At 38.3% G+C, this 72,089-nt stretch overlaps 1 protein-coding gene and 1 long non-coding RNA gene across 3 annotated transcripts in view; both read left to right on the top strand.

Moving 5' to 3' along the window:
- LOC114308256 (E3 ubiquitin-protein ligase KEG-like) overlaps nucleotides 1-14,359 on the top strand; it is a 42,098-nt gene extending 27,739 nt beyond the window's left edge. For both annotated transcript variants that reach the window (XM_082906784.1, XM_082906783.1), the window contains exons 7-16: nucleotides 4,955-5,112; nucleotides 7,092-7,213; nucleotides 7,342-7,476; nucleotides 10,294-10,418; nucleotides 10,564-10,668; nucleotides 10,758-10,991; nucleotides 11,335-11,668; nucleotides 11,790-11,978; nucleotides 12,090-12,395; nucleotides 12,760-14,359. In XM_082906784.1, the coding sequence (XP_082762910.1) occupies nucleotides 4,955-5,112; nucleotides 7,092-7,213; nucleotides 7,342-7,476; nucleotides 10,294-10,418; nucleotides 10,564-10,668; nucleotides 10,758-10,991; nucleotides 11,335-11,668; nucleotides 11,790-11,978; nucleotides 12,090-12,395; nucleotides 12,760-13,989 (2,938 nt within the window). In that variant the 3' untranslated portion in view covers nucleotides 13,990-14,359. The remainder of the gene's footprint in view (nucleotides 1-4,954; nucleotides 5,113-7,091; nucleotides 7,214-7,341; nucleotides 7,477-10,293; nucleotides 10,419-10,563; nucleotides 10,669-10,757; nucleotides 10,992-11,334; nucleotides 11,669-11,789; nucleotides 11,979-12,089; nucleotides 12,396-12,759) is intronic.
- A 14,139-nt stretch (nucleotides 14,360-28,498) lies between these two features.
- Nucleotides 28,499-37,089, top strand: LOC145807824 (uncharacterized). The gene is made up of 3 exons (XR_014351242.1): nucleotides 28,499-28,819; nucleotides 34,850-35,782; nucleotides 36,760-37,089. It is a non-coding gene; the product is annotated as an uncharacterized LOC145807824 (long non-coding RNA).
- Nucleotides 37,090-72,089: the final 35,000 nt, after the last annotated feature.

Here is a 72,089-nt window from a genome sequence, read left to right as displayed (position 1 = left end):
CTCCTCCATGGAATTGACCAACCATGTCATAACCATGGAGTTTTCAGCGTCCCAACTGTCGAACAGCGGATCATTAACAGCAGGAGCTTTCTTGTCACCAGTGATGTAACAGATTGTGACCAGCGGAGAAAATTATCACCATTTAGGCGGATGGTGGTGATTTGGACAGAGTGAGAGTTGGACGTTTTCACCGGAATGGCAGCGGCAGGGGTTGAAGTGGTTTCGGACGTGACTTCCGACATGGTTATGACAGTTTTAGGGCTGCTGTGTTTTTTGTTGCTCTGATACCAACTTAGAAAATATGAGGAAGAAGAACTCCGAAAATATAAGGAAGAAGGAATATATTTCTGTTATATTCAAAACTTCTTATCTTATAAGACCAAATGACACTCCTTATATAGGAGATATTACAAATATCATTATAACCCATTATATGCCACTTACATATTATATATTACCACTATCTACCACTATCATATTATATACATGCCACTATCTACCACTAACACCACTATCATATTATATACATGCCACTATCTACCACCAACACCACTATCATATTATATACATGCCACTATCTTATTATATACATTAACACAAATTTCCAGCAGAAATGGTACCATGAACAATCTTAACTTTGTCCTGACCCGAAAATGGCTTATATTTTGAGAAAAGATCAGAAGATCCAATCATATGATCTGAGGCACTAGAACCCAATAATTCAAGGCAAAGCTTTATGAGATAGGAAAGCACTTATAGAAGAGGCTAAGTTACCGGAATGGGCAAACAAAGAGGAAGATGTACCGATAGGAGTAGTGGAAGTCTGGCGGTCCAGCAAGTGACATAGACTATCCTTAAACTCAAAAAAAGACATACTAGACACATCATCAGTAGACTGAACAGTTGGAATAGAGTCATGTGTATCAACTGCATTATTATGATGGGCACGTGGGTTAAACCCACGTCCTCGAGACTATCCAAATCGACCTCGTCGACCACCAGAGGGTCACTATGACCTCCAGATGGGGTAGCATGAAGCTTCCAACATGTCTCACAAGTGTGTCTAGGCCAGCAACAGTAGTCACAAAACAAATTATCCTTCTTAGAAGGATTGTGTGAACCATGAGACAGACGATCCCCATCTCTAGGAAGCAGAAACTAATGCAAAGCGCTCCGTGGAGGTAGAAGGAAGCATAGCTGAATGGCGACTCTCCTCATTCTGTACATAAGCAAACGCTTTCTGAAGGGAAGGGAGAACATCCATGCCAAGAACACGACTCCGAACATGATCAAACTCTACATTAAGGCCTTCCAGAAATTTGAAGACTCTTTCCTGTTCAATAAATTTGTTGTACTTCACAGAATCCATTAGACATATTGGTTTGTAGTCCTGAACGTGATCCAAATGTTTCCAACCATTACTAAGGAAAGTGAAGTACTGAAGCATGGTCATCTCGCCCTGTACGGAGCACTCAATCGAGTGGCGCAACTCAAAAGTTTGTAAAAAATTCCCTTTTTGGGAGTAAGTAGTGGCCATAACATCCCAAACATTCTGGGTTGTCTCCATAGATAAGTAATCTTCACCAATATTTGGAACTATAGAATGGATGAGCCATCCCATAATCAAAGAATTGGTAATCTCTTATTGGTGACAACCTAGATCAGTGATATTTGGTGCTTGGACTCTCCCATCAACATAACCCATCTTTCCCCTACTCCTCAGAAAAAGTGTCAAGACTCTGCGACCACGCAAGGTAATTCTTACTATTAAATAGAGAGGTGGTGATTTTGAGGTTAGGATTCTAGTTCTCAGATGTAGTAGTCATAATGGGACTCTAGTCTTAAAGGTGGGTGGAAAGTAGTGGTCGACTCACTAAATGGGTCAGCCATTTAGACTCTACTATCACAACCAAAAAACTGCACTAATCACAATTATGGGACGATGGAATGGACTGAATTGGGAACAAGCAAAATCAAACACAGACCACTATGGGAGCATACCAATCAGATTACTGAAGTCATATAATGACCCAAAAAATAAATTAAATTGAGGGAAAAAGTAACCTACAATCAAAACAGGGGCTGAACTATTCTCGGAAAAACAGGGAAAAAGTTGTAGGTGTAGAACTGGTTTCTAGATGGACCGATCAATACATATCATGAACCAAGCCTCAAACGGACATCAGCGACAGCTGAAAGGGGGCAGAGGGACTGCTAACTATAGGTTCATGTCTACTCCATGATGTGACAGTGACATATAATCATAAGTGTGCTTAAGGATACCACAATCTCACTATCTCCCCGATCTGTATGTTCCAATCTACATGTAGGATCCACTTCCTAATCCACATGTAAGATCCACCTCCCAGTCTACATGTAGGATCCACACCTCCCAGTCCACATGTAGGATCCACCTCCCAATCTACTTGTAGGATCTCACCTCTGGATCTACATACATGTAGGATCTCGCCCTAATCTCTCATAGGATTTCTAGGTCAGATCTACACACTTGTAGGTGTGAGAATATTAGTCTATATATTTGTATATAGTTGAGAGGTTGTGTGAATATTTTATATTCATAGGATTATTATTGTTTCCATTTAGTCTTAGGTCTAGAGTTGCTATATAAATCAGATGTATACTTTGTGTTGATTTACAATTGAACAAGAGTTGCTATATAAATTAGATTTACACTTATATAAATCAGATGTAGAGTTGCTATATAAATCAGATATATACTTTGTATTGATTTACAATTGAACAAGAGTTGCTATATAAATCAGATTTACACTTTGTATTGATTTACCATTGAACAAGGATAATCCTATGAATATAAAGTATTCACACAATCTGTCAACTATATACAAATATATAGACTAATATTGTCACAGTAGGATCTCAGCTCTGGCTCTATGTACATGTAGGATCTGACCCTGATCTCATATATAGGATTTCCAGGATCTGAATATATCTAATTCCCCCACCCATCTCTGAATGAGATCGGTCACATGAGCTTCATCACTCGCGACCCGTCTCTAACTTATACTTGGCTCTAGAACAACATAGGCTAGGAGCAAGTCCTAGGATTTGTGCTTTGGATCATTTGAGGACTTGTGACTTGGAGGTTAGAGCTGAGCGATCATCAACGTCCCCACTTGGGGACACTTGACCAATCTTAGATGAGAGATTTTGCCAATACATGTGATGTATCACACCTGCAACTTGCGATCTGCAATCTGCTACTGCAATGTGTCACACTCCTAACACTTGTAACCATGGCGCATGGAGTGTGCGTGCAATACTATCGGGATCCACTGACCACTTTGATATGGTCGCAACAGAGACTGATCATGATATTAGTACTGTCAGAAGATCCCTCTTTGTATAAGGATGTCTTCCCAAGCAACAAATCAGCCATCAGTACACTCCTACACAGGTCTCTCTTGCACAGAAGATCTCAACTGCTGCCTTCTCTCCTCTAAGATTGCCTTAGCTCTCTTCTTTTCTTCCAGCGATCCCAAGCCATCCAAGAGTGTATTATCTTCCTAGATCAGCTTGTTTCGGCCACCCCAGACACAATCTTCCACACTAACATAGGTATTTGTTTAGAAGAGGAATGAAATTCTAAAATGGATCCGTTTAAGGAAAAATGCATGAAGTTTTTAAAAATCAACGCTGACAGTTTTTTCCTTGTATACAATATTTAGTAAGTCAAGGTGTTCTGTTAAAAGTCATCAAAAGGCATAAGCCATGATCCTGCATAAAAGAAAAACAATCCATATTTTCTACAAAGGCCGAGGAGTGTCAAGGGAAGGACTAATCTTCCCTCCTACTAATTGAAGACGGCCCCTCAGCAAGGGATGCTTCTTTCCCTTGGCAAGGGGTTTGGGTTTCTGGGGTGTCATCTAAAGTGGCTTTTTTTGTTTGGTCAGCTATGCGTGGACAGATTTTGACTTTGGATGATTTAATTCAGCGTGGCCATGTTTTAGTTAATTAGTGCTTCTTGTGTTGTCATGATGTTGGAATCTGTGTCGCATCTTCTTCTTCATTTTCCAGTGACGTCTCAGTTATGGGGATCGATTTTTGGTGTGTTTAATTTGGTTTGGGTGCAGCAGGGGACGGTGAAGGGGGTGTTGGGTAGTTGGAGAGTGGGTAGGGTAGGGTAGGGTAGGGAAGAGGCGTCGGAGGGCTTGGTTGTTGGCACCTTTATGTCTTATGTGGCCGAGCAGAATCGTCAGATGTTCGAAGGGTTAGCGTCTTTGGTTCCTTGTTTGAAAAACAAGTTGCTGGTTGTCTTGCACAGATGGGTTTCTGAGACTGTGGATCCGGATTTATTTACGTTTTTGGATTTCATTGAGTCTTTATTTCGTCATTGATTGTAGTTGCTGGGTTCTTTGCATCATCTTAATGCTTTTTCAATAAAATTTACTCTTTATTTATCAATATATATATATATATATATATGAAGTGCTTTTCAACTCCTTGAGTTCATTGAAAGAATTCTTCTCCACCCAAACACACCTCATCAATAGAAGTTAAGTGGGATATGATGCTCCCTTCTTCTCTTAATTTAATTTGATCACCCTATCAAATTTCTAAAAAATATCTGCCACTGTTACAGAGCAAACCCAAGACATCCCATAGCCAACCCTGGAGACCACACTTTCGTAACACCCTATGGTAAATGAGAATATTGTAAATCGACTCCCTGAACAGATTATGGTCATAATATATATGTTTATACTATTTCCAACCCCCCAGTAAAAAAAAAAAAAAAAAAAAAAAAAAAAAAAAAAAGAAAGAAAAAAAATCTCAGTCCTATTTTTATATAATTACATGTACATAATTTCTGTACTGTTTGTAGGAATTCTTGAATGCAGAGTTCAGTGTGTTTATATTATCATTTTTGTTTTCCCGCTCTGATTTACATGTTTTTCCTCTTTGGATATTTCAGGCCTCTGCACTTGTGTATAGAAACATTGAACATCACTGTTGTCAAAAGGTGGGTGCAAGTTGCAACCACTGAAGAGATCGTTGAAGCAATTGATGTACCAAGTCCAGCTGGAACTGCATTATGTATGGCAGCTGCCCTGAAGAAGGATCACGAATCTGGTAGAAGTTAATTATTTTGTTTGACAGTGGTGGTCTTTTTTGTTGATTCTTCTGCAGACTGTTTCAATTTTGTGTTCATAACTTGGAGATTCCTTGTTTATCTATGTTTTCCTGCTATTTTCATTTTGCTAACAAGGTTGAAAAATTTCTGATGAAGTACTGCTTAAATCCTTGTTTTGTAGAAACATTGGTTCCTCATTGGATTACCTGGCTTAATTTATATGTAGTTAGTTTTTCTGTATTTCTTTGAAGTTGATGTAGGACGAATGTGGGTACACTCTTATGCTAGTCAGTGAACCTAGCTTCGGTTTGTAGCTGTGGAAAGAAGACAGTCGTCTGATTTAATTAGGTTTTGTGATTGAAAGATCAACCAAGAAACAACATGTAGATAAGATGAGTGTTGTTGAGATGAGAATGCTAAGGTGGATGTGTGGCGAGACTAAATAAGACAGAATTAGGAATGAGTATATTCGGGAATGGGTAGGAGTAGTACTGATAGAAGATAAATTGAGAGAGAATCGATTGAGATGGTTTGGTTATATTCAACAAAGACCAACAGAGGCAGTAGTGAAGAGATGTGATGCAGTGATAGTAGATGGAAGTGTTAGGGGACCAGGTAGGCTTAGATTTACATTGGCTAGTATTGTAAATAGAGATATCAATCTACTTAATGTTGACTAATGAAATGGTCTTTGATAGAGCCGCGTGGAGAAGAAGGATTCATGTAGCTGACCTCATTTGATGGGACTTAAGGCTTGGTTTGGTTTGGTTTGGTTTATTCAGAGGCTGTTCACGTACTGTAATTATGCTAATTTTGGGTGTCTTAATGTGTTATGGTTGTTCATTTGATGGAAGAATAAAACAGGCTTGCAAAATAGGGTTGAAAAGAGTGAAGCAAAGGTTGGGAAGATCTGGTTGAGGCTTTAAAAGGCTTAATATTGCAAACAGAAAAGAAAAGAAGAGAAATCTAGGAAGCACTCTTAGAACTAGGTTTCACATGACACTTAGGCCTCGTTTGGGAACAGGCTAATTTAGTAACTTTTTGGCTATTTGGCTAAAATATGAGCTAAAAAAAACTAGTATGTTTGGGATGACTTTTTGGCTAATTACGAAAAGATGTGCAAAAAGTAGAGAAAAAAGAGAATCTTTGGCTTTTTGGTATGGGTTGTTGACTTTTTGGCTAATTTAGTAACTTTTTGGCTTTTTGGCTAAAACAGAGCCTTCCCAAACGAAGCCTTAATGTGAAAATTGCATCACACAATTCATAAGCAAGCTTCAAAGCTCTGAATTCTCCAAAACTCAACTCTATTGAATTAGAATAATTACATGGCTTTATATAGTCTTTAGAGAACTCCTTGTCCTAAGATGATTTTTAACTTCTTATTTGGAAATTAGGAATTTTGACTTCTAAAACCGATCTAAAACCAAATAAGATCCATGGGTGACTCTTTTAGTCTGTATCTTTAGAATTTTGAAATTTCCAAATTATCCGTGACCTATGAAACAAGTTCATATTGAAAACTGATCAGATTAATACCTAATCTAAATATCTATAAAATAAGATTATAATAAGACTAAAAACTTAATTTCACGTGATTTCAATTGGTTCCAAGTGAGTCAGCTTAAGACTAACAAATTTGTAAACTTAAAAGCCTTTTTTTTTTTTTTTTTTTTTTTTTTGTACTGGAACTTAAATGCTTCTTTAATTTTTTGTTTTCTTGCTCTTCTTTTGGACTGCATCAGAAGTTCTATTTTTATTTTTTTCTGGTCAACATTATTTGATCATTAGGTGTACGCAACAACAAAATAACTAATGTCGTTTTCTGACTTTGGATCCTGAACTGAGGTTGATTAGCTTCTGAAAGTGTTCCTATTATTGTGTTTTATTATTTATTTTTCTTTCCTAGCTTTAGCTAGTTTTTATTGAAGGTTAGTGATTGGAGTCTGAGGCATTATTTTTGTTCATTCAATTTTTTTAGAGGGTAGGGAGCTGGTAAAGATATTGCTTGAAGCTGGTGCAAATCCAGAGGCCCAAGATACTCCACATTTTCGAACAGCTTTGCACACAGCTGCTGTGGCTAATGATGTTGAGTTGGTTAAGGTTAGTCTATTTGCTTCTTTATTTCCCATTTAATTACCCACTGCAGATTTTTAGCCATGAAATAACTTTTTTGGTATTTAATCTATATTTTCAGCTGAATATGATGGTTTCTATACTTTTTTGAGTAGGTTATTCTTGATGCTGGAGTGGATGTTAATATCAGGAATATGAGCAATACAATTCCCCTTCATTTAGCATTGGCCAAAGGTGCAAAACCATGTGTTGAATTGCTTTTATCTGCTGGAGCAAATTGTAATTTGCAGGTTGGTTTCTCTATTTATGATTGTATTTCTTGTTAAGCTTTTTAATACTGAAATGGCAAACGGTATTTAAATGTCTGTCTCTTTTTCTTGCGCAGTCACTCTATTGTAGTTCAACGTAATATGTTCAGCGTAATACCATGACAATAACTTTCTGTTGTGTTTTGTGTCAAGGCTTGCAAAAGGTTATGGCAATGCCTTGCAACTAACAAGCAACGCACCATGAAATAAGGCCGTGCTGTTGGTGGATTTCAAAGACAAGTCCATGGGGTGCTGGTTCCTCCATAGGGTGGCTTTAATATTCCTCTCAATTCAAATTTTCCATGATCATCTGTGACCTACATCTAATTTTTCAATGGTGCAATACCTTTTTACTAGGGCTGTACAAATAAATGAACCACCCGTTGAATCCGACCATCTGACACCACCCACATACGGATGGTTTCCGAGAGTTATCTGGTCAGTACTGGGCCAGATTCATTCTTCAATTTCGAGTTTCAGTCATGTTTCTGGTTTTGTACGTGATTAACCATTAATCTGACCTGAACCGAGATATACATACATATTATTGTAGATATATAGATTTCTATTATTTGGTTGTCTTGATAAATTACACTTCGATTTCCAAGATTGAAAAGATGGCCTGTGGGCCTCATCTCTTCCCAACGTTTCATCATTTATTGCCTTGGTAGATTATTCACTTGGATTTTCAAGATTAGTGAGCCTCATCTTTTCTCCACCTTTTCAGTCTCACTTTGTCTCTCTGTTACTGTTTCCTCCCCTTAGTAGCAGAAACCTTCTACTTGAGTGGCATTTCTTGCTAAGAAATGCGAAACTTGTAAGAAACTCGCTCCCAATTGAGAGAGAAACTTCTCAAACATGTAAATCTCATAAAAATGAAAGAAAAACGACTCAAACTTATTCTAGTAGTTTCTATTTATATAATATTTATCCTTAATAAAAAAATTTGTAGTTTACATGAATCTCTAATATTTATTTATATTTTAGTACATATATTACAGCTAAGAAGCAAAAAATTTTGTTAGAATATCTTTATATATTTGATGAATAAATATATATACGCTCTCATAGACGCTCTCAACCTAAGAAATTTCTATATGCCCTCGCTCCTCTGCTCTTGCTCCCGCTCTTTGGACACCATTTCCGAAAGGTAGTGGCATCTTGAGAACAAACAGCTTGAAAATTCTGATAATAGTCTAACTCTTGTCACAAACTACTCAACTCAGCATAGTACTTGGCAAAAGATCTATCTTTTTGATCAAACCCTTGTATCTTCTTCCGCAATTCATAGGCCTGGGCATTATTACCACGTTGAGAATACATCTGAGCAACAGCAGTCCAGAGGTCATAAGCAGTATCCATCAAAACAAAAGAGTAACTAATACTGGAATGGATAGAATTAAGGAGCCAAGTCAGGACAAGAGCATCCTCCTTAAGCCATTTTTTGCGGGCTGGTCCATTCTCCTTGGGAGCCTGGTAACTCCTTTGATGTGACCAGACATCCCACGAGCAGTAATGACCAATTAATACGAACATGACCAAACCAAGTAATCAATGCCATCCAACTTGATTGAAGTAAGCTGAAGAGAGGAATTATCACCGAAAGAGGCAATGGGACTGGACACTTTTGCCTCGCTGCTTACAGGAGTCTTACCATCATCAGCCATGGTTGAAAAATAGTGTGAGCACACCAAAAAAACAATACACCCACACCAATGGAAGAGAACATCAAAGGTAAATTAATTCCCAACAACCGTAGTCCAACAGCAGCACAATAGACCTAGAAAAAACACTCACGCTGGAGTAGAAGACTAAAAACACACAGGTGGAGACCAAAAAACCATCAACCAAAGCATGGAGGAGCCAAAAAACAACCACAAAACCATCTAGAAGTAGCAATCAAGACCAAAGAAGGCCAGAGGAGCTTTGGTCGGCCCCTAGAGATGCGAGCCCAATGGTTGAATCGAGCCAAAAGCTTCCAGAATGAAGTAATCGAAAAATAGGCCTATTTTTTCAAAAAATAAAGAAAAATCAGAAAAAATAAGCAACAAAAAGCAAAAAATTTTGAAAAATTTTCTAGGTACTCTTTGACCCTAGCCGATCATGGTGGTAATTTATTTATTTATTTATTTTTTGACATTACAAACCAATAACAAACGAAGAAGAAGAATAGAAAACTGGAACAAATAAATAAATAAAAGAATAGAAAATTAGTTCTTTGCTTTGATACCAAGTTAAAACTGGAACATAAGAGTTGAGAGAGAGAAGAGGTTTGGTGGAAGAGGAGGCACAAAACCTAATTAGGTTTCTTACCTCTCGTAGTTATAATAATAAGGGAATACGTACAAGTACAGTGTTACCCTCAACCATATAACTTAACACAATGCAAACGAGAGAGAGAATGCAAATGGAAACCAAATGCAAATAGAGAGAATTGAACCCAAGACCTCCTCCAACATGAACTCTAATACCATGTCAAGTCACCAATTGTCCCAAAAGTTAAGCTATTAGGAAATGGGCTTAACAATGTATATATAGCTATCCAGCAATCTTACACTCTCAACAACACAAAAAAGGAAAAGAAAATTGGTGCCAATCCGATTCACTGTTAGAAGCTTTTTATTTGTAGTATTTGATTTTGACTAAAAAGTTTTATCAAGCACGTAATAGCTTTCTTTTCTTTTCTTTGATATCTAGTACAACATCATGTCCTTTATTCTATCAATTTATGTAGTTACTTTCATTTTTTTCTATTCCATTAATTTTTTTAATATATTTTTTTATTTTTGGCATGATCAGGATGATGATGGTGACAATGCTTTTCATATAGCTGCTGATGCTGCAAAATTGATACGGGAAAATCTAGAATGCATTGTTTTGTTGATGCAATATCCAGATGCTGACATTGAAGCAAGAAATCATAGGCAAGCTAACTTAGTGGATTACTCATTTTGGTCCTTTACTACTTGTGTTAAAACTAGTTAATGTACGTTCCAGCATTACTAAAAGATTTAAGGGTGAGTTGCACTAGATCACTGGTTGATACAGTCTATTTATGATGGCAAACAGTGGTAAGACATTGTGTGACCTTTTGGAAGCCCTGCCACGTGAGTGGATTTCAGAAAGCCTAATGGAAGCACTCATGGATAAAGGAATTCATCTTTCTCCAACAATGTGAGAATAGCAGTTGTTTTCATTTTGTTTTATTACTTCTTCTTTATAGCACTGTACTCATTCATCTTATATTTTTGCATGGTTTCTAGATTCGAAATAGGGGATTGGGTGAAATTTAGAAGAACTGTTGCCTGTCCTACATATGGGTGGCAAGGGGCAAAGCATGGGAGCGTTGGCTTTGTACAGAGAGTCCTAGACAGTGACAATCTTGTTGTATCATTTTTGTCTGGAGTAGCTCATGTGTTGCCAAATGAGGTTATTAAAGTGATCCCTTTGGACAGAGGACAGCTTGTGCGACTTAAACCTGATATTAAACAGCCAAGGTTTGATGCTATATAGTTTGCCGTCTCTGATTTGCATGTTTCCAATCAAATAAGGTTGCATGGACTTAGTGAGATTGAATTCTGATTAGCATGTTTGCTTCAACTTCTAAATATGAATTCATATCAACAAAGATGATAAAACAACTGCTATTGGACTCTTGACAAAGCAAATAGAATTTGCATTGGCATAGATGTGCCTTGAAAAATATTGTCCTTTTTTTCTCTTTTTGTTTTTTGAAGTGAACATCCTCCTTCCCCTAGATTTTTAACCAACTCTGTTCCCACCGAAGAACCAAGAATTTTAAGTTGTGAAAATAAAATTTGGTAATGTTCTGTTAATCAGGTATGCTTTGAGAGGTTTGTCACTTGACAGCATCGGAACTGTTCTTTGTGTTGATGATGATGGGATTGTACGTATTGGGTTTAGTGGTGCATCAAGGGGATGGCAAGCTGATCCTGCTGAAATTGAACGAGTTGAAGAATTTAAGGTTGGTGACTGGGTTCGTGTTCGCCCTGCTTTAACAGCCACGAAGCATGGACTCGAAGCTGTCACTCCTGGGAGCATTGGGATAGTGAGCTGTATCAAGCCTGACTATAGCTTGTTGTTGGAATTTAGCTATTTGTCAAGCCTGTGGCTTTGTGAACCAGAGGAGGTTGAATCTGTTGTCCCCTTCAGGGTGAGGGACATATTTATTCTCAATTTTATTTTTATTTTTTTAAAAAAAGGAAAAATTTTAATTTTTTGTTACCCTTTACCCCTTTTCTCTTCCTTTGCATTTATATCATGTTAGTTTTCAGATTGGGGACAAGGTTTCTGTGAAGCGATCTGTTGCAGAGCCCAGATTTGCTTGGGGTGGTGAGACACATCACAGTGTTGGAAGAATAATCGATTTTGAGAGTAATGGTCTTTTGATAATTGACATACCAAATCGGGCTATACCATGGAAGGCGGATCCCTCAGACATGGAAAAGTTGGAGGATTTCAAGGTAATTTTTAGTTGTAAATTGTGAGTGGTGCATTTATTATTCAAAGGAAACATCTGTGGATGGTGATTACTGTGCATGCACTGACAACTTTTTTGGGAAAAAAAAATGCAGGTTGGTGACTGGGTCCATATAAAAACTTCAGTGCCCTCCCCAAAATATGGATGGGAGGATGTCACCCGGCTTAGTATTGGTATAATCCACAGCTTGGATGATAATGGTGACATGGGTGTTGCATTCTGCTTCAGGACCAAGTCGTTTTCTTGCTCTGTGACAGACGTGGAGAAGGTGCTGCCTTTTGAAGTGGGACAAGAGATTCGTGTGATGCCATCAGTGTCACAACCACAGCTTGGATGGTCAAATGAAAGTCCAGCTACCTTTGGGAAAATTGCAAGAATTGACATGGATGGTACTCTTAATGTGAGCATCTTCATCTCATGATCATTTTGTTTGGCTTAGCATGGGGGGTGTGGATTGGTTGATACATTTTTGTGTTTAGTAGTAGCCACCTATACTTTTTATTTGTTAATGAATTCAAATTTACGAGAGCCTGATTGCTATTCGGTGGTGCATAAACCAAAGCATTCTCAATTTTTCCCCTTCAATGGTATCTTACTATCTGATTGGAATTCTTGGAGTATTTGATGATTTTGAGTGAGCAAGTAACGTTCATGTGTGTCTTTTTCACACCGTCGCTTCTTCATGGTACTACATTTTTGCATTTTTATGTATTTAAACTTTGAAACTATGAGTAGTGAAGAGTTACGTTGTGTTCCTCATGCAGGTGAGAGTGGCTGGCAGAGTTTGCTTGTGGAAAGTTGCTCCTGGTGATGCAGAACGACTCCCAGGATTTGTGGTTGGTGACTGGGTTCGGGTGAAGCAGTTTCTGGGAAATAGGCCAAATCATGAAGGGAACACATCTGGAAAAGACAATTTAGCACTAGTGCATAGTGTACATGATATTTTCAATTTAGAGTTGGTATGTTGCTTTCGGCAAGGAAGATGGGATGTTCACTACACAGAAGTTGAAAAAGTTGATTCCTTGAAAATAGGGCAGTATGTTCGGTTCCGTGCAGGACTTGCTGAGCCAAGATGGTGCTGGAGAGGCACCTGCCCTAGCTCCAGAGGTGTTATAGTCGGTATAAATTCTAATGGAGAAGTTAAGGTCTCGTTTTTCGGTTTATCAGGTTTGTGGAGAGGAGATCCCTCCGATCTTGAGGTGGAGCAAATGTTTGAGGTTGGAGAATGGGTGAAACTGAAAGATCATGCTAGCAGGTGGAAATCCCTTGGACCTGGCAGTATCGGGGTTGTCCAAGGACTAGGATGCCAAGGAGATGAATGGGATGGCACTTTCCTTGTTGGGTTTTGTGGGGAACAAGAATTGTGGGTAGGGCCCACCTCTGAGGTTGAAAGAGTGAATCGGCTTCTAATAGGTCAAAAGGTGCACGTGAAACTCTCTGTGGAGCAACCAAGATTCGGGTGGTCAGGACATACCCATGCAAGCATCGGTACTATATCAGCAATAGATGCAGATGGAAAGGTTAGGATATACACGCCGGCTGGTTCAAAGACTTGGATGCTCGATCCATCTGAAGTTGACCTGATTGAGGAAGAGAATCTGAAAATCGGTGACTGGGTGAGAGTTAAGTCATGTGTAACAACACCGCTTCATCACTGGGGAGGGGTTACTCGTGAGAGTATTGGGGTGGTTCACCGGATGGAAGAAGGAGAGCTTTGGGTTGCATTTTGTTTTTTGGATAGACTTTGGGTATGCAAAAAATCAGAGATGGAAAGAGTGCGCGCTTTTGAGATGGGCGATAAGGTGAAATTCAAAGAAAAACTGATAAACCCGAGGTGGGGATGGGGGATGGAAACACCAGCCAGCAAAGGCCAGGTGGTCGGAGTTGATGCTAATGGAAAGCTAAGAATTAAGTTTAAATGGAGGGAAGGACGACCCTGGGTCGGAGACCCTGCTGATATTGTTCTTGATCAGAGCTCTAATGTCACTTCCTGAGAGACTAATTTATGCGCTTTGCAGTGTTCATACTGATCTGTGCCTATACAGCTGACGTTGATATTATGAGAGGAGCTACAAGTTTTGGATCTCTCTCGTATGAATATCAATGAAAAGTTCACCCCAATTTTGTTCCTGTCATGATGTGAATAAGCGGTCAATGTAGCAGCCTGAGACGACTTTGGTGGTTGTAAGTATGCCGACTTTTGGAGCCTTGATGCATGATGAATAGGCCTCTAGATTTAAATTATTATTATTATTATTATTTTTTAAAATTCACATACAGATAGGAAGTTGTTCTCATTACAGAGATGCTTGTATAGATATGATCGTAGAGTTTCATGGTTAATACATAAATGTTTTTTTGTCCTCTTTTTTTTTTTTTGGTTTTCTTTGTTTAATTGTACTGATAGATGTGTTGATTTCGATAACAAAGTGGAAAGATGGAAATTAGCCGGAAGAAAGTGCCTGAATGTTTTCCTTGTTTCCATATTTAAAATCAAATTTGTAGTATAAGTTGTACTGTAGAGTGGAAGCCAGTTGAGACGGGTAGTGCTCTACCTGTTATGGTGAGAGGCAGTCAGGACATTTGGGAGTGAGATCCATGTCTCCACCAGTCCGCCACCACTGCTGCCGCTCCAACCCCTCCTCTCTTGCCACCCTTCCTTTCGTAAACTCTAGATCTAAAAATCTTATATTGGTGAGGAGTATCGGTTGCAGTGGGGGAAAGAGCTTGGATAAGGGGTTAGTGGGAGACGGGGTTGGGGAAGGTGTTTGCGATGGAGGAGAGGGCTAGGGTGGGGTTGCGGTGGGAGAGGGTTGGGGGGTTAGAGGTGGAGGATGTAGTTGCATGGTGGCTGGAGGTGTTGGTTGGGGGTAGGGAATAGAGTTAGGATTTGAAAGGTGAAGGGCCTAAAAGTAAAACTCCAACCATTGTCCTTGTGGAAAAATAATGAGGGTATGTTTGGCAGTATGATGAGTGCAAGCAGAGAATATTAAAATTAATTTTTTTTTAAGGTGACGTAATTAGAAATTGGTTATTTGAGACTAGTGTTTTTTTAGTGTGGTCATGATTCAATGTTTGGTCTTCCTATTAAAAAATAATAATAATAAATAAATTCAATGTGTGGTCAAAATTCTGCCTATGCATGGATTTTACAATATATTCATTGAATTACAACTACTCTTTTTAATTCTGGTAATTGATTCTGGTGAAATTTACGGCAAAAATTATAGATTAGTAGCTTTATCGTTTTTTTATCCTTTAGTTTTTTCTTTTTAGTGAACTTTTTATGAAAAAAGATTTCAAAAAGGTTTATAGACTTTTAAAAACCAGAGGATTCAATGAATTAGAAAAGTAAAAAAATAATTTCAAAAACAATATTACTGAAGAAGATTAAAAAAAAAAAAAATTGAAAAAATAAGGGCACTCGGTCCATAAATCTAAACTTGAATATTGTTTAGTCAAAGATTCAAGCGTTGAAACATTATGTTTATAAAGGCAAGTTCTTACAAAATGACCAAGATACCCATACTATATATATCCGTCAATTTCTTTCTCTCTCTCTCTCTCTCTCTCTCTCTCTCGGTAGGGTTTGTCAGTCGGCTCTCCTCTTCGATAGCACCACCACCGACTCCGCTCTCTCCACTTTTCTCGAAACTATTTTCGTCACTGCCATTGCCACCGCCACTGTCATCGTCACCGTCCCTCCGTTGTAATCGCCGCCAACTTTCGACTTGCCTTCCTGCTCTCAATCACTGTTTCCGTTACCTGTCATTTGCTCGCATCCGTACCCTTACAGTCTCCGGTAGCGGCACCACCCCAACAATAAACCCTCTAAGAGTTATACCGGCGACATTCACACACACACACACACGCACACACACACACTCTCTCTCTCTCTCGCTTTCTCTTTCAAGCTAGGGTTTCTTCGTCCGCCACCATCTCCTACTTTCAGCGATGGTGCTGCCAACTGACTATCACTCATCTACTGTTTTTGTCTGTCATCTTTGTTAAATTTGTCAAGTATTTTCTCAATGTAATGAGATTGTGACAAAGCATATCCTTCTGACGTTTTGGTAATTTTCATACCAAGAATTACATCAGCAATGCCCATGTCTTTCATATCAAAATGTTTATTCAACATTTTCTTGGTAGTTTTAATCATGTTATTATTACTACCTATGATGAGCATATCATCTACATAAAGACATACAATGATATAACCTTTGTCTGTGTTTTTAATATAAACACATTTGTCACACTCATTAATTTTGAATCCATTTGACATCATTGCCTTGTCAAATTTCTCATGACATTGCTTTGGCGCTTGTTTTAAACCATATAATGATTTAACCAATTTACACACTTTCTTTTCTTTTCCTGGAACTGAAAAACCTTCTGGTTGCTCCATATAAATTTCTTCATCTAACTCACCATTTAAGAAAGTAATTTTCACATCCATTTGATGAATTTCTAGATTGTATAGAGATGCAATGGCAATTAGCATTCTAATGGATGTTATTCTAGTAACCGGTGAGTATGTGTCAAAGTAATCAAGACCTTCTTTTTGTCTAAAACCTTTGACCACAAGTCTTGCCTTGTATTTGTCTATTGATCCATCCGCTTTCAATTTTCTTTGAAAATCCACTTGTACCCAAAAGGTTTACAACCTGGTGGCAAATCCACCAATTCCCAAGTGTGATTTTGCAAGATAGATTCAACTTCATTATTGATAGCTTCCTTCCATAAAGGAGCTTCAGGATTGGACATAGCCTCTTTAAAAGTTAAAAGCTCATTTTCTAACAAAAATGTTAGAAAATCTGGACCAAAAGATTTTGAGGTTCTAGCACATTTACTACGCCTAGGTTCCTCTTTCTCATTTTGGTCTAGCTCTTGCTCTTATTTTTGATCCTGACTAGTAATAGCATCATGAGATCTTTTATTACTACTAGTTTCTTGTCCAGTCTTATTTGGAAATACATGTTCAAAGAAAAATGCATTCCGAGATTCAATAATAGTATTTACATGCATTTCGGAATGTTCTGATTTATGGATCAAAAACCAATATGCACTACTATTTTTGGCATAACCAATGAAAATGCAATCAATGGTCTTGGGACCTATCTTAGTCTTTTTAGGACTAGGTAAAGCCACTTTAGCCAAACACCCCCACACTTTTAAGTATTTGAAGGATGGTACTCTTCCATGCCACAATTTATAAGGTGTTTGATTCACTTTCTTTCGGGATACTTTATTAAGTATATAATTAGCAGAAAGTATTGCTTTCCCCCCACAAGTTCTGAGGTAATCCAGAATTTATTAACATGACATTTATCATTTCTTTTAAAGTCCTATTTTTCCTTTTAGCAATTCCATTTTGCTGAGGTGAGTAAGGAGCGATGGTTTGATGAATTATTCCATGTTCTTTACAAAACTCATCAAAAGGTGATTCATATTCACCACCTCTATCACTTCTAAGTTTCTTGATTTTCTTACCAAGTTGTTTTTCAACTTTATTCTTATATTGAATGAAAGTTTTCAAAACTTCATCATTGGATCGAATTAAATAAACATAACTATATCTAGTATAGTCATCTATAAAAATGATAAAATATTTTTTCCCACCTCTAGTTTGAATTGATTTAAAATCACAAATGTCACTATGAATTAATTCAAGTGATTCTGTACTTCTTCCAATTGAATGGAAAGAAGTTTTGGATAATTTTACCTCAACGCAAATTTCACATTTATGATTTGAATCAATGTCAAATTTAGGTAAACATTATATATTAATTACTCTACGCAAAGATCCATAATTAACATGTTCTAATCTACTATGCCATAAATTTGAAGACTCAAGCAAGTAAGAAGAAGATATATTTTTATTAATAACTGAGGGTACAACGGTCATTACATTCATCTTGAAAAGACCATCAGACATGTAACCTTTTTTCTACATACATCCCATTCTTAGTAAGTACAAATTTATCACTCTCAAATACTAGCCTAAACCCATTCTTACTCAACAAAGATCCGGAAACAAGATTCTTGCGAATGTCCGGTACATGCAGCACATTGTTGAGAGTAAGTGCTTTCCAGATATCATCTTAAATACAATCTTTCCTTGTCCTTCAACTTTGGAAGTCGAAGAGTTGCCCATAAAAAGTTGTTCACCATTGTCCACTGTAGAATAAGATGTGAACATCTTTTTGTCGGCACAGATGTGGCGAGTAACACCAGTGTCCACCCACCATTCTTTAGGATTTCCGACAAGATTTGCCTTGAAAACAACTACAGAAAGATTGATATCATCTATACCATTGAAAATATTGTCCACTTCAGTCATGTGGGCTTGAGCAGGCTTCTTGCTTGTTCTTCTTTTGTTTTTGCCTTTGCCACAGCAATCTTTGGCCCGATGTCCCTCTTTGTCACAGACGTAACATTTGTCATTAAACTTGTACTTTTTATTTTCCCTCCCTTTAGAGCCTTGTGATGAACTTTCTCCAGAAGACTTTCGTTTCTTGGTTTTTGAAGCATGTTCCACCACATTTGCCTTAAACTCTATAGAATGCTTACCAGTCCGCTTTTCAAAATTGCGGTTGTCCTCCTCAATCCTCAAACGCACAATTAATTCTTTTATAGACATTTCTTTGCGCTTGTGTTTGAGGTAACTCTTGAATTCCTTCTAGCCTTGTGATAATTTCTCAATTAAAGCTGCAACTTGGAAGGATTTATTAAGAAACATGCCTTCTACGTGAATGTCATGCAGAATGAGTTGGAAATCTTAAACTTGGCTGATCACAGTTTTTGAATAAACCATTACAAAATCCAGGAATTTGCCAACCATAAATTTCTTTGAGCCGGCATCTTCCGTTTTGTATTTTTTCTCCAAAGACTCCCAAAGTTCCTTTGCTGTCTTGATAGGACTGTAGACGTCGTATAATGTGTTGTCAAGTCCGTTCAAGATGTAGTTCCTGCAAAAGAAATCAGCATGTTTCCAGGCATCGACTGCAACAAGCACTTGCCGGTCGGTTTCATCCTCTTTTAAAATAGGAGCATCCTCACGAAGGAAACGAGCCAGGTTTAGAGTTGTAAGATAGAACAACATTTTTTGTTGCCATCTTTTAAAATAAGTTCCTGAGAAGTTCTCTGACTTTTCACCGTGATTTACCGGTACTGTCACAACAAGAGAGGGGGTTGGTACAATTGCAGCCACCACAGTAGTACTTGCTTGAGCATTTGTTTCAGTAGCCATGAATTCTAAATTATAAACAAAATTATAATAAGAATTTATACGACACAGAAAATTAATCCAAATTCACAGAATTAAATTCTGTAAAAATAAAAGAAATAAGAATGTAACTTTTATTTTCCAATTAATTTGGAAATAAAATAAAATTTTATTTAACCAAATTAATTCCACACATAAAATTAAATTTCTATTTCGCTTCAATAATTAAAATACTGAAACAAAATTTTAATTAATGAAAACTCAGAAAATAATTTTTAAAAACCAAAATTAATTTCTGAAAAAATTCCACAAAAATATATTCTGAATTGTTAATGACACCAGTATATTACTACTAGTTGTCAAAGAAAATAGACAGTATATTACTACTATATGTCAAATAGCATATAATCACTATTTGTTTTTCCAACTAGAATATTATTTTATAAATCCACAGAAAATAATTTTTTTATAAACGAAGAATGAAAAAGGGAAACAAACGAAAGATTTTGTAAACAGAATAATTCGAATCTGTCTTAAGATTGTTGGAACAATCTTCTGTGTAAAAAAAATAAATGGAAACTAAATCAAACAAAATAAATAAATAACGTACCGAATTTATTTATTGAATCGAGTTAAAAGAAAATTCAAAGATCAAGTCGAGTGTGTGACACTCTGTCCTTTAGAGAGATTCGCCCTGCTATGGTGCTTACGGTTAAGTGGCGTCTATCTCTCAGGATACAATGATCTTCACAAACTTGTAGTAGCACTCCACACAAATTTGTATGGCGAACAGCTATGAGACAATAATTTCAGACTGTTTTCGGATGCCTAGACTGCTGGAATCATGGTTGTATTTATAGGCAAAATTCTCACCCGAACAGGTACCATTTTGAATTGAACAGGTGTGTTTTGAATTGAACAGATACAAGTTTAAATTCAAACAGATCTGGACATATGTTTGAATCTGTAACTGCCGTGTTGAAACTGTAACTGCAAGGGCAGTTTCTGTTTGAATTTGTTCGGCAGATTCTGTAAGGAATTTCGGACAGAGGAGACTTAAATGCTGGACAAAAAATTGGAATTCAAATTTGAATTAAATTCCCGCAATATTGTTTGAAAAAATTCAAATGAATTTTGTCTAAAAAATTAATACAAAAACCGACCCGACCCACACCCGCCCCTGCCATGGCTTGACTCAGCCGGACAGCGGCGGCGGCGCGCGTGTGGTGGTTTGGGCTAAGGTTCACTTTGTCCATAACTCCTCTCTTCTACAAACTTGGGGTGCCCCTTGGGGCCCAACCCAAGTGTTGTAGGCTAGAGTTTATATACTCAACAAAACTCTCTTAAAGTTTCAATGTGGGACAAGCCTCACAAGGAAACCCACATTTTAAACTTAAATGTCCATTCCACGAACCCGAAAACGACGTCATGTTCCCATTCATTCGTAAATGGTTTTGACGAACCGTCATCATCGTGTGACTTGTCACGCGACAAGGAACACATCACCTCTTCGGACCTATCCCAAAAGGCGTTTGGGGCCCACTCAATTTTGGGCTCAAAGTTGGCCCAAAATATGCCTATATAACCAATTTTTCCAACAGCACCTTTCAGCTAGCGCCTAGAGAACTTGGCAGAAGTAGCGCTTAGAATCAGAGATACCAGTATCTTCCAGCTAGCACCTAGAGAACTTGGAAGAGGTACCATTACCTTCGAGCCGGTGTTTGGTAAATTGACATTTCGTTATGGAAATGTGTATCCTTAACTTACCGTGCTTAAGACAGGTAGAGTAGAGTTTTGTTATCATTAATGTCTTAGTGTATCCATGTATATCATGCATTATGATGGTCATGGTTTAGGAAGGCCGAATTGTCTTATATGTTGAATAGGTAGTTGTTGGGTGTTTGTTGTTTTCTTTTTCGTAGGTGTTTATGTGTACATGTGGGTGTATCAAATTAATTGTTGAAAATATCTCTTTAACATGGGCCTAAGGACCGAAAATGTTATAAACGTATTGGAGACAGACGCAGGTTATGTATTAAGTTTGTAAATAATGTGAAGAAAATGGATTTTGGTGAACATGTTTCAAAAACAAAACAATTGTTATGTGATATTTTTTTTAAATGGAAAACGAAAAAGAAATGTGAACCGTCTATATTGTTGAAAGAATTGGATGATTTTGGAGAAAAGTACTTATGCAAATATATTTTGGTTACAAACCGTTACATTACTTATATAGTATGAGTTGAAACATTCATGATCATAGCTATCTATAAGTTGTTATTGTTTAGAATCATGTTAAGATCCTATTGGACTTTATGTTCATCCCACATTGCTAATCCTTTTTAGGTGAATGTCAAGAAGTGGTTCAAGATCGGGGATATTCTTTACTTGGTGGCTACGAGGCCTTTTATTTGTTGGCTGAACACCATTGTTGTGAAAAGGGTTGAACCCTTTCTCTTTTATGTAATGATGTAAGCCTGGGGGCAATTTATTTAATTATGTTACGCGTTGCATCCGCTATATATTTGAATGAGAGAGCCTTCTTTTATTTATTTTGTTAATGTACAGAACTTTCATTCGTTATCTCTAAAATTGTATTATAATAATGGTTTTGGAAATGTTATCCGTGAAAAAAAAAGTGGGGCGTAACAATTTGGTATCAGAGCGCGACGAGTTTGAATACCTTGGGCTCATGGAAAGTGATTTTTTTTTACCACAACGGGTTTTGCTATGCTTGGTGAGGACTTCTGCATATAGTTAGGATAAGTATTAGGACTTTATGTATTGCATTTATGTGAGCATGGCGTCAAGTTTCCTAGATAATGCTTGTAACCAGTGAACTTACTTTGAGGTCTTATTGAAAACATGCCTAATCAACATGGTTTTTGATAGGAATTCCTTGAGAGTTTTAGGGCGAGTAGTTGTCTGGTGTACTTGATTCGATTATGCAATTAAGTGTTTAATTGTTTATATGCAATAAAATTATGTGTTTGGAGGCTAAGTGTGTTTTGTAGCCTAGCAGCAGTGAGTGTGTGCCTCGGGAAAGGCTGTTATGTTGTGCACTAAGTTTGGTTTTGTTTTTGGGTTTATAGGATGTCTACACGAGGGAATAGAGAATGAATTGAAAATAAGAGTGCTTGTAGAGGCACATCGGTTCCTTTAGCACCTGCCGTTGCAGCATCAGCTGTTAGTAAGGAAATTACACCCGAGATTGTGATAGCGGTGCAAGATGCTCTAGCTCGCAACAAGGGTGACAACAGGCGTACCATCAAGCTTACTAAGGAGTTTCTTTGCTCCAATCCACTGGAGTTTTTGGGGAAGGCTAAGCTGCTGGAGGTGGAAGATTGGTTGGAACTGATTACCAAGACTCTTGACATGCTCAGAGTCGACGATGAGGGGTTGAGGATCTCTTTGGCTACTTTTCTATTGAAGGGAGACGCAGGTTATTGGTGGAAGTATGCTAAGAACACGGTAGGTAACACATGGGTTGCTTTCACGGAGACTTTTTGGGCTAAGTACTTCCCTCCTTCCACTCGGGAAAGGTTGAGGGAACAGTTCGTCAAGTTGTGCCAGGATACTACTCATTTGGCACAGTTTGAGATGCGATTTACTAGTTTGTCGAGGTTTGCTCTGGAGTTGATGGCAATAGAGGAGCGTTATTGTTATGAGTTTAAGAGACGGTTGCGCACGGTTGCATGATGATATCTAGGAAAAGATAGTTAGATCTCTGTAGAAGAATTACTATGCTTTAGTTGAGGTGGCGGCCCATCCAGAGGCCATGGTTATGCGTGTTGATCGAGTTAGGGATGAGGCCATTTCGACAACTTCTACAATTCATAAGCACCCTAGGCTCAGTAAGAGGTGGAGGTGAGCGCATGCTCAGTCTCATGCTCAGTCCATGTCTTCGTCAAGGGTTTCAGACTCGTCTATTGGGAGCCCTAGGGAGGTTTAGGCTTCAAGCTAGTCTCAGAGTAGGGAGTCTATTGTTTGTTTTGATTGTGGTCATCTAGGCCATATTAGACGTTTGTGCCTTTGTGTGTAAATTCTTCTAGTGTTTCAGAACCTAGTCAGACTCACTCTTATCATTCCGGTTGAGGGCTGTATCGATACCATAACCGGGCAAGTTAGGCTTCAAGAGCCTCACGAGGGTTGACTTTTTAGCCTTTATGGTATTATTACCATAAAGGAAACTTTGTATTAGAGACCAAGAATATAATATTTGAACTTTTTGTTGTTGACTGATGTGTTATTAGGTGCTGAGGCATCATGATTATATGTTGTATATACATGTTGTTATTATTTGTTATTCCTCATGAGTTGAAGGCTTATGATGGATTTTGGAATCTTATATATGTAATGAGAAGTTATTCATGGGATGATAATCGTAGCTGTGTTGTATATATGTTATTGTTTTATGAAATGATTACTGGATGGCCTGTGAACCTTGTTTTGTTTGGGCGTCAATTGTTAAGAGTGGGTACTCCGTAGATTGTTGTGGTTAATAGTGTTGTGCGATGAGAACGAGTTATAAGGCTGGAATGTGTTGAGGATAAGGGAATGTGAGACTTTAGAGTTTGTAGAACTGGCAGGTTACATGAGAATGTTTCGAGGGAGTGTGAGATTTGTATTTCGAGGTAGCAATGACGGTACTTGTGTGTGTTATTTAGTGTTTTAGTTTTGTTAGTATTCCTTGGGAGGAAGTAAGGTTGTGCTCTCGGGTAACGAGGGTGGCATTTGTGAAGATTATTTGGTGTCTAGAATTGTGTGATTGTCATTGACCATATCGGTCTTATATTTGAGATGTAAGGATGTGCTTACCATATAGGTATGGAAGTGATGATTTTCTTTGGGAACCATGGGGTATGGTCTAGTCTGGAGGAATCTAGGGTGATTTAAGGGATATAAGGGGGATTGCGTGTGGAACTCCATTTGGAGTACTGGTGCTGGGTGGCATGTTGGTGTTTGGTACCGAGTGTCTAAGTTTTATCAAGTTGGTTGGTCGGTTAGGGATGTCGGGGTATAGTTGACAAATAGTCACACGGAGTCTAGCTTAGAGTTTGGTAAAAGGGGTTGTAATTCCATAAGTGCCTTGGAGTGGTTTGGCAAGAGTGGAGTCTCGTGTTGGTGGTTATGAAGCTTGTGTGGAGCTTGTTATAAGTTAGTGGAACTCCTCGAGCTGGAGTAACGTATTGTGGAGTCATCGTTTTGCGAGTATGTTATGCCTTGTGGGGGAGATAACTTATGATAATGTTTATGATAAAATGGAATTTCAAAATGGTGAACTTTATTGTGTTTCATTGTGTTGATAACGTCACTGTTATTTCTATTATTGCTTGTTATATAAATGTGGCGTATGTATTTGTTGTGGCATCATGGTAAGAATGATGGGTGTTGTGAAATGACTGTTATTGCGCTTGATTTAGAAAATGAAAAAAAAAAAAAAATCCTGGTGTTATTGCCCCGGATGGCTTTGTTAAGCGGAAATGTTTTGGAGTTAATCTAAATTGTAATGAGGAATTTCACTAAATAGTTATGTATAGCTTACTGGTGGATGATTATGTGTTCCGATTTACACCTTTGTTTTCGGAGAATTTTTACAAAAATTTTGAGTTTTGCTTGAAAATCAAAAAATGTATTTTGGTTTATGATCAGAATGAGTTTTGGGCACTTGTGGGAAATATTTCACATTTAGGAGAATGATTTTCAAATAATCGAGAAAATGATGAAAAATTTCTTTTTAACCAAGTTCTGTTATCATTTGTTTTACCTAGAATGATGGATGTTGTGTAGTGACTTAGCTTGAATTGCTAATTTTGGGTTGGATGTTTGGTTTGAGGAGTGTTTTGGCGTTATTGAGGCTTGTATACAGGGGTGTTGTCTCTGACCTTATTTTATTGTGACTTTTCTTTTTTTATGTGAGTTCACCAAGACTTTTATTGTGTGGATTTCCTTTCGTGTTCTATTGCTGAGCACTCAGGGGTGTTTAGGCATGTTGTGGTAGTAGTCGTGTGGTTGATGCCTCTAGTATGCGTGTGGTTGTTGTTTTGTTCTTGTCTCACAGGCCCAATGAATTGTATAGGTTGAGGAGGCATCCGTGATTTCTTTCTTGAGTTTCATTGTTCGGGTGTCTTTGGGGCCTCGAAATGTTGAATCGGGATGCGGGGATTTATCCCAAGTATGGATCCAACCTTAAGTTGGTGGTTGTGCTTCTAGTTGGGATTGAGTTTCCTTTGTTTCGGTCTTATCATTAATTTCGGGGACGAAATTTCCTAAGGTGGGGAGATTGTAGCATTTTGGAAATTTTCTTCATCACTTAAGCAATGGATTGTTCGCTTGAGCAGTCTGGCGTGCCACCTAGTACTTTTGCAGGCTTGTGATTCTGGTTATTGCTGATGTTCACTCAAGCGCAAGATTGATTGCTCGAGTGGTCTGCTTGTGTGGTCTAAACTTCTAGGAGTTTGCATTATGCGCTCGAGCGATGGTTTCACCGCTCGAGTGGTTTATTCGGGAATCAATACTTTAAAAAAGCATTTTAGTCCACTTTACTCCATTCTTTTCTCTCTCTTCTTCTTCTCTTCCACCATTTTTGTGGATTTCAAGCTTTCTAGCTTGGTTTTCATCTATTTCTACTCACTTTCTACCCATAGTGTTATAGATCAAAACATAGAGGATCGCGAGAGCTTCATTTTAATCTGAGTGGATCGTGTTTTTGTCGCTTTGGATTTTTCGGCTTTCTCCTCGCCGCTTCAAGAGGTAGGGATTTCTTTGTTCCTTTTCAATACCTCATCTTTGGATAGATATGTGGTAGATTTTGTTGAATAAAAATCATATCCATTATGAATTTCTTTGAAAATCATGAAAGGGGATCTATGGTTTGATATTTGGGGTTGAAATTGTTACATTGATTGTTGTTTGGGTTAATTGGGGTGTAGCTTAACATGTTTATGTTGAGAGGGAGAAAAAGCCCTAATTTGATATTTTGACTTAATGAATTAAAAATGGATAAAATTTAATAATGCTTGTGTTTTGTTATTATGGATTGCGTAATTGTGTTAATAACTAAAAGGAAGAATTAACCATGGTATTGGAATTATTCTGGGTTAATCATGTTAAGTTGAGTTGGGTTATGGCTTTGATATCTATGGATTTAATTATTTGAAATGAAGAGAATGGACTTGGATAAAGGTTGGCGTATGAGAATTTGGAAAATAAGAGAATTGATTTTGAAAAGAGAATGAAATCACAACACATTTTAAATTTAAAAATGAACTTGAGGTTGGATTATGAGCATTTTATTTACTAATGTTGTTGTTGGACTTAATGTGTCATGAAAATTTGATCATTGTATGACGGGTATCAAGTACTTGTGTTTAGAGGTTTAGTCCTTGGTCATCGGTGAAGGATGGCACTATTGTTGAATAGATTATGTGTACGTATTACATTTATGTTATTTGTGCTCTTAACATGTTGTGATGGTTAGCAATGTATACTGCGTTGAGAATGAGAGGTACCATTACCTTCAGCTAGTGTCTAGAGAATTTGCTGCGCTTAGAATCAGAGGTACCAGTACTTTCTAGCTAACGCCTGGAGAATTTGGCAAAAGTAGTGCTTAGAATCAGAGGTACCAATACTTTCCAACTAGTGCCTATAGAACTTGGAAGAGGTACCATTACCTTCGAGCCAGTGTTTGGTAAATTGGCATTTCGTTATGGAAAGGCGTATCATTGGCTTACCGTGTTTAAGGCAAGTAGAGCAGAGTTTTGTTACCATTATTGTCTCTGTGTATCCGTGTATATCATGCTTTATGATAGTTATGGTTTAGGTAGACCGAATTGTCTTATATGTTGAATAGGTAATTGTTGGGTGTTTGTTGTTTTCTTTTTCGTAGGTGTTTATGTGTACAAGTGGGCGTATCAAGTTAATTATTGAAAGTATCTCTTTAACTTGGACCTAGGGCTCGAAAATATGATGAGTGTATTGGAGATGGACGTAGGTTATATATTGAGTTTGTAAATAATATGAAGAAAATGGATTTTTGTCAACATGTTTCAAAAACAAAATGGTTGTCACGTGATATATATTTTTTTAAATGAAAAGCAAGAAGGAAATGTGAACCGTCTGTATTGTTGAAAGAATTGGATGATTTTGGAAAAAAGTACTTATGCAAATATACTTTGCTTACAAACCGCCACATTACTTGTATAGTATGAGTTGAAGCATTCATGATCATTGCTATCTGTAAGTTGTTATTGTTTAGGATCATGTTGGGATCCTTATGAGACTTTATGTTCATCCCACGTTGCTAATCATTTTCAGGTGAATGTTGAGAAGTGGTTCAAGATTGAGGATCTTCTTTACCTGGTGGCCACGGGGCCTTTTATTTGTTAGTAGATCGTCGTTGTTGTGAAAAGGGTTGAACCCTTTCTCTTTTATGTAACGATGTAAGCCTGCGGGCAATTTATTTAATTATGTTACGTGTTGCATCCTTTATGTATTCGAATGACAGAACCTTCTTTATTTATTTTGTTAATGTATAGAACTTTCGTTTGTTATCTCTGAAATTGTATTATAATAATGGTTTTGGTAATGTTATCCGTGAAAAGAAAAGTGGGGTGTTAGAGTGTCAAACACACGTTTAGTTATGAAGTTTTCAAACTTTTGTGATGAATGGCAAATTTGGTCGTAGAAATGTATGTTAGGCAACGAAGTCATAGTTTGGTCGTAGAAACTAGTCACAAAAAGTGTTTTTTTCTTGTAGCTTATTGCTAATTTTTTTTGTTAGGTTGCATTAGTTAAAAAGTTATTAAAATAAGTATTATTAAGTAATTTAGTTAAAGGCATGCATATAATCATGTGATTTATAAAATGGCAACAAATCCAAATAGAAAACACATCCAATTACTTTATCTGCTTTTTCATTTTCACGTTTTCTTGATTGTTCTATTCAACCTTCTTTGCATTCCTCCATCATTAGTTGGTATAACAAACGATGTGAGGTAATTAATGAGATTGAATAAATGTATTTTAGATGGTTTAGTTTTCGTATTTTATTACTTTTCTTTTAATTGACACAAGTAAATCACAAGGACCACTAGCGTAATTTTTCGTAATCGAAAATAACTTTGAGTGCATATTAAAAACGTTTATTCTCAAAAAATTTCAACATAAGCAAATTCACACATGCAAATTAATTTGGACTAACCATCTAACAAAAGTATGCTTAACCCCTCAGATTGTACAATCAATCTATGGATCCGTCTGGCCCACCCGGCCTGACCCAACTTTGATTGATTTTGGGTAGGTCCCATGTCCTTTGGTGGACAGACACTGGTGAAATGATTCAAAATTTGCGAGCGCGATTTGAATCGCAGATCAACCACCCATGAACCGTATGTATCCGACCTGCCCGTATGTATATATATTTTGGTCTTCGACTAGCATAATTTCAGAATCCAAACCCTACTTCTCTCACTTTTCTCTCTCTCTCAACTTTGTTCTCTTCTCTCTTGTTCATCCACTCAATCGACAACATGATTCAGTAACGACGAACGACAAGAGGTGAGCGACGGTAATGCTAGTTCTGTTGCACGGCAGAGGTATACTCTTCTTCTCTTCTTTTCTTCAAATCTATGATTTCAGAAAGTATATTTTTGTTCATTTGAGATCTAATTCTACTCTCATTGATTTGGGATTTTTTCAAAACATGGTAATATTTATTCCATTTCCGATCTATTATTTCATTTTAGATTATCAGTTGTTTTCATTGATTTTTTGTGTCAATGAAAGAGGGATATACACTACTGTATATTTAGATTATCTTACCATCTAAGAAAAAGTATATTCAACCCCTCAAATCTAAACCTCAATCCGCAATTACCATATTAAGTGCAATAAAATTTGTTTTTGTATTTGAAAATAATTTCTTATCGATGGACACAAAATAAATAAATAAATAAATAACATGCGAATTTTTAAAGTGCTCATTTTTAGTCATCACAGCTCAAAAAAATCAAGTCATGCAACAGATTTGTGAATTAATATACATAACACCCCCAAAACCAAAAAATGACACAGATCTATGAATTGATATTGATTTATAAATAAAAATTTGCACATGCATTTGCTGTTTTTATATAGATTTTTAGGAGTTTTTAAAGATTATGCGTAACAAATATATGAGTACCATATCAAGCATAAAAATAAAGAAATAAAAATGGAGGAGACAAAAAAAAGAGAGGATTTTTAAGATTTCAAATTGAAAGGGCTAGTTAATTAAAACATCTTGTTTTTCTAAAAAGTCAATCGATTTTCATCCATGATTAAAATGCAATCATCAAATTTAGTACGAAAAATACTTGAGACACTTGATTTATCACCCCTAAAAACTACTCTTAACGATGTGTCTGACAAATGTTAAATTTTGATTTGTCAAACATTTCATCATGTGGGGTCTAACCTTAATGTTACATCATTAGGGGTGGTTTAGGGATGGTAAATTAAGGGAATTGTAGCATTGTTGATTTAGAATATAGACACTAGGGGTGTTCATGGGTCAGTTTGGTTCTGTTTGACATTAAATTTGGAACCAATTGGTTCCAAGTTGTTGGACCCATAACCAAACCAATCATACACTAGAACCAACCCAACCCAATCCAATCTAACTCGAATTGGTTTGGGTTAGAATCATGGTTCCACTATATTAAAAAAAAAAAGAAGTGAATCAATCAATAATAAATAATTAAAATAAATAAGCCTTTTAACATTTAAACATAACACAAATAAAGAGAAAAAAAAATATTTAACGCAAGACAATGCACATTAAATTCAAATCAAGCTTAAACTTAACCAAAACACATCAAATCTATTAATACAACCAATACAAATACGAAATTGAACTCAAACTTTTAGTATTTCCTTCGTTTACTTAATAATTGTTGTATGTGGGAAATTCTTAGGTGCAATAAAGTTCATTGTAATAAACCAATTAGGTGAAAACATGTTAATATAATTTTAATATATATACATATATAAATAAGTTCGGTTCTCGGATTGGTTCTGTTTAGGCAAGGCCTAAACCAAAAACTAACCCAATCTTATCGGTTTGATGATTTGAAGACCAAAAATCAAACCAATGCACTCAAAACCAACCCAACCCAACCCAAAGAAGTTGGTTTGGTTTGGTCCGGTTCTTCGGTTCACTAGGCAATTTGAACACCTTTATTAGAAATCACGTAGATGAGAAAGAAAGAAAAAGAAGTGCTTTTTGAGGTTTTGATTTGTAGAGAGAGAAAGAAAGAGAAAAAGGAATAGGTAGGGTAAGAGAATAAAGGAAGCATCCCATTTGATACAATTAATGCAACGTGTCTTTTACATTTATCTCATTTGTAGAATACTCTTTGAGCACATTACGTCTAAAAAAAATCTTTAAAAAACTGAATTCTTATGTAATTGGCTCAAATGAAGAAAAATTATTGAGTATTCCAGAAATGAGATGAACATGTTACATTAATTGTATCAAATGAGACTCTCCCTTTATTCTCTTACCCTACGTATTCCTTATTTTCCCTCTTTCTTGCTCAACACTTCGAAATCTCGAAATCACTGCTTTTTTCGCTTTTTCTCATTTGTGTGGTGTCTATATACTAAATTTGGTGATTATACTTTATACTTCAATCATGGATAAAAGTCAATTGACTGTTGAGAAAAACAAAGTGATTTAATTAACTAGTTCTTTTCAATTTGAAATCTTAATAATCCTCTCTTTTTTTTTCTCCTCTATTTTTATTTTTTATCTTTCATTTTTATGCTTGATATGGTGCTCATATATTTGTTACGCATAATCTTTAAAAACCTCTAAAAATATATGTAAAATTGAGCAAATGCATGTGTAAATTTTTATTTATAAATCAATATCAATTAACAGATCTGTGTCATTTTTTGATTTTTGGGGATCTTATGTATATTAATTCATAGATTTATTGCATGACTTGATTTTTTGGGGTTGTTATGACTAAAAATGAGCACTTTAGAATTTCACATGTCATTTTTTTGTCAATCGATAAGAAATTATTTTCAAATACAAAGAGAATTTTATTATACTTGTTTGTGGATTGAGGTGTAGATTTGAGGGGTTAAATATACTTTTTCTTAGATGGTAAGATAATCTAAATTAATTTGCTAATTTGGATTTGCTTATGTTGAAATTTTTTGAGGATAAACTTATATGCATTCAAAACTAATTTTCATAGCAGCAAATTATACTGATAATTTTGGTACTTTATCCTTTATGTCAATTTGAACCCTATAATTTGAATTTACCCGGTTTTGTTTATAAATTTTGAATTTTATCTCAATTTGGTCCAATTAAAATCGTTCATTAAGATTTTTGACAAAAATTACACGTGTCTTATTTTTAAGGTTAAAATGGACAATCCATCCATGTTCCCTGTTTAACTCAATGAGATTAGGGGTGCTCGCAGATCGGGTGGCATCCCATCCACCATCCGTCCAAAATTAGGCAGATTGAAAAAAATTAATCTACATTTGTCCACCAGTTTGTCAAATGTGAATTGAGCAGGTTGTGTAGATTAGCGGATGGATGCGATTGGTTTGGCAGTTTGGACTTTACAAATTTGAACGATTTTTTGACTTATAATTACTTTTACAATATGTCAAACTACTTTAAATTACTAATAATATCAAAGATACTACACAAATAACATGTAATAAAGTGACTTGCATGAAATGTTTTTTCACTTGCAGGATTCATATTGAATAATAATTTTTCCAAAAATAAATATATTAAACTTTTAAAATGAGAGAGGTAGGGTTTTGTTGAACAAAAAATAAATACTAAAAAGATTTACTTGCACAATAATTTTTTTTAATATTTATTTTGAACTTCATCTACACAGGGTTTTCCTTAAATCACATTTGATAGAGAATAATTTAAGAAATACATAGCACAAACCAAACCCTAGGTTCTCATCATGTATGCTTTGAAATCTCAACAAAATATCTAAATTTATGCAATGAAAATACCACATATCCATCTATGAAAAACCATATTAAAATAAATTAGAGAAATTCCTACCTCAATAGATAAGAGGAGAAGGAAAGCCCAAAAAATTGAACTTGCCAAAAATGCGATTTGTCCCGACCAAAATGAAGCTCTCGACATGCTCTATATTCCGTATCAAAGGAACAAGGTGAAACTCTAACTCCAAGTATGGTAGATCAAAGTTTTTTGTAGAGTTTGGGTAAAGATTTAAGAGAAAGAAAAGAGAACTCTCAGGATGAGACAGTAGAGAGTGAGAGTGAGTGAGGAAAAAGTGAGAAAAGAGAGAGGGTATTGGTCAATATATAGTGCAAGGGTAAAAAGTGAGTTTAGGCCCACATATTTGACTTAAAATGATAGCTCATATCCGCTGAATTCGAACGGATCGTTAGAACGCTCAAACCTGTACTAGAGCAGTGAATAAAGGTTTAACAAATAGCTAGAGCTTGCAGGATTTTAGATTTCTGTAGAATAGAAAGCTAGAGCGACCAAACCTACACTCAAGTGAATTATATTGAAAGCTTAGGTGCTCAAATGTCGAACAGGCATAACTCTGTCGTCCGAACTTTGTTTTGGGTTGTTCTTATGTCTAAATCGGAGCTTTGAAAATAAGCTTTCCAATGGTTCTAACCTCACACGAAGATTAAAAGTGTGGAGAAAGAAAAGGGTAAAGGAGTAAAGGCTATTCAAGAAATAAATATTCGAATCAAAATTTTTGGCTCAATCTTACTCAATCGTCATGATGACACATCAATCAATTCTCTAATATCAATTGAGGAGGTTCTCTATTACGATAATCAAAGAGTCAAATTCTATTAACTCGAGGAGTCTAACATGCTACAAGTTCAATTGTTTTGCTATGTGGTTTGTTGCCACTGTTGTCTTTGGTTAAAGTTTTCTTCTTTCTGGTTATTCACTTAGATTATTTTGAATTGATAAGTCTACGGAACCAAAAAATTAACTAGAAAAATATCATGATTTTGAAATCTATGGTATACATCCAAAGTTTTTGTTACAAGCCACACTTTGAATGAACCTTGACCATTGATGTTGAATTCTGAATATTTTTCTAATATTGTAGTATTGTTGTTCTTGAATTTGTTAGAAATTTTCAAAATTATAGGCGCTATTTTGGAATTTTTGGTTGGAACTTCTCCAACTTTTTGCTTTCGATTTATACTTGCATATGATTGGACTTGAATTTTTGTGCCAACCTCGTTGGGATGAAAGGGGTTTCACCATAATATAATATGTGCTCTCCATTTCTCTTATTTATGTATGCTTTACTATTATGTAATGTTTCTTTGATCTACGTCATTAAAGATTTTATTTCATACAAATCCATTTATCTATACCTAAGATATATAAAGGGAACACCTCTATTGGTGTTTTAAGACCTTTTTCCTCTTCAATGCCAAATATTTTTTTGTTTCCCAAATTCCCCTCCTTCGTTTCTTATTGTGTTTACACTATCTTTTTGTCTTATTCTATACTAACGACTCATAGATCATTTATAACTCCCTATATATAACTGCTATATATTTCAAGCATGTCCATATAGGTGTGCACATCTACTAATACTAGTGAAAAACCACTTGTTTTGTACATGGCAAATGAACTACTTGATAATTTCTCAAAAATTATTTTAAAATCTAGATAGGATTATTATTAGTAATAAGGTATCATCAATATACTCCTTTTGTTATTTCGTTGTTTAAGTTTTCAACAAAATCTAGTCATTTTTTACTATGAAATGAGAGCAAGAGAGGAAAATCATGCACATTTCCCACCAATAAACATTTTGTATCATGTGATAAGTATGTGAGAATTATATAATACAATATAAAAAGATAGGAATGAAGATTTAAGAAAAAAGAGCTTTTGAAATAAAAAAAGAAAGCAGAGAAATTGAAGAGAAAATAAGAGGGATAAATGGAAGATTATGTTATTGTGAAAAACAAAGTTTCGTGATTTCAATTTCTATAAAACCCTAATTCATTTCCTTAATCGTTCATAATCTGCATTTTTTTTAGCCGAAGACGATCATAATTTGACGTAAATTTTGAAACAACATATGTATAGGCGAGAAATGAGGGTGATTTTTCTCATTTGATCTCATTTTGTAGTTATTTACTTTTCATATTACTGACTTCTATTAAAGATTTGTACAATGGAGTAATAGAAGGGGGACATTGACACTTGATCAAAAGCCCAAGGGATTAATTGTCACAATTTATGTTTAGGGACCAAAGTTGGATTTGGTGTAAAGTTTAGGAGCACAAAGTGTAATTTACCCAATAAACATATAAAAAATGCTCAACATAATAAATCTGAATGAGTTGAAATTGTTTAACATATAAAGTATGAACTTATTAATTTTGTTCAACATAAATATTTTGAATATATTCAATTTGTTTAATTTTATTTTGTTGTACAACAATAATATGTTCAGACAACCAGTGTTAAGCTAAATTCCAAATAGAATTTGTTATGAAAGTTGAATCGCTAACCAAATCAAAAGCAAATTTGAAAAATATAGTTATGTGAGAATCAAATGTGTGAATTGCAGATTTTCAAAGATCTTCAATGGCGACAGTGTACCAATGAGATGATGGCGAGATGACAGATGGAAGTCACTGACCGAATGAGAACTATGGTGTGTTTGTGAGATGTGTGGGTGTAGGTGTGGTGTGTACTCAAGCAAAGTGGTGTGTTACCTTGGGGTTAAAAATTGAAAAATTGAAAGTTATTGTGTGGACTAAGATATTTTCAAAATTTTAAAATTATTATGTATATTACTAAGAATGATGTATAGCGATTCTGGTTTAGACCCGACCAATTTGATGTTTTGGATCCGGGCTTTATTGTTGTATATGGTTGTTCATGTCCTATTTCATTATACACTTCATTGTGTTGGTTATCGTTGTGTTTTGGTTGCATTTGGAAAAGGTCAGGAGTTAGTTTTTCAAAATGGTTGTTGCCCAGATTTTGACTTTTTTGCTCGAGCGACACTTCCTGCGCTCAAGCGGTCTTTGTGAACTTCCACTACTTTTATAGGTCTGCAGAGATACTGGGACTTGGTATTCTTCGCTCGAGCGGTCGTTCTTGTGTTTGAGCGCGGGTCTTCTATCTGCAAATTTTTTGGAAATTTGTATTCTTCGCTCGAGTGACAAACTTCTTCGCTCGAACGGTCACATATTTTGTGTATGGACGCTCGAGCGACCTGCGCGTATATCAATCGTAAAAAGTCACTTTTGAGTCACTTTTTCCATTTCTCTCTCTCTCTCTCTCTGTCTGTAAACATTCTAAAACCTTAAGTTAAGACCCTCTCTCTCTAAAACTCATCCTCCCTCTACAAATACACTTAGATCCATCCATTTCTCCACCTTAGCCCCTTTGATAAAAAGATAGAACACGTCAGGGGCTTCCTTTTGATCTGAACAAAGTTGGGTTTGAGCGTTGTTGAAATTTCCTACACTCTCTCTCGCCTTCTAAGCTTGAGGTAGGGATTCTTCGCACTTTCTATGAGTTTTAACTTAGTTATTTGTTATTTCTAAACAATATTGTGATTTAAAAAAATTTAGAACAAATCTAGGATTTTGGGTAAAAATCAAAAGAGAGATTTTCAAATGGATTCTTAAAAATAGTTTTGGAATTGTAAATGAGGATGAGTGGTGATAAAATAGTATGTTTTTATCCTGGGATTGATTCATGAAGAGAAAAGGAGTTTTGCCCTAAATGTCTCAAATGTTGATTTTGTATAAATAACGAAACTGATATTGAAATTGTGAAATTGGATTGATATTGATGATGATGGTGGAATTGGATATGTATTATCATTCACATCTTGAAATTTGAAAAGTTTATCGTTATAATTATTTATCTGTTTAGAAATATGTGTTTTGGACTATCGGTAGAGGATAGTTATGATTGTTGTAGAAATTGCATGAGAATTAGGAGAATTGAAACTATTTTCTTATTCATTTGCATTGAGCATTATCTCATACTTATATATTGGAAAGGTTTATCGTTTTGAAAAAAATTGGTGAATTTGGGATGTAAGTGTTGTCTTGTTGAAATAAGTTGGTCTGAGTGTCCATAGTGAAAGTCCAAAACCCGCGCATATACATGGGTGGCAATCCTACGGACTAAATTTCCATGAAATGACAATAGTAATGCTTGTATAGTTTACGTTTACATGGGTGCCGATTTACAGTTTCCTACGGACAAAATTTCCATGAAAGGTTATATTTGTTTTGAAATTCCCAGAGTGTGATTCACTGCCTTGTTTTCTATTGTAAATGAAATGATTTACGAGTTGTGTTATAACCTGGCATTACATGGTTTTGAAAGAGATATAAAATGTTTTCGGCATGTGCATTGCATATGCATTCACCTTATAGCTTTGATAAGATTCATATATTGTGTTGGATTATTTCTACTGGCTTTGGCTCACCATATATAGAAAATCATTTTCAGGTACTGATGATATGCCTCCGCTAAGGCAGTAGCTTGGGAGGACTTGGAGCAAGAGCTTATTTTGCTTGTCTGTTGTATTTGTTTTGTACAAGCCTAGGGTTATATTTGTATTGAGCGCAGACTCACTTTTGTTGTAACCAAGCCTAGTCTTGGAAAATTGTAGCCTTTGGGGCATTTCTTATTTGCTTTAACTTTTATTTTATATTTTTCATTTATATCACATGTTATAGGTTCAAGGTTAGGACTTGTGAACGTGTAATTGCATGTGCTATCTCTTGTAAAACGGAACCATATGAAATGAAAGGGTATTTATCCTTGGAGAATCATGTATATCCATTGTCGTTATTTATTAATATTGTGGGTGGTTTATTTTATTTATTTCGGGGTTTTACATGATGAGCACTGAGAAAATTAATGGTGTGTAAATAGAATTTTCCATATTCTTTTGTTGTCCTTAAACTGTCAAAATTTTGTAATCAATAAACTCTATCCAAATCTCTATTTCAAATGTATTTTTAAATTCTTAAAACTAGCATATTATTTGTGCTATTCATGGGTATAAACAAATAATCAAAAATTAGTTTCTAAATTAAAATAATAATATAAAATATATTTAAATTATGAAGTAACAATGATTTATAATCAATTAAATTTTATTCATTATTATCAGTGTTGCACAGAAGAGAAGATTTTTATTATGATGTCATTAATTGTGTATTCTAAATTCTTAATAAAAAAATTGTATGTCATAATTTAATTGGAAAAAATTAAAGAATAAATTAAAAAAATTATATTTACTATAAAATATAAATGCATTTTATCTTATTAATTTCGTAATTTTAATTTATCATATGATAGTAGTAAATTACATTTAATTTGTCTACTTAAAATTGTAAATTGTCATATGTCATGTAACGCCTCGAAATAATTACAATATACCCATATCATAACAACTAATAAATAACAAAACCATTAAATTGATAAGCTTTCATTAACTAGAGTTTGATATACAAAAGGCGATACATGCGATATACATTCATAAAAGTATATCCTTAATCTACAGTATGTGTTACAAGATAGTGAAAGCTAAACAGATAATCATATGCTCTAAAGGCTTACATCTTTCTAAGTCAATGCTTGGGTACATCAAAAGTGAGTCTTAGCCTCAATACAGATAAAGTCATAGGCTTGTATAAAATTAAATACAAAATAACAACACCAAGCCTTTAGCTCCACAGTCTTCCTAAGCTAAGTCCTAGGTCGAGGCATATCACCAGTACTTGAAAATGGTTTTCCCACATAGGGTAAGCCAAAGCCCAGTAGAAACACTACAACACAAGATATAAATCTTAACAAAGCCATAAGGTATTATGCATATGCAATGCCCATGTCAAAACATTTTACATTTCCTTCCAAAAATAATGACATGCTCAGTTTACGTCACAATTCTCAAAGTCATGTCCTTTACAATAGAAAATAACGGGAAAATCTCAAACTAGTACAACCTTTCACAGATATTTCGTTCACGAAAAACTGTCAAATGACACCCATGTAAATGTAGCCTATACAAGTGTTACTATTGCCATTTTACAGATATTTCATCCGTGGGAATCGGCACCCATTTATATGTGCGTTTTTCGAGACTTTTATCTTAGACACATAGGCCAACTTGAGTTGGTGATACACACCTCTTTTCAACGTTCACCCATTTTTCTCAATATCATATACATTTTCAATGTAGTAAATAAGCAACAATGTTCAATGCACATGGATGATAAATTAGTTTTAGTTCACTTAATTCTCATGCAATTTCTACAACAGTCATAGTTATCCTCCACCAATGGCCCAAAACAGATATCTCTAAACAGATAAATAAATTTCATTAAAGATAAACTTTTCTATAATCTCAAAATAGGAGTAATAATACATATCCAACTCCATCCTTATCGTTATCATCATTTCAATTTCATAATTTCCATATCAATTCCATTTTCTCTTTACAATCTCAAACATTCACCTTTTTGGGCAAAACCCCATTTCTCTTTGAAAATCAATTTCAATGTAGGAAATATCCCATTCAACATATATCAATCCCAATTTCATACCCACAAGCTTTTCCAAGAGACCATTTGAAAACCTCTATTTATCATTTTGATTTAAAACCCTAGGTTTTACCAAAACAACCCAAAAGCACTCTAATCCTTTGAAATAACAAATATCTAAAGTAAAACTTATACAAGAGTGTAGAGAATCGCTACCTCAAGCTTATAAGATGAGAGAGAGAGAGAGAGTGAAGAGACTTCAACACCGTCGAAACCTAACTTTGTTCGGATGAAAATGAAGCTCTAAGTGAGCTCTACTTTCTTCTCAAAGGGAATAGAGTAGAGAAATCAATGAATCTAGGTATTTTAGAAGAGAGAATGTGATTTTTAGAGAGAGAGTGTGTAGATCTAGGGTTTTTAGAAAGTTTAGAGAGTGAAATGAAAAAGTGACTTTTACGGACTGACATACGCGCAGTTCGCTTGAGTGCAAGAAGTGACGCTCAAGCGTAAAACACAAAAGATGTGACCGCTTGAGCGCAAGAAGTTGTCGCTCGAGCGTGAAATACAAACTTCCAGTAATTTTACAGACATAAGACCAATGCTTGAGCGCAATAAAGACCGCTCGAGCCAAGACTGCTTGAGTGCAAGAAGCTTTACTCGAGCAAAGAATACTAACTTCCAATAGTTTCGCAGACCTACAAATGTACTAAGAGATCACAAAGATTGCTTGAGCGCAAGAAGTGATACTCGAGCGTAGAAGCAAAATTTTGGGCAACAAGGTTGTTGAAAAACAAGGCACCAACCTATTCCAAATGCAACTAACATAACCCAAAAGCCAAACTCAAAGAGGTATATAAGGGAAATAAGACATAAATGACTATACAAGCCAATGAAACTCGAATCTAAAACATCAAATGGTTCGGGTTCAAACCAAAATTGCTATATGTCATAACTCCTACGTGAACATATATTAGAATTGACTTGTGGTGTTGGACTAAACATTAGAAATGACCTAAAAGCTACTCGACTCAATATTTATGCTAATGAGCTTGTTTGAGGGTTCTAATATTGGATAATATTAAAAATTAGTCTAGAAAATCTAGTTCGAGTTGATTTTTTTTTTTTTTTTTTTTTTTTTATAACAATTCTTGGTTTTAGTTATAATACATCATATTTTAATAGCTCAACATCATTATAATAATAATAATAATAATAATAATAATAATAATAATAATAATAATAATAATAATAATAATATCTTAATATTTATGGTGCTTTTTATCAATCAATAAAAAAAAATTATAAATATTAAGAGAATTACATTTGAACAAATTCTAATATAAAATTTTTACTTTAAAACTTTACGACCTACACATTTGCTTTGACTCTATGACTAATTTTTGAGATACCAACTAAAATAAATTTCAACCATTATTATATAGACAGATATGTATGATAAAAGTTTGTAATACACAATTTTAAAAAGTAAGCTTGTTTGATTTCACCTTTTAGGATTCACTTTTAAAAAATTGAAATTTTTTATTTTTCATATATTTTTTTTGTTTTCACTGAATTTTTTTAATATTTTAAGCAATTTTTTTTTATAAAATTTTTTAGATACACCTAACATAAATACACTTAAAAGATTATAATATTTGTGAAAAAGATATTTAAAAAATTCACTACATGCCAAAAATACAAAAAAAATAAAATAAAATAAAAAGGATTAATTATCTAAAAGTCCTATCTACATATTTGGTAGTAGCTTAGATCCTGTCAAAAAGTTTTTGAACCAATAAGTTCCATTTACAGGTAAAAAAATATTTTTGCCTTTTAACCCAAACAAGTGTATATATAATAGCATTACCATTAAACTGGGTCAACGCCAAAAATGAGAATGTTCTCAATTTCAAAACAGAGAATGATTTTAGTTTATAATTATCAAAACTAAGAAATTTCTCAAAATTTTTTTTCTAGTATGAACTGAGAATATTATCTATTTTGAGAAATTTCTCAATTTTTTTCATAATTAAAATTGAGAATATTATAAACTGAGAATGCTCTCAATTACAAAAAGAGAATGATTTCAGTTTATAATTATCAAAACTAAGAAATTTCTTAATTTTTTTCTAGTATTAATTGAGAATATTATCAGTTTTGAGAAATTTCTCAATTTCTTTCATGATTAAAATTGAGAATATTATCAATCTACTCTCTCTCTCTCTCTCTCTCATTTACGTTCTCCTCCTCCTTCTACACTTTCCAAATATGGAAATCTCCTAATCTAGTTCTAGATCTGGTTCAAGATGTCGAGCTTCACAGCAGCTTCGTCTATCACTAATGGCCATTGAACACGACCAAATCGACGGTGGTGACGAGACAGATCAGTGGCGATAAAGAGAGGTAGATCTGTTCAGAGGCAGATCAACAACAACCTCAACCTCAACCTCACGCATAAGCAGCAGAGGACGCGGCGATGAAGTTGAGCTCAATGGAGGAAGTAGTTGAAGATCGCCACCATGAACATCGCTCCCTTTTATCTCTCATCCATTGTTCTTTACTTTATTGTCGTTCAAATTAGCTGATTCGTGCGATATTGCCGCAACAGCCATCATCGAATCGTCCGAGACCTGTACTTCGTTGCACTGAAGAATTGACCTCGAGAGCCACTGAATCGACCCTTGCTGCTGCTGCTGCTGCAGCGACGTGGTCATTGAATCGGAGTTAGTGTGTAAATTGAGGAAATTACCATCACCGTACTGGTTTTGCTGCTGGAGAATCGCGCTGTTAAGCATGTCGGTCCAACACTGACTTGTTGTGTTGTCTGTTGGTAGTGGTGCTCCTGCAGATTTCTGATGAACTGGCCGAGTTGTTCATGCAATATAGTTCATAGAACCGACGTGTTCTTAGCTAAGAGAGAGAGAGAGAGAGAGAGAGTAAAAGTAAAAGAGAGGGAATGAAGTACAACAATGGATGTTTGGCAGCTATGGAGGAGGTCTTGGAAGGATAAATTAGTCTATTAAAAATTAATGGACTTAAAGGAGCAAATAATTTTATCTAGGACTTAATGGATTATAAGTTCACAAAATGGGACTTGTATGTAAATGCCCCCCACCCCCAAAAAAAAATACAAAGATTCATAACATTTTTATATTCTTGTGTATTTATTGATTTTTTAAAATATTTTTTTTACAAATATTTTACTTTTTAGATACATCTAAGTAAGGTGCATCTAAGAAAGTAATAAAAAAAAATTGCTTAAAATTTTAAAAATATTCACTAAAAATAAAATAAAAAAAAAACACGGAAAACAAAAAACTTAATTTCCAAAAAATTGAATCAAGAAAATTAAAACCAATCACATATTAATTCAAAATTTTCAGCATGGAAAATATGTACCAAACTTTATATTATGTTTGATTCATGGATTTGGATAGGAATTTCAAATAAGAAAAGATAAAGATAGGTGAAATGTGATTGAAATATAACTACATGTACTTAATTTCACATTCCTTTTCATTTTTCCAATCAAAATTTCTATCCAAAATCATGAACCAAACACAAACACATCATCAATGTTTGAAAGGAGTTTTGGATCCGTTATTGTATTGATATACACTATCTAAAGAAAACTTATATAATATTTGATGGGAGAAACAAGTTCTTAAAATGGATCATCAATCACATTATAGGGAATAAAAGCTAGCCAATAATTTTTTTAATTATTTAAAAAATAAAACATCAAGAGAAATAAACTATGAAAGATGTGAATTGATTTCTATATTTTAATTGTACAAAAATCTAAATTTTAAAACTGATTATTTTCAAATTTCTAAATTTAAAATTTTAAATGGATTAATTAACTTTCTTTTTGAAATGTGTAAATCAAGGCATAATAAGATATTTTTTAAAAAAATTTAAAACTGATTAGTTAATTTTCCTTTTCAAATTTCTAAATTTAAATTTATAAATAGATTAATTAACTTTCCTTTTGAAATGCGTAAATGAAGGCATAATAAAAATAATGCAATAAAAGTTAGCCAATAAAAGATTTTTTAATTATTTAAAAAAAAAGAATGTTAGAAAAATAGTATGAGGGTTTTGAATTCCGCAAGTCTTTTCTCATTAGAAATCTCCTTTTCTATAATATATAGTATAGATTGTAAAAAAAAAAAATTTTGTTTAAGCATTCTCATAAGTAATATTATGGAAAATTTACCTAGAAATCCCATTTTGAGGAACGATGATCCATTTAGTCTCAATGATTTTCTTATAAACCAATTAGTCCCATTGATTTTGGAAAGATAGATTTAATATATTATTTAGAAATTAGATTTACGGTTATACCCTTATTTCTATTATGTTTCCTTCTCTTTTTTCTTCTGTGCTAGAAATGTAATGTACACAATCTATGAGAATCAAATTTGAGATGAATTTTTATATGAGAATCTTTTTTATTTGAAAAACATTTCAAAAAGAGTACAAAAATGACTTGAAATATGGGATCCTTCAAACATTCCAAAAGGATGTGTGATTCTTCAAACATTTCAAAAGGAGTACAAAAATTCCTTAGTAAACTTTAGGCAAACGTATAATTTCAAACTGTAACACTCCAATATAACACAAAAAAAATTAGTGTACTTTTTCTAAACGTAACACTCCAATAAAACACTCTAAAAAAATTACTTAGTGTAACATTCCAATGCAACACACAAAAAAACCCCTTGGTATACTTTTCCTAAACGTAACACTCTAATGTAACACTCTAAAAATGTAGCGCCCTCAAAATAATACATAATCAATCATTCACAAGTCCTAGAATTGTAAAGGAAACATTATGTTTTCATTCATCAGAGTCCTGTTTACAAAAGATGTTACATGTTGACAACAAAAGTAGATGCTCTACAGGCTTACAACTTTTCAAATCAACACTTGGATACAATCAAAAGAGGGTTAGAAGCCCTTTACATACAAAGCCCTCGGCTTGGAAATAGAAACATGTAAACATAAATAAAACAACAAAAGAGAGACTTCAGCCTCGAGACCTCCTAAGCTATACCCTTGGAGGTGGCATATCGCTTGTACCTGAAAAATGGTGTCCCAAGTAGGGTGAGCCAAAGCGCAGTAGAGATATGCTAAACCAAATATGAGAAATAACTAAAACATTTGCACATGATAAATGTTCAACACATGTACATCGATTTACACCATTTTTATAACCCACCAACATTGATATTCATCTTTTAACCCAGTTTCATTTCTATTTCCAATTCACTTTAGTGACATGGTTCGTTTATCCAAGTAATTCAAATGACACTACAATTCATAAAGACAACACTTCAATTCATCGACAATTCAAGATGAGACTACAACTCATATTATCAACACTTCAATTCATCAGCATCATTCAGATGTATATAAGGTTTCGGGACTTTCACCCTGGACACTCCGGCCAACTTAATTATCAACGGAGTCCATCCCCTATCTCCTCCCAAACAGTGGAGTACATCCCCTATCTCTTCCCAAACCATGGAGTACATCCCCTATCTCCTCCCAAACAAAGATACATATGCAATGTATTTAAACACTTTATCATATGCAATGATCAATTGATGCACATATTCAATGTGTTATTCCAACAGTCATATTCAATGACATATTCCAATTGATTAGTTTCAATTTACCTAATCATCATGCAACTCTACAACAATCATGGCTATCCTCTACCGATAGCCCAAAATAGTTATTTCTAAATAGATAATTAAATTTATCAAACAGATAAATTAATACATTTTCCATAGGTAAGCGATTTTCAATCCAACTATACCAATTAATTACATTTTCCCTCAATTTCATCATTTCCAACTCAATTATGTATTCCCATAATTAATTTCATTATTTTGACAAATAATTCATTTAATCCCAATTAGGACATTTTTCCCTCTTTCTCAAATAACACTTTTAAGGCTCAATTTCCTCAATTGTACACCCATAACCCCATTTCAAAACCTCACATTCACAATAGAGTCCAAAACTAAGAAACCCCTCTTTTATAATCTCAAATCAAACCCTAACTTTCCAAAACTTCCAAAATCCCTACATTTATACAAATGCCCAACATTTATGTTAAAACTCATAAAAATGAGTAGATTATTCCTTCCTCAAAAGGAGAAGCCCAAAGGAGACGAAGAGGAAGACTCAAGATGCTCCAAATCCAAGGATTTTCGGATCAAAAGATAGCCCACGAGATACTCTAGCTTTTTAACAAAAGGAGTAGGGTAGAAACCCTCTAGATCAAGTGTATTTGTAGAGAGAAGGAGTGTGTAGAGAAATAGAAAGTCGGATCTAGGGTTTGGAGTAAAAAGGAGATGAAAAAGTGATGAAGAGAACCGCTGTTGTGATCTGATATATGCAAGGCTCGCTCGAGCGAAGAAGTAGTCGCTCGAGCGACCAGACACAATAAACACCTCGCTCGAGCGCAAGAAGCCTCGCTCGAGCACACAATTCAAAGCTTCAGGTCTGCAACCTAGACGCACGCTCGAGCGCTAGAGTTCTCGCTCGAGCGAAGAATGCCAACCTTCAGGTTTTTCAAAGACGCAGACGCACATTCGAGCATAAGAGTTCTCGCTCGAGCAAAGAGACACACCACAGAAAGCTCACTCGAGCGCGAGAACCTTCGCTCGAGCGAGGAAGCAAAAACCTAAGGCTCACTCGAGCGAAAAAAGCCTCGCTCGAGCGAAGATGCCAGATTCTGGACAGTAACCATTTATTCCAACACCCAACCAACCTGTTCCAAACTTACCCAACACATCCCACAACTCAAATACAAAGAATTAATGGACGGAAAAGAGACATAGACAACAACAACCACCCACGGGACCGAGTCCGGAACACATTATATGATGGGGGAAAAACTGAGATCGCTATAACCTTCCCCCCTTAAAGAATTTCGTCCCCGAAATTAGATATATAAGTTTAAAAATTGTGATCTTTTCAATTCTCAACATGATTGCAATATAACCCTTATCAACATGATCCACTACCGATCATTCTATCTCTTCTGAAGAGAACAACTTTATAAATATAGCTCAATATGCATTCTTTTGAATTTCAACAAATTCTAATACACATACTCTACAATTCCATAAAATATGCAATGTTAAAAACATATTTTCATTTCTACAACACATTCAACATATACAATGTTAAATTAAACTCATGTCTTTGAAACATATGCAACAATTTCAATACTTCCATAATCCGAAACATATACAATGTTCTTAGAGTTTATCAACAAAACAAAATTCTCAATATAAGCTCAAACATTCACAAATAGGTCCGGATATTTTTCTCGGACCTCCAATTCACGTTTCCAAGTGGCTTCCTCAATCTCGTGATGTTTCCACAATACCTTAACCAAGGGAATGGTCTTGCCTCGCAAGACTTGGTCCCGTCTATCCAAGACCCGTACCGGTCTCTCCTCATATGAAGCATCCTCATCTACCTCTAAGTTGGTCCAATCCAACACATGTGATGAATCCGGCTCATATTTTCGAAGCATACTAACATGAAACACATCATGCACTCCGAACAACTATGGCGGTAATGCTAAACGGTAGGCAACCTTCCCAATCTGCTCAAGGATCTCAAAAGGGCCAATAAACCAAGGGGACAACTTCCCACTCTCCCTAAACCTCATCAAACCCTGCCTAGGTGATATTTTTAGAAAGACATGATCACCCACCCCAAATGACAAGGGTCTCCTCCTATGGTCGGAATAACTCTTTTGGCAATTCTGGGCTGTAACTAGCCTCTTACGGATAAGTGTTACTTTCTCCGTCATTTCCCGCACCAGCTCTGGGCCCAACAAAGCTGCATCACCCACCTCGGCCCAACATACTGGAGATCTACACGGTCGGCCATACAAGACCTCAAATGGTGCCATACCAATACTCGATTGGAAACTGTTATTGTAGACAAACTCTACTAAGGGTAAGTGTCTCTCCCATGACCCTTTAAAGTCAAGGACATAGCCTCGAAGCATATCCTCAAATATCTGAATGGTATTCTCGGACTGCTCGTCAGTCTGGGGATGGTAAGCTGTACTAAAAGTCAATCTAGTGTCCAAGGCACTCTGCAAACTCTGCCACAACCTAGCAGTAAAACGCGGATCTTATCTGAGGTAATCGACACTGGGACCCTGTGTAATCTCACTATGTCCCGAATATACAAGTTGACAAGATGACCTACCGAATCTCTTACGCGCATAGGAATAAAATTCACCGACTTAGTCAACCGGTCTATTACCACCCAAATAGCATCACTACCCCATTGAGTCATCGGAAGACCCACAACGAAGTCCATCGTGACATGCTCCCATTTCCACTCGGCTATAGGCAAGGGTTGCAACAAACCCGTTGGCCTTTGATGCTCGGCCTTCACTTGCTGACAAGTAAGGCACTTAGATACAAAAACTGCCACGTCTTTCTTCATCCCTCTTCCCCAAAACTGGCGACTTAGATCATGATACATCTTTGTGCCTCCTGGATGCACCGCAAGGCGTGAATAATGAATCTCTCAGAGTACTTCCTCTCGGCAAGACTCCGGCACAAACAAGTGGTCTCGGTACCTCACACTCAGGTCGGGATACATAGTCAGACCCTTCTCTACCTTCCCACTGGAGATCTTCTCCCGGAGGAATTCTACCTTAAAATCGCTCTTCTGCGCTTCTAACACTCGGTTCACGAGTGTAGGTTGTACAACTATAGAAAATAAGGCTGCAGATTCAACGGACTCGCCCAGATGCAAGTCAAACTCACTAAGAGCACCCAACATCTCCCATTCTCGGATAGCAATACAAGCTACATCACTAATGGACTTCCTACTTAGGGCATCGGCCATAACATTGGCCTTTCCTGGATGATAATGCAACTCGAAGTCGTAATCTTCTATGAACTCCATCCATCTCCTCTGCCTCAAATTTAAGTCATTCTGTGTAAACAGATACTTCAGACTCTTATGATCCGAGAACACCTCAAATCTCTCACCATAAAGGTAGTGCCTCCAAATCTTCAAGGCAAAAATCATAACCGCTAACTCTAGGTCATGAGTAGGGTAGTTCCTCTCGTGTGTTTTCAACTGTCGCGAGCCATAGGCCACTACTTTTCCCTCTTGCATCAACACACAACCCAAACCCTCTCGTGAGGCATCATAATACATTGCATAACCCAAACCCCTCTTCGGAATAATCAAGACTGGAGCGGTGGTAAGTCTAACTTTAAACTCTTGGAACGACTTTTCGCAAGTCTAACTCTATACAAATTTGACCCCTTTTTGCATCAATCTAGTGAAAAACAAAGCTAGCCTGGAGAAATCCTTTACAAACCGACGGTAATAACCGGCCAACCCCAAGAAACTACAGATCTGAAAGGCATTCTTAGGTTGTGCCCAATCTTGCACTGCCTCTATCTTGGATGAATCAACAGACAACCCTTCCCCGGATACCACATGGCCTAAGAACTTAACCTCTTTTAGCCAGAACTCACACTTCCCAAACTTAGCATACAGCTTATGGGTTTTAAGCAACTCAAGCACCACTCGCAAGTGTTCTTCGTGCTCCTCCTCAGAAGGTGAATAAATCAGAATGTCATCCACGAAAATGACCACAATGCAATCCAAGAACTCCCAAAAGATCCGGTTCATCAAGTCCATAAACATAGCTGGTGCATTGGTGAGCCCAAAAGGCATCACTAGAAACTCATAGTGGCCATACCGCGTACGAAATGCCGTCTTCGGGATATCTTCCTCCCTGACCCTCAACTCATGGTAACCCGATCTCAAGTCTATCTTAGAGAAATAACGGGATCCTTTCAACTAATCAAACAGATCATCTATACAAGGCATAGGGTACTTGTTCTTAATCGTAGCCCGATTCAACTTTCGGTAGTCAATACAAAGTCTCAAAGCCCCATCTTTCTTCTTAGCAAAGAGGTCTGGTACTCCCCAAGGTGAAGTGTTAGGGCGAATAAAACCCTTATCTAACAACTCTTGGAGTTGAATCTTTAACTCACTCAACTCGGCTGGGGCGAAACGATACGGTGCCATGGAAATTGGTGTCGTGCCAGGCACTAACTCAATAGAGAACTTGATCTCTTGATGGAGTAGTAAACTAACAAGGTCCTCCAGAAAAACATCTGAGTACTCACAAACCACTCTAGGTAACTCAGTTAGGGTCTCATCACACTCACTACTCATATAGCTAGCGAGAAGACAATTAAGCTCACTCCGCCCTCTCGGATCATACACTGGCGATAAAACCTTACTGACCCGATCTCCCAAGAAATGAACATAATCCTCGCTCAAGGTACATACAGTAACCCTCTGGCAGTAACAGTCTATAATAGCCCGGTACGACGATAGCCAGTCCATACCCAAAATCACATCAAAACCTGACATATCCATCAATACAAAAGAAAATGGAAGTCGGCGATCAGTGACCTCTATATCACTGCCCAACACGCCTGTTTCAGAATCATCTCGCCCCCAATGGGTGATACAACACAAATAGGAGATGCTAACTGTGCCAACTCCAACCCCTCAAAATAGATACAAATGCAGAAGATATAAAAGAGTGGGATGAATCCGTATCAATTAACACATTAGCAACCGAGTTGCAAAGCAAAAAGGTACCTCTCACAACAGATAGAGCCCGTATAAGGTCCTGCACTGTAACTACATACACGAGCCCTGTAGGTCTCTGATCTACCTGCTTACCTCTCGGAGCATACGACTGCTGTACAGACTGAGCCGAAGAGGCTCCCTGATTGGCCCTCGAGGCCTGAACTGACTGAGCTGGCTGATGACTCTGTGTCTGCCTCGAACCAGATGCACCAGATGTGCCACTCAACTGTGGGAAAAACCTCTTCAGGTGCCCCACCTATCCACACTGATAACAAGTGAGCGGCTAGCCTCTGCCCTAACTCTGGCTCTGAAAATGAGTTGAAGAAAAAGCTACTCTCTGCCCTCATCCCTCTGTGAGCAAGCTGGAGACTTGTGGCCCAGCTGACCACATTTGTAACAAGTGATGTCTTTCTGACCGCCTCTCCCAGAACCTGAACTCGGTACTGGAAAGGTAGATCTAGAATGTGCTCCGTAGGACTGCCGAGGGTTAGAACCCCTCTATCTCTTACCGTCCCCCTGACCTTCTTAACTGCTCCTGGAGCCCCTTATCCTCTCATCCTCCGCATGCATAATGGTTTGAAGATGGGCTGCAGCCTGCACAAGGCGCCCATACTCCCTAGTCATGGACCTGGCCACTCGAAACATGAGTCCGGTCCTCAATTTCTTTTCAAACTCCAAACATCTACGCTCCTCGGTCGTCACTAACTCTGGTGCAAACCTCGATAAGCTAGTAAAAGTGGCTTCAAACTCCGCCACTAGTGTATTCAGCTGCTTGAGCTGACAGAACTGATCCCTTAATTTCTCCCTAACAGTGGGAGACAAAAACTTCTCTTGAAAGGCGTCGACAAAAGCCTCCCAAGTTCCCCCAATGCGCCCATGCACAAACTTCCACCACTGACCCACGTCTCCCTTCAACTGGAAGGACGCTAAGGTCACTCACAAACCTCCGTCCTCAATGCCAAGCATCTCAAACGTCTTCGTCATCTGCTCTAGCCACTCGTCCGCCTTCAGTGGCTCTTTTGGATCACCCAAAAACTCATCCAGATTCAACTGAAAAAACTCCCTCTTCAGGAAAGACGGCCCTGCCTCAGCTACATGGGTCTGGACTTGATTCTCAGCCCTGAGAATGTCCATGGATTCCCTCACCGCTCCTACCATTTCACGGGCCAAGGCACCCATGGCCTGTTGACCTACTGGCTCGGCCATGTTGGCCTGACCAACACCCTCCTCCTACGCCGAAATTTCATCCGTTATAGGCATCTTTTGCCTCCTAGGCCTACCACGCCTACCACCATGCCCCCATCCTGACATCCTAATAAGGGTAACAAAATGATTAGCACATTCACAAATGTGCCGAAGCTATTTCACTCGTGTCCTAATACAATGGACAACTGTAATTCACTCCACATAAGCACTTACGAATTTCATTTCCGGATAGTGACCATCCTGTGGCATTGCTAGAGTTCCAGTTAGAAACGGTAGTGATCAAGTGCCTTTCCAACAGGACTCCCAGAAATCCATAGACCCGATCAATATCCTAGAAACTAAATTCCATACCCATATAGTCACATAAACATGTTATCACGTACATAACATCATACATAGGTCTCTAACAAGCGAGACAAACCAATTGTAGTACTAACCACGTTGCACGTACCCAAAGTATTCAAACCCTGTATGCTCTGATACCAAGTTGTACCGCCCTCAAAATAAAACATAATCAATCATTCACAAGTCCCAGAATCATAAAGGAAACATTATGTTTTCATTCATCAAAGTCTTGTTTACAAAAGATGTTACATGTTGACAACAAAAGTAGATGCCCTACAGGCTTATAACTTTCCAAGTCAACACTTGGATACAACTAAAAGAGGGTCAGAAGCCCTTTACATATAAAGCCCTCGGCTTGGAAATAGAAACATGTAAACATACATAAAACAACAAAAGAGAGACTTCAGTCTCGAGACCTCCCAAGCTATACCCTTGGAGGTGGCATATCGCTTGTACCTGAAAAATGGTGTCCCAAGTAGGGTGAGCCAAAGCGCAGTAGAGATATGCTAAATCAAATATGAGAAATAACTAAAACATTTGCATCTGATAAATGTTCAACACATGTACATCGATTTACACCATTTTTATAACCCACCAACATTAATATTCATCTTTCAACCCTGTTTCATTTCTATTTCCAATTCACTTTAGTGACATGGTTCGTTTATCCAAGTAATTCAAATGACACTACAACTCATAAAGACAACACTTCAATTCATCGACAATTTAAGATGAGACTACAACTCATATTATCAACACTTCAATTCATCAGCATCATTCAGATATATATAAGGTTTCAGGACTTTCACCCTAGACACTCCGGCAAACTTAATTATCAATGGAGTCCATCCCTTATCTCCTCCCAAACAGTGGAGTACATCCCCTATCTCTTCCCAAACCATGGAGTACATCCCATATCTCCTCCCAAACAAAGATACATATACAATGTATTTGAACACTTTATTATATACAATGATCAATTAATGCACATATTCAATGTGTTATTCCAACAGCCATATTCAATGACATATTCCAATTGATTAGTTTCAGTTTGCCTAATCATCATGTAACTCTACAACAATTATGACCATCCTCCACCGATAGCCCAAAACAGTTATTTCTAAACAGATAATTAAATTTATCAAATAGATAAATTAATACATTTTCCATAGGTAAGCGATTTTCAATCCAACTATACCAATTAATTACATTTTCCCTCAATTTCATCATTTCCAACTCAATTATGTATTCCCATAATTAATTTCATTATTTTGACAAATAATTCATTTAATCCCAATTAGGGCATTTTTCCCGCTTTCTCAAATAACGCTTCTAAGGCTCAATTTCCTCAATTGAACACCCATAACCCCATTTCAAAACCTCACATTTATAATAGAGTCCAAAACTAAGAAACCCCTCTTTTATAATCTCAAATCAAACCCTAACTTTCCAAAGCTTCCAAAATCCCTACATTTATACAAATGCCCAACATTTATGTTAAAACTCATAAAAAGAAGTAGATTATCTCTACCTCAAAAGGAGAAGCCCAAAGGAGACTGTGGAGGAGTGGTTCTGGAAATACTCTTTTGATCCAATGGGGCACTTGAGATCCTCAGCTAGTAACCTGAAAAAGAATGAACACTCCGGTCGGGGGTGCCAGAATTAGCACTCCGACGGATAAGTCAGTATATACTCTCTCGATTGCTTGTATCTTAAGTTAAGCGTACTAGTTCTCACATACCTCTTGTTGGTTGTTAGGATGGGGCCCACTACTAATCCGTCGTGTGATTGCTCACTCGACCCTTCTTTCATCGTATTCAATCTTCCAATCGGCCCTTCGTTTAGCTGGCTTTGTGGCCGACTAATCTATTTGGCATCCAGAACGTACAAGATGGGGGCGTATAACATATACCGATTATCTAAATGTATATTCGGCCTATCTGCGTCCACTTTTATCCGACTCCCACAATTACGCCCCAAACACCCCACTAGCACTAGTTAGTCGGCGTGTTTGGTTTCAAACTTGAAAATTCAAAAATTCAGCGGTTAACCTCATTCCAACATATGTCAGAACGCACACGTTTTTTGGTCATCATTACAAATTCCCGCCTCTTCGTACGCGTCCTCCATTGAATGTGATTTAAAACTCTGTCTCTTCGAATGTATACTCTGAATACTCAAAGTTTCTGGCTCGCCTTCTAGTTCAACTCCTTCGCTTCGCGTCCTCTGTAACTTCCTCCTGTCTCTTATTATACCTTCTGCTTCCTGTAAGTTTTCTTCTCCTTCACTCCCAACGTCGTTTCCTTATTTACTTTCAGTTTTGCATAATCTTTAGGCTGGCCGTGATGGCAAAAAATTTGAAAGAGCTCCTTTCTGCAGAGCGAATTTTCGGCTTTCGACGCCATTATTCCATCCCCGACGACGTCCATCTGTCACTTGTGGCAGACAGCACCACTGATATGGAGAGGATTGATGAGAGTGCAATCATCTTTCCTCTCCTATCAATTGCTGAGGGCGGAGCCCGTTTTCTCCTTTATCCATTTTTAAGAGCTGTCTTTCGACACTGGGGTCTAATTACTTCCCAGCCTAATGTGAATTTTTTCCACATCATAATGGGGATTATAGAGTTGAACCGTTGCCTTAGGATTAACTTAGGTATACCTACAATTCGGCATTGTTATGTCTTGGCCAAGTCTATTGGCCGGCTGGGACGCTATTTTCTCAGGGCCAAAGATACCGAACATCACCTAATGACTATGCTTGCCAGCTCTGGCAAGCGTGTTGATGACGTGATGGTCATTGTCCGAGGCAACTGGGAATTCGGTGGGGGTGAAGATCGCCTAGATCCCGTGTCAAGGAAAAAAGGTGAACCAGGTAGCCGTATAGCTCACTCTAGATTCTCCGACTACCTTATTTGTATTCGGCTTTCCTTCCATGTGTTTACCATTTTGTTTTTGCAGGTAGCAATTTGAAGAAAGTGTTGGTTTCAACCGACGACGCTGTACTTGCGGACATTAAAGTCGCTCTACAGTTCGTTGGCCGTCCAAACTTGCAGAAACAAGGGAGGGCGGCCCATATTCTTTTGCGATATGCGCCATCTTACTCTACGTTTTCGGCGGTAGAACACATCCCAATACTGAGTGGTGAAGATCATCTTACTGCCCTTATCTTCCCTAGCTTAAAAAACGTAAAGGAGGTTGGTTTAGAAGTCCCTGAATCGGAACAGAAGAAAGAACAAGCAGCCGATCCGGTCGCCGAGAACCTGAACCAATCGGAAGCCGAGATAGAAGAAGCACTTAATTTAGCTTTTGAGGAAGTCCGATTGAATTTGACTGATCCTCCGCCCGCTTCAGGCCAAGGGGATTTTTTCAAAGACATTTTTACAAACTTAGGGGATTTGCCTGGCTCTTACCCTGACAACATGGCCGGCGAGTTACTCACCCAAATGGCCAAACGGAGGAACGTCGAGAGATGACTGCCCGAAGAAAGGCTAAAGCCGAGCAAAACCAACCTCCGCCCCCTCCACTTGACGCCTAGGAAGAAACTCCACCCGTTCTTGTCGAAGAGGTGGCTCATAATGAAATGGCCAAAATGGAAACTGTTGTCAATCAATAGGAGGGTCAAGTGACGGAGTACAGGGGTGAGAAACGCCTAGCTGATCACGACACCGTTTATTCGGAAGATCCAGTGGATAAACGGCCACGCTTGGAAGAATCAGACTTGGTTGTGCCGTTCATAGTGCAACCAAAGATAAGAAACATGTCGGTTAGCTCCGATTCATCGGTTATAAGGGACCCGGCTGTGGCCTTGAGTCTGGCTTCCTCCATTTCTCTACCAGCTGACAGAGCAACTTTTAGGACGGAGGTCGATCTGCTGGCTATCGCGTTAGCTGCTCAATCGGCGATATTGGTACGTAGTCCTTTACAGCTCTACAAGGCTAAACAGGAGTTTCTATGTTAGCTCACTGTTCCTTTCTTTTGCAAGCGACGAAGAGAATAGCCGAGATTGGACGTCGCTAACACGACGCAATCGAACAGATCGGCTTCCTTACAGCCGAATTAGAAAAGAAGAAGAGAAAGGCAACTGAGGCCTCTTTCCGAGCAGAGTCTGAGGCTGCGAAAGCGGCGGAAGAGAGAGCTAGGGCTGATGTAGAAGCAAATGAGGCCAGGACTGCTGTTGCACTGAAAATGGCCGCAGAGGAAGAGGCGAAAGCGAATGAAGAAGCGCTCAGACTGGCCAATGAAATGATTGCAAAGCTGGAGGCCGACCTGGAATAGTCTAGGTGGGCAAAGGCGAACGCTGAGTCTACACTTTTCGAGTTGTTCCAGGCTGGCAAGAATGCGGCCTTGGCGGACTATGTCGAAGAAGTGCTGAAATCTGAAAATAGGGGGTTCAAACACGGTTGGCTCATGGCCTTGGCTACCGCTAACATGACATTGGAACAGCCGATTCCGTACGAGCAAGTAGACATTGAGCCGCTGGAGTCTGACCCCGAAGATACCGAAGACAGTTGAATATTTTCCATTTTGCTTTGGTATTAAGCGTATGTAGATTTTGCTGTATGTATTAGGTTTTTTTTTTATTGTTCATTTTTGTGAGAAGCCGATATAGGGTAGTTTTCATTTGTAAAATGAATTCTATTTGTGCTCAATTTACGAATGAAAATTATTTTTGCTATTTGCGCACAGCTTATGAATGGAAATTATTTTTGCCTTTTGTGCTCAATGAATGTGCTTGTTAGCCGCCAAGTAAGATGTAAAATTATGAAATGAAGGAAACAAGCTGCCGAATTAAAAATAATTGTAAAGTACTGCAGCTTAGCTGAATATATTAGTGAATATGCCCTTGCCGCAGTAGGTTAATGAACCAGTCGGACTAATGAAGCAAGACATGCTGAAAATAGTAGTTCAGTAATTTGCTAGGGCACAATGGAAATTCGGCTAAGCTTTGATAGTTATGCTGAATGGATTGATTAATCTGCCCTTACCCTAGCGAGTTAATGAACCAAGACAGGCTGAAAACGGTAGTTCAGTAATTTGTTGGGGCACAATGGAAATTCGGCTAAGCTTTGATAGTTATGCTGAATGGATTGATTAATCTGCCCTTGCCCCAGCGAGTTAATGAACCAAGACAGGCTGAAAATGGTAGTTTAGTAATTTGCTGGGGCACAATGGAAATTCGGCTGAGCTCTGATAGTTATGCCGAATAGATTGATTAATCTGCCCTTGCCCTAATGAGTTAATGAACCAAAACAGACTGAAAACGGAAGTTCAGTAATTTGCTGGGGCACAATGGAAATTCGGCTAAGCTCTGATAGTTATGCCGAATAGATTGATTAATCTGCCCTTGCCCCAGTGAGTTAATGAACCAAGACAGGCTTAAAATGGCAGTTCAGTAATTTGCTGGGGCACAATGGAAATTCGGCTGAGCTCTGATAGTTATGCCGAATAGATTGATTAATCTACCCTTGCCCTAGTGAGTTAATGAACCAAAACAGACTGAAAACGGAAGTTCAGTAATTTGCTGGGGCACAATGGAAATTCAGTTGAGCTCTGATAGTTATGCCGAATAGATTGATTAATCTACCCTTGCCCCAGTGAGTTAATGAACCAAGACAGACTGAAAACGGCAGTTCAGCAATTTGCTGGGGCACAATGGAAATTCGGCTGAGCTCTGATAGTTATGCCGAATAGATTGATTAATCTGCCCTTGCCCCAGCTAGCACTTGAACTAGGACGTCGAAAACAGTTAGTTCGTGGCGTAAGGCTTTTGAAGTTTAGCATTAATGATATCGCCTCGGTGGTGCTGTCCCCGTAAGTAATAAATGAGGCGAGTGCTTCGTGCATGTAGGTCCTATTAATGTGTTCAGACTCAACAACTCAGTCCAGTCCATTGAGAAAAGTTAGACAAATGCGAATGTCAAATAGATTGTTCTTCAACAGCAGAGGAGATGGGAGGACATTGGTTGAGCTGGAAAGAGAAACGAATCGAAGTGGCGAACCTATGCGCACGGGAGGTAGGCCTTCGAGGGAGCGGGAGAGATGCCAGTCCCCTCGTTGCCGAAATAGGTCGCCCAGAAGGGAAAAGCAGCAACTGAGTAGATCCCCTCAACCCCGCTCGGGAAGAGAACCTGATGCGACACCGCGCCCGTTGAGTTTTGCGATCTTTATAGGGAATAGACCAATGACAGAACTGGATTCGATCGTTCGTGACCCAAATGTGGCAGTCGAGTTCGCTCAACATATTTTTCCACCTAAAGTCCAGCAGTCGATGGTAGGTCGATAGGATTTCGAAGTGTTTTGGGAAGCGTTCATGGGGCGGTAAAGGGGCTGTACACCGCCTATGAAATCGGCATGCGCCTTCGTACCGCACGACGGGATATAGAGCAGAGAGACGAACACATTCGAAGCTTGGAAGCTCACACAGAGAAGGCTGAGCACGAACTAAGAAAGGTCAAGACTGCCGAGTCACAATCGGCTGGCCATCCTAACCCGGTCGTGGAGGAAAGGGTGACTCAGCGGCTAATACATCATGCGATTGCCGATCGAGATATGGCTAGCATGTTTGCAATTAAGACTGCTAAGTCCAGGGCCTATGAAAAAGTCTTTCATGATGGCCGGAAGGTCGGGATAGACAAGATCAAGGAAAAACTTGTCGAGGAGGTCTGCCAATGTGAAAATCGTGGATTTAAGCACAGCTGGATGAAGGCACTTCAAGCTGTGGACGCTCTCCGAGAAGCATGCGTTGATTCGGCGTCGCCGCTATATCAAGGTCATTATTTTCCCTTTTCGGCCTTCGAAGTTGAGAAGAGTGATGACGAGGGAGATGCCGAATAGAAGTAGACATTGTAATGCTCAAAAACAGATTGAGTGTAAATTATGTATTTATTGGTTAACCTAATAAAACACACTATTTCCAATGTTTGCATGTTTCAACTTACATTTATACACTTTGTGCCACTTGATCAATTTAATGAAACATTTCATTTTGAATGCTTGTATGTTTCAATTTTGATCGTGTATCATGGGGTCCACGAAAGGCACTCCGAATCTGAAGTCTTTATCGCCCCAAAAGTGTCATGCACTAATGGGGCTTCGAATTCGGAGACTTATCTTGGCCAATCGTGATATCCACAAAGGGCACTCCGAATCCGGAGGTTTTATTTGGCCCAAACGTGGCTTGCACGGATAGGGCTCCGAATTTGGAGGCTTTTTTGTCTTGGCCAATTGTGATCCACGAAGGGCGCTCCGAATTCGGAGGCTTAATTAGCCCAAAAGTGTCATGCACTAATGGGGCTCTGAATTCGGAGACTTATCTTGGCCAATCGTGATATCCACGAAGGGCACTCCGAATCCGAAGACTTTATTTGGCCCAAATGTGACCTACATGAATGGGGCTCTGAATTCAGAGGCTTTTTTGTCTTGGCCAATCGTGATTCATGAAGGGTGCTTCGAATCTAGAGTCTTTATTCGGCCCAAACGTGACCTGCACGGATGGGGCTTCGAATTCGAAGGCTTTTTTGTCTTGGCTAATCGTGATCCACGAAGGACGCTCCGAATCCAGAGGCTTAATCAGCCCAAAAGTGTCATGCACTAATGGGGCTCCAAATTCAGAGACTTATCTTGGCCAATCGTGATATCCACAAAGGGCGCTCCGAATTTGGATGCTTTATTCGGCCCAAACGTGACCTGCACGGATGGGGCTCCAAATTCGGAGGCTTTTTTGTCTTAGCCAATCGTGATCCACGAAGGGCGCTTCGAATTCGGAGTCTTTATTTGGCCCAAACGTGACCTGTACAGATGGGGCTCCAAATTCGGAGACTTATCTTGGCCAATCGTGATATCCACGAAGGGCGCTCCGAATCCAAAGTCTTTTTTCGGAAGACTTTTGAACTGAATTTTGCAATGATAAAACAGGAAACTTTGCATTGCAAAAGTGAAATATGTACATGGTGAACCATTCAAAACAAGTATCATGCCCCACAGGTCAGGTTTAATGATAAAATTTACGTAAGTGCGTTGAATTCCAAGGCCATGGCAGACTCCTCCCAGACATGTCTGTGAGCCGATATGCCCTTACTCCCGCGATTGAGTCAATTTGATAGGGGCCGTTCCAATTAGGACCCAATTTTCCATCAGCCGGATTCCTGGCAGCTAGAAGCACTTTCTTCAGGACCAACTCTCCTGGTGTGTAGCGGCGCAGCTGGACACGTTGATTATACGACTTAGCAAGCTACTGCTGGTACCGTGCCATGGATGCAAGGGCATGGTCTTTTCGTTCTTCAATCAAAATCAAATCCAAGGCTAGCATCATGTCGTTTCGGCCCATATCAAAAACTTTTGATTTCAAGGTTGGGAGGCCGATCTCCAAGGGAATGATTGCCTGCGTTCCAAAGTAGAAAGCAAACGGCGTCTCCCCAGTGGACCGCTTCAGAGTAGTGTGATGAGCCCATAACACACTCGTCAATTCGTCGACCCATCTGCCTTTAGTTTTCTTCAGCCTCTTCTTGATGCCATCCAGAATAGATTTTTTGGAGGCTTCAGCTTGGCCATTACTCTGAGGATAAGTCGGGGTGGAAAAATAGGGCCGAATACCATACTTACTGCACAGTTCTTGGTAAACACCGCAATCAAACTGGGTGCCGTTGTCAGAAATAAGTGCTCTCGGAATGTCGAATCGTGTTATGATATTTCTCCATACAAAACGCTTCACATTAGTATCTCGAATGTGCGTTAGTGCCTCCGCTTCCACCTATTTTGTGAAATAATCTGTTGCGACAATCAAAAATCGCTTGTTGCCCCGTGTAGATGTGCCCGAACGTCCTGGGAGAATCTCGTTTTGTTCATTTGGGCTCACTACAGTTCGGTCTCAAATGTCATGGTTCTGAATCTAATCTCGCAAAGTGCAATGCGGGATTGATAAATCACCAAAGAGTCCAAATCCGGGAAATCGTTTTGAAAAATTGATTTTTAGAAAGAAGTGCCAAACATAGACTGTTTTGCCAGATACAGAGTCGCCACCTAAATGTTTTATTTTGGAAAATTTAGGAAACCCTGACTCGTGCCTAAGGCCACGTGTCTGTCATCACCAAAGTTACCTCGGCTCGGGAACTTGGGTACGAGAGAGGAAGGTCATGCAATGAGCACCCCCGCTTGCCCGATCAAAGATCGGCCTTTACTAACATGATATCTTGTTTTTGAAAACACATGTGTTCTTATTCTGGTTATTTAACCTAGAATTACTATGTTATGCGCACAGCAAACAAGTATAGACTAGATCACCTAAATTGGAACAAAGCATTACATATCCGTTTGTTTGAACATGGTTTGAGGTTTGCTACTCGCAAGTAGGCTAAATCGAGGATTTCAATGAATTGTCCCAATTTCAAGCAATCCAACCTTCACCCATAGGCATTCAGGCAGTTATATCACATAAGCAGCTAACCTCATGGCAAGCATGCTATCATGGCAACACTCACACTCATGCAAGGATGCTAAAGCATAAACACTCACCGAGTACTCCGAGCCAAAACAAAAGCTATGTTAGAAATAAATTCATGATTCTAGCTATGTCAAGAATGCCTAATGCAACACATACAAAATGAAACTAAGATAGGCTCGGCTATTCTGAAATGTCATGTGAAATGCAATTTGATACATGCATTCAAACAGGAATTGAAATATAATGCAGTTAGCATGATGCGCCGAGCCCGGTGCATGCAAGACAGATGAATGGATGCAAACATACGAGCATAAGGATGTTAATTGAAACATGCCCTAAAACTAACCATCGTAAGTTGGTAAATAAAAGGGAGAAAGAAATGGGGGTTGGAAGACATGCATCACACACACGCACACTTATTTACAACAGTTGTGCCCTCTCGACGGAGGGTCCGAATAAACAGAACCGACTAATCAACTAACTATTCTAGCTAATTAATTATTACACAACCAAATTGAAACAAATACACATTCTAAGCTAAAAAAAGTACTGAAATGGCCTCGTGACGAGGGATGCATGGGTGCTCGAATTGCCTCGCTCGGAAATCCATCGCGATGCCCCGATTTGCCTCTGTTTGCAACTGGTCCCAGAACATTGCACAAAGCTTCAGATGGCTGAAACTCCACCATGGGAACCTGTAGGGATGCTGCCGACCAGTTATTGGCATTGGAGACCACCTGCTGACCACTTTTAATGTTGAAAACCAGAAAAAGTTGTCGGCCAGCAACTTTATCTGGTCGGCTGACCAGTTTTTGTTGCTAGTTTCTGGTTTTCTACTAGTTTCTGGTTTGTTGCAACAGAGAGCAAGAAAGGGGCATAGCAAAGTATTTGCAACACATGTATGCACAACCACCCTCCCTATCATTATGTAAGCTCAAGGGAGTATGGTTCTCGACCCTTGGGCCACCAATCACACATCTTGATGCATGATGGCCGAGGAGCCAAATTGCACAACTCAATATGAAATGAATGTACACACGAACACATAAAGCCTAAAACTCCATCATGTATAGTCAAGAGTGTCGGCGACCGAGAATTGAGGCACATTTCATCACTTCGAGTATGAAACGTCCCTCGTTTCCCGTGTTTGGACTAACTCCTATTCCAAACACAATGCAACAAATAACATGGCATGGCATACACAATGCGGCTCAAGCATGCAAACATTCAATGCAATGAAACAAGCATATGAACACGATGCAAGGGACAAGCATGAAAACATGAAACTAACATACTAGCATACACAATGCTATGAACTACATGGCATACACAATGATCATGACAACTAGTGTACGCAATGCACATGGTAACTAGCATACGCTAGGCAATGGACATGGCATGCACAAATGCAATAATCAATCATGCAACAACATGGCATTCTCAATGCTATGAACCACGTGGCATACTCAATGCACAATGGACTTAAACCAAAGTGGATATGCCTCATCCATGTCCAAATCAGTGGCCATAATGCTAAAATGAAGGCATCGAAAACACATACAAACATGCATGCCAATTGGCTCACCAATTGAGGCACTAAGGTGCAACTCTCAAGAGCACTAAAAGAGTGAATAGCATGGAAGTGTAGCAACACTAAATGCACTGAAATGAGGTAAGAAATGATGCCAAATCATTCAATCAACACAAGTATAGCATGGTAGGGTCCTTAAAGCATGAAGCTATCAAAGAGGACTACAAAGGAGGCATGCAATTCAAGGCAAAAATGCATGAACTAAGAATGGACAGAGCTTAAGTAGGTCAAAATAAGGACCTAAACATGCTGAGATGAGGGCTCAAATACCTAGGCAAGATGGCATGCATGCTAGGCCACAAACAAGGCAACAATGCATAACACTCAAAGGCATTCAAAGCATGAATGAAGTGGGAACATGGCAATGCTATAAGCTTTGAAATGAAGTATTAAATGATGCCAAATCATCTAAATAGTTCAAGGATAGCATGCAATGGTGCTCAAAGCTTGATGCAAGCAAGAGCATTTATACTACAAGTATACAAAACATGAAGCATGTGACCAAGGCAACCCAAAATAGTCCTAGTACATGTTAAAATGAGTCTAAAACATGCATGGAAGTAGGCCAAAATATGCTAGCATGAAGGGCATGAAGCATGGTGAATGCAAGGCATATAGCGATCCCGGTTGTCCCTTTGCTATTCTGTTGTCTTCCGGACTCGGTTCCGTGAAGTTGGTAGTTGTATCTATCTTGTTGTCGTCCTTTAATTCCGCTTGATTGAGTTTTAGGATGTTTTGGACAGGGTTGTTACAGGTTGATTAGGCCTTGGTTTCAATTCCTTGTTGCCCAGTTTTTAGGCGTTCCGCTCGAGTGGGTCTTCTTGCGCTCGAGCGGGGATTGCACACCCCCAGTTTTTCGTGTCCCTGCAAAACTTCTGCAGGTGTGATTTCTACGCTCGAGCGGGTTTCTTTACGCTCGAGCGGTGGAGCTCGAGCGGGTACTCTGGCACTCGAGCGGGTAGTACCTTTTCGGTGTAAGTTCTGGGAGGCGGAAATCTACGCTCGAGCGGGCTGGTTTTCGCGTTCGAGCGGATGTGCTTTATTCTTGTGTCTTGGCGCTCGAGCGGGTCTTTTTGCGCTCGAGCGTACCTAGTTTTTGTTCTTGACGCTCGAGTGTTGTGTTCTCCGCTCAAGCGAGAATGTCGTATATCAGTTGGCAGCTGGGCGTTTTAAATTCACTTTTTACATCCTTTCTCTCTCTCTTACTTTCTAAAAAGGCCATTTGAGAGCTCCTCTCTCTAAATCCATAGCTTCTCTCTAAGTATTGATCTAGCTAGGGTGTTTTCCTCACCTTTGGTCTTTACAAAAGTTGGGTTGATCGTCGAGGGCTATCCTTTGATCCGAGAAACTCGTGGTTTGGAGCAACTTCGTTTCCACCATCTTCTTCGTTGGGTGTCATCTTTTGAGGTAGGGATTCCTACTCACTCTTATGGGTTTTAACCTAGATTTTGAGCCTATTATTTAAATGGTTGATTATGGGACTTAGGGTTTCAAAATGTGTTAAAGAGGGTTTTGTGATTTTGGACTCATAATATGTATTTTGGGTTTCAAAATGATGATATAGTCGTTGGTTGGTGATATTGGAACCTTTGAGTCGATATTGAGAGTTAGGGGTAAAAGCCCTAATTTGTTGTTTCAAAATTTATTGGTATAATTAATTTGGGAAAATTGTGGACCTATGGAATTGAGTTGGAAATAATGAAATTGTCTCATTATGTTGTGAAATGATGGAGTTGGATTTATAAATCGCTCACTTTGGAAAACGCTGATATTTTATCTGTTGGAGCTTTTATTATCTGTTTAGAAATAATTGCTTGGGCTACCGGTGGAGGGTAGTTTTGATTGTTGTAGACAATGCATAATGATTAGGCAAACTAAAACTAATCAATTGGATATGTCATAGAGTATGACGGTTGATAGAATACAATAACGTTATGTATTGATTGATTGTGTGTATGACCTGTGTGTATATACATTGTGTGTGGGAGGAGATAGGGGATGTACTCCACGGTTTAAGGGAAGATAGGGGATGGACCTCTAAACCAGATGTTGTTTGGGAGGAGATAGGGGATGGACTCCACTGATACAGCTCATATGCTTGTCAGATAATGTGTTGATATAGCTCATATGCTTATCTTCGGAAGTGTTGATACAACTCATATGCTTGTCATTGGAAGTGTTGATATTGCTAATATGCATATCTGTTGAAATGTGGATACAGCTTGTAGGCTTACCTGTTGAGATGTTAATACAACTAATATGTTTATCTCTTGTAAAATGGGAAGTGTTTAATATGAATCATTGTCTCATATAAGTGGTTAGCCAGGTTCTGAGCCGTTGATGCAAAAATGTGAAATTGATAAGAAATGGAAACTGAAATGAGTCATGAACATAGTGGTCATGAAATGAGAATGGGTTATGAATTGGTTTATGGAAATTGAACATTTATCAATTACTAATGTCTTAGTTATTGCTCATACTGTGTTTAGCATATCTCTACTGGGCTGTGGCTCACCCTTTATGGGACATCATTTTCAGGTACAGGTAGCATGCCACCTCCAAGGACATAGCTTGGGAGGCTAGAGGCAGGCGGATTGTTTTGGTTTATTTTCTTTTGGTGTATTACATGTAAATTCAAGCCAAGGGCTTTATGCGTATTGAGTTAGTACTCCTTTTTGTAACCAAGTGTTAACTTGGAAAGCTGTAAGCCTGTAGGGCATTTGCTTTTGTTGTTAACATGTAATACAGTTGTAAGAATTACTCTAATGAATGGAAATGGTTGGTTTCTTTTATATCAATGCATGTCTAAAATGACGGGTTTTATGTATTATTTTGAGGGCGTTACAAGGCAAATAAGGTGGATTACACTACACCTATTAAGACCAAGCATGTGATGAATTAACCAATAAAAATCAGAGTTATATCATGGCATAATAACCCCAAATAACCACTGAAATGATGGCTCGCAAGCTATGGCATGAAGGCATACGCAATGATTCATGTTAAGGCATAAAGGGGCAAACCCTTCAACGCATTGAATGTGTGACAAATGTGAATGTATGGCCATGAAACATGGACTGAAATCACATAACAAGTGATGCCAAATCACTGAAATAGGCCAAGCAATGCATGCTAGTGGACTCAATACATAAGGCTATCAAGCTAGATTGAACCAAGGCTATACAAAACAAGTCATGTATGACCAAGACAACCAAAATTGGACCTTAGAAATGATAAAACATGAACAAAATCTTTTTTAAGCTAAGCCAAAAGCATGCTAAAATGACATGTCAAAGCATGATGCATGTTAGGGTATTTCAAGGGGTTGCACTACAAGTGCATGAGGCATGCAAGGGCCAACCAAACCAGCCAAAAACAGAGTTATGACATGTCAAATGATGGCAAAAAATCTACTGAAATGGAGCCAATACATGCTAGAAAGACATGCTACTTTGATAAGCCACAAATGGGAATACACTACACATACAAGAAGCAAACACAAGGTGGCCAAACCAACCATAGACAGAGCTAAGGCAGGCCCTAAAAGTCATGAAAAAGTGCCTGAACCAAGCCTTGAAAGTATGAAGATGCATGCTCCTTTGATAGGCCAAAAAATGCAAGCAAACAAAACAAAAAGAGAGGGAATCACCCCCCTCTGATTTGAGGCCTCAAAACCACATGCCTACCACTAAAAATCCACTGGATTTCAGTGGCTGGAAGGTCAAGCAAGGACTAGCTCAAAGGCCCTAAACCATGGCACAAAACAAGGCCAAACAAGTCATGCAAGAGGGTAGAAGACCCTCAACGCCCAAGAGGCCTTAAACAAACATGAAAAACACTTAAATACAAAACTTTTTCTAGTTGAAAGCAAGGCCTAAATAAGCATGCAAATGAGACCAAGAGAGCAACCAAAATAAAGCTTAAAAGGGAGAAAAGAGGTTACCCTTGAAGCACTGCAAAACCAGCAGATTTCTTAGCCAAGAATCAGCTTTTTAACATCCAAAAAAGTCCTCCAAGAACCTCAGTTGAATGATGGGGGTGTATGGTTAGGGGTTGTGGTGCAAAAGTGAACAACAACACTCTCTTTAGGCACCAAATATAGAGATATAGAGAGAGATCTATGCTTATGCCTTACGAAAATTTCAGAACCTCTCCCATGGAGAGGGAGAGCCTCTCTTATAGAAAAACAAAGGTTCAAGCTTCTTGGAGAAGCTAAAACTTGGTTGCAATCCCTCCATACACGTGTATGGAGGATATAGTCTGTGCCCTCCAACTGGCACAGCTGGCATCCACACAGTCTGCCAAAACAGAGGGAGAGGTACCGACCACTTAAAGTGGTCGGCCTGCTACTTACAGTGGTTGGCCGACCACTTCAAGTGGTCTCCCAGAAAAAAAGTGGTCGGTAGGGGGAAATGGTGGTCTCCACACTGAAAGCAAGCCAATGGTGGGGGGGGGGGGGAGACCAGAAAAGGTGGCCTAAAGACCAAGAAAAACCAGTTTCCCGACTAGAAAACCGGCTTGTGGGAAGAAAAGTGGTATCCAAGGGAAAAAACTGGTCTCCCACCCTCGTACCACCTTCCAAGCAAGGAAAACATGGTTTGTACCAAAAACAAACCAACACGGATGCAAAACGAGAGTTCGGAAGGCAAAGCGCGTAGCCGGGAGCCTCGAAACCCAGCTGTTGAGCACCAAAAGTGGTATACGACCCCAAAAGTGGTCTCCCGGACCACAGTGTCCTTCTAGATAGAGGAAACAAGGTGTGGTTCAAAAACCACGCCAAACGGAGAACGTTAAGCGGTCCCGAGACAAGGCGCATGGCCAGGGACTCCAAAAACTGGAAACTAGTCTCCAAACGGGAAAAGTGGTCTACGATGACAAAGAGATGGTCTACAAGACCTCTCCCTCCCTCCGGGAAGAGAAACAGAGTTCGGTCCTCAAACCGAGCCGAAGCACAAAAGAGTTCAGAGGCCCGGAGGCAAGGCTCTCAGCTAAAACTCCGAAACCTCTAAACGAGCACAACATGCACCATCACCGAGCACTCAATCGATGACGTCTGAGTCTTAAGGTCGGTCAAAAATGGGGTGTCTACACCCCGGGCGCGAGGCAATAGTCCGACGATGTCAAGTCCCCATTGGGCGAACGTCCAAGGACTAGTTATAGAGCTTAATTCTTCAGCAGGCAGATGGGTTAAGAGAGAAAACTTCTGGCACTGTTCACATTTTTTCACATAACATTCGGCATCAGCTCTCATTGTCGGCCAATAATACCTCTGTGTCACAGCTCGATGGGCCAAAGAGCGCCCGCCAGAATGGGCACCACAGCTACCTTCATGTATTTTAGTCAGGAGTTCCTTGACTTTATCCGGATCAATGCATTCTAGGTATGGGCCAGAAAGAGATTTTTTGTAAAGCTTTCCTTGCGGATCCAAGTAGTATCGCAGGGCTTTGTTTCGCAGCTTGTGTGATTCTTTCCTATCCGACGGGAGCTGTTCGAAAGATAGGAATGCAACAATGGAGTCCATCTAACTCGAACCTAACGCTATGACATTGATCTGAACTTCTTCTAAAGGGCCAATGCTCGGCTTAGGGATGAAACCTACTTCAATTGTCCATTTAATCTCTGAGTTAATGGCGCAGGCTAGGCAAGCCAGGGCATCTACATGTGTGTTTTGATCACGGGTATAGACACCCCATTTTTGACCGACATTAAGACTCAGACATCATCGATTGAGCGCTCGGCGATGGTGCATGTTGTGCTCGTTTAGAGGTTTTAGAGTTTTGGCTGAGAGCCTTGCCTCCAGGCCTCTGAACTCTTTGTGCTTTGACTCTGTTTGCAGACCAAGTCTTGTTTTTCCTTCTTGGAGGGAGGGAGTGGTCTTGTAGACCATCTCTCTTTGGTCGTAGACTACTTTTCGTGGTCGTAGGCCACTTTTCCCGTTTAGAGACTAGTTTCCGATTTTTGGAGCCTTTGGTCGCGCGCCTTGTCTCGGGACCGCTTACCATTCTCCGTTTGGCGTGGTTTTTGAACCACACCTTGTTACCTCTACCTAGAGGAACACTGTGGTCCGAGAGACCACTTTTGTGGTCGCATACCACTTTTGATGCTCGTCGGCTAGTTTTCGGGGCTTTTGGCCGCGTGTTTCGCCTCTTGATTTCTCGTCTTGCATTCGCTTTGGTTTGTTTTTGGTACAAACCTTGCTTTCCTTGTTTGGAAGGTGGTACAAGGGTGGGAGACTAGTATTTCTCCTGGCCGACCACTTTTTCTTTTTCCAGCTAGTTTTCTTGTCAGATAATTGGCTTTCTTGGTCTTTGGACCATTTTTTCTGGTCGACCACCACACTACCACCTTGCATTTAGTGTGTTGACCTCTCCCACCTATGGCCGGCCATTTTCTGCTCTAGTTGACCACCTAAAGTGGTCGGCCGACCACTTTTACTAGCAGGCCGACCACTTCAAGTGGTCGACTGCTTTTTGACACCTTTTTGGAGATATTTTAGGACAGCTGGCACAGCTAGAGAGCATTTGAGCCATCCTCCATACACGTGTATGGAGGGATGGCATTCAAGCTTAGCTTCTCCAAGAAGCTTTGGCTTTCCTCTTCTATAAGAGGGAGGCTCCTCCTCCTTTCTCCAGGTTCAGAAAAAGCTGAGGGAAGAGAGTTACATATAGCTTTGTCTTTATATCACTATTGTTCTTCATTTTTGTGTTCAAAAGTGTAGATTTGTCTTACTTTAGCACACAAACACACACTCAAACACCATCCTTTTGCTACTGAGGTGCTTAGGGGTTGATTTTGGTGTTCTTGGGTTGCCTTGAGCTTGAAAAACCTGCTGGAGTTACAGTTATAAAGAGGGTTTTCAAGGGTGAGCTTTTGACCTTTAAAACCCCCTTTCTTGCTTAAGCTTTTAGCCTATCTTTCATGTTGTTTTAAGCTTAGCTCATAACTAATAAAAGTTCTGTTTTTTCATGCTTAAAATGTTTGTTTAAGATCACTTTTGTGTTTGGGGTTGTTGTAGACAGCGCCCGCGGAGGGGGCCTCGTGCTACAGTTCGGACTCGATTTGTGTCACGGTTCTAAGTCTGAACCAAAGAGTCCAAATCCGGCAAATCGTTTTGAGAAAAAACAGATTTTTTTGAAAGAAGTGCCAAACATGGACTGCTTTGCCAGATACAGAGTCGCCACCTAAATATTTTAAAATGGGGGAATTTAGGAAACCCTGACTCGGTGCCGAAGGCCACATGTCCGTCATCACCGGAGTTGTCTCGGCTCGGGAGCTTGGGTACGATCGGGGAAGGTCAGCTATGAGCACCCCCTTTCGCCCGGTCCGAAGACCGGCCTCTACTAACCGTGATATCCGTTTTTGAAAACTTTACGTGTTCTTATTCCATTTATTAGCCTAGAATTACTATGTTATGCGCACAGCAAACAAGTATAGACTAGATTGCCTAATTTGGAAATAAACATTGCATATCCGTTTGGTTTGAAAATGCTTTGGAATTTGATACTCGCAAGTAGGCTAAAATACGGATTTCAACGAGTTTTTTCCAACTCAAACAATCCGGCCTTCACCCACAGGCATTCAAAACAGTTTTAACACATAAGCATCTAGCCACATGTTAAGCATGCTGTCATGGTAACATTCACACTCATGCGATATGCTAAAGCGGAAATACTTACATAGTACTCCGTGCCAAAACAAAGAACTTGTTAGCAAACATGCATGATCCAAGTCCATGTGAAGTGCCTAATGCATCGCATACAAAATGTCGCTAAGATAGGCTCGGCTAATCCTAGACATGTCATGTGAAAATCCACGATTAACACATATTCAATTTTTGAATTGAAGTACTGATGCAGTTAGCGTGATGTACCGAGCCTAATGCATGTAATACAAATGCATGGATGCACACATGCATAGCATAAGGTATGCTGAAATAAATGTGCCCTAATCTACCATCATAAGCAGGTAAATAAAAGGGAAGAAAGACGTGAGGTTGGAAGACATACACACCACCCACACACACTTATTACAGATTTGCCCTCGCTCGGAGGGACCGAATAAATATTACAAATTAACTAACTACGCAAGCTAATTAATATTACAAATTAACTAATTTAATTAACAAATTAAACAAATTAATTAAAGCAGGAAAACGTCTCGGGAAACGCGCCGCCATGCGCAAGCTGCCTCTGTTTTCCTCCCTTTCCTCCTCTGGAGGTTGTCAAAACCTCAGGGCTACATCCTTGGACAGAGGGGATCATCACCGGCTAGATGAAATTTCCACCGGCAGTGTTGTATGGCCATCGGCACAAAGTTGAAGCTGTCGGCAGAGAAAATAGTGCCGGTCGGCACATTACACTGCCGGTCGGCAGAGTATTCCTGCAGAACCTGCAACTCACAGCAACAGAGGGCAAAACAAGGCATGGCAGCATATTTCAAGGCATGTATGCACCAACCATGTCTCTTATCATTGTAATGACTCAAAGGGACATGTGCCTCGGTTCTCGGACCACCAATCACGCATTTCCATGCATGATGGACCAAGGAACCAAGCATGCAACTTTGGTTTCAAATGCACGCAAACCAATCAAACAAATTAGGCCCAATTCCTATCACCAATTCAAGGAACAAGGCATGCATGCAAAATGCAATGCAACCTAGGCATACAAGCTAGGAATGCAACATGGCATGGCAATTAACTCATGTAAGCATACAAGCATGCATATGGCAATACAAATGAGTGCAAAGATGGACTTATACATGAATTAAGCAACTCTAAAATAGGCCTAAAACAGTGGCCAAAATGACCAAAACAAGAAGCCAAAACACATGCACACATACACATGATGGAAGGCCTACACTTGGGCACAATTTAAACAACCCTCAAGCACACTTGAAAGGGAGGAAACATGGACAATTAGCATGCAACATGAGCCCTAAAATCATGCTATAAAATGATGCCAAACCAAGCAACAAATCAAGCCAAGCATGCACCAAACATGGTCTAAATACTTGAGGCGAATCATGAAGCTTTGAAGCATGCTTTATCACAACAAACATGGCATGCATTGAGCAACTAAAAACAGATTTTTAGCATGTTAAAACAAGGCCAAAGGACTCCTTAGATGGCATCTAAGTGGCCCAAATTCAAAGGCATACACCATGGCCAAAACATGGAGCATTGCAACACATGCTTTCAAAGCATTAAAGAGGCATGCAAGGCAATCAAACAAGCATGGAAATGGGACTGAAATGACATGTAGAATGATCCCAAATCACCAAAACAATGCAAAGATGGCATGCTACACATGCACATACTCAAGGCCAACAAGCCCAAATACAAAAGAGCTATATAATGCATGCAAAGATCAACCCAAACGATTATGGACAGAGCTAAAACATGTCAAAATAAGCACATAAACTTCACAAATACAAGCCTAAAACATGCTCCAACAAAGGCTAACAACCTAGAACATGTTAAGGCACAAATAAGGCATTACATGGCAACTATGCTAAACATGCATGGAGTTCCAAAACCAACTTGAAATCATGTTATATCATGGATATATAAGCATGAAAAACAAATCAAATATGCTCAACACACACTCAAGCATAGGCTTCCTTAAGAGGCCAAAATGTGCCCTTTTCAAGGACAACAAGGAGAGGGGGTGGCCCTCTCCTTCTTGGGACTTCAAAGGATCATCTTCACCACTGAAATCCCTCAAGATTTCAGTGGTGAAGAGACCTCAACACCAAAATCCCGGAGCTAACACAAAATGGCTCAAAATGAGGCCTTTTGAGGCCTAAGGGTGGTCAAAACCCCTCAAACAACAAAACACTCTTAATAAACAATAAAGAGGGCTTAAAAATAGAACTTTTTTATGTTATACAATAATCACAAAAACAGCTCTAAGACTAGTAGAAAATCAATGCAAAAAAGGGGGAAAAAAGGACTAGTTTCTCACCCTTGATGCCTTCTTCAACAATGGTGCTCCAATGGCCTCCTTGAGCTTGAATCCAAGACC

Source organism: Camellia sinensis, chromosome 14 (assembly GCF_055761805.1).
Source record: "Camellia sinensis isolate YWXY chromosome 14, ASM5576180v1, whole genome shotgun sequence".
Lineage (NCBI taxonomy): Eukaryota > Viridiplantae > Streptophyta > Magnoliopsida > Ericales > Theaceae > Camellia > Camellia sinensis.
Note: the sequence above shows the minus strand (reverse complement) of the source record. Positions and strands in the feature narration are given on the sequence as shown.